A 72,089-nucleotide genomic window follows, 5' to 3' on the forward strand; every position below is an offset into this window, starting at 1 on the left:
CACTGAGTCGTCTGCCCTTACCCACAACTGAGATGGAGTCACCTCAACCTGCAGATCTACTGTTAATAATGGATGCTTTTGAGAATGAAGGAATCCCTGTCACTGCTCACCAAGTTAGGATCTGGACTAGCCATTACCCTATTTTATCGGTTGTGAAACGGTGTGTATTCAGTCTGACATATCTATGGAGATGTGTGAGGAGACCAAACCTTACAACTGTCGCAAGAATGAGCTGTCCATTCAGTCAGACTGTTTACTGTGGGATAATCGTGTAATCATGCCTAAGAAAGGTAGAGAAAAATTTATACGTGAACTTCATAGCACTCGTCCTGGTATTGTCATGATGAAGTCTATTGCTCAGTCTCATGTATGGTGGCCTGGGATTAACTCTGATCTGGAATCATGCATGCAACAGTGCAATACTTGCATGCAGCTAAGTAAAGTACCAGCAGAATCTCCGCTGAGTCTTTGGTTGTGGCCATCCAAACCATGGTCGAGGATCCACATTGAGTTTGCAGGCCCGTTCCTCGGAAAGATGTTTTTTGTCGTAGTAGGTGCATATTCTAAATGGATAGAGTGTGTTATTATGTCATCCAGCACGTCTACAGCTACCATTGAGAGCTTTCGTATCATGTTTGCTACTCATGGTTTGCCTCACATTGTTGTGAGCAACAAGGGATCTTGCTTCACAAGTCTTGAGTTCTTGGAGTTCATGAAACTCAACATCAGACATGTGAGATCAGCTCCATTCAAGCCTGCTTCTAATGGTCAAGCAGAGTGTGCCATTCAAACGATCAAGCAAAGTATGAAACGTGTAACTCAGGGCTCACTGCAGAGACGGTTGTCATGTATATTGCCCAGGTACAGGTCAAGATCTCAAACGCTTACTGGGGTTCTTCCTGCTGAACTACTGATGAAGAGAAATCTCAAGACCAGGCTTTCTCTTGTTCATCCTGATTTGAATGATCGTGTTGAAAACAGACGTCAAAGTCAGCAATGGTGTCATGATCATGTTGCCGTGTCATGTGACATCTCGGTCAACGATCCGGTTTATGTACTGAACTATGGTCAAGGTCCAAAGTGGTTCGCCGGCACTGTTACAGCCAAGGAGGGTAACAGAGTGTTTATTGTCGTGCTCAAGAATGGGCAAACGTGCAGGAAGCACCTTGACCAGGTTAAACTGCGGCACACGGATGAACTGGAACCAAGTGAGGAAGATGCAGTCAGTGACCAACCAACCATTGTTCACTCATCAGAGAACTCTGCTGACATTACTGACTCTGAACCTTCAGTCTCTGATGTGGTCATCACCACTCCCATCAGATCGGCTACTCAGCCCTCAGTCTCAACGGACTCAGAACGCTCGCCCAGAGCCAAAGTTGAACTGAGACGATCAACTTGTGAGAGGAAAGCCCCAGACTGTCTTAATTTATAAAAAGACTGTTGTTAAGATTTTAAAAGGGGGATGTTGTTATGTATTAATGCTTGGGAGTCACCAGACACCAGAGGGCGCCATGGTCGGAGGTCATCGGGCTGTACACATGTGGCATGTGTGCTTGGTCACCTGTATATAAGCTGGGTGTCTTCGTCACGCTGGCACTCTTTGGCTGGAATAAAGATGGATGAGGTTGCACCTGAGTGAGTTTACAGTAACCAGACTCTTGAGCCATTACAGATAGTAGCAATATCACTCTTTTAGATTGTTAGTTTAAGTAACACATTTGTCTTTCTTAGAGTAAGAATAGCCACGGGCTACAGCCTGCTGTTATGTTGCCCGAATGATTTTTTTTTAATCCTTGGACTGAGTGTTTTGAAAACTATTCATTTCCAGAAACTGGTGGAATCTTAAACTTTGCAATCTTTAAGATTTAAACACTCAGTATAATTTTCAGCAAAATGAAGTGGTGTAAAATGTTACAGATGGACAGGCGCTTCACAGGAAAAAAAACTGTTCATAAGATAACTCGGCAGACCTGTATAAATCCTTGGCCATGGGATGACGGATGTTTTAGTCCAATAGAAGTACCAACAGATGGCCAGTTACTGCACACAAACATTTGTTACCGTTAGGCAAGGTGATTCTCATCTGATTGGTATTGTATTAGACAGCGGTGGTGTAAGTTAAATTTGTTTTCTATTCTCCAGCTACAAAATTTCCACACTTTCTGATTTCAAGACCTTACCAAAAGATCCAAAACAGCTAAGAAAGGAAACTGATCATCATCATCATAGGCTGTCCCTCGAAATCGAGGAAGACTTGCTTCCACTTAAAAGTGAGTTCTTAGGTGACTGTACAGTCCAATATAGGAATTACAGTCTCTGTCACAAGTGGGACAGACAGTGGCTGAAGGAAGGGGTGGGTGGGGAGTCTTGTTTACGCACGCTCCTTCCGTTGTCTGCACTTGATTTCTGCATGCTTTAGGCAGCGAGATTCGAGGTGCTCAACGTCCTCCTGGATGCTCTTCCTCCACTTAGGGCGGTCTTGGGCCAGGGATTCCCAGGTGCCGGTGGGGTTGTTGCATTTTATCAAGGAGGCTTTGAGGGTGTCCTTGAAACGTTTCCTTTGCCCATCTGGGGCACGCTTGCTGTGTAGGAGTTCCAAGTGGAGCGCTTGCTTTGGGAGTCTCGTGTCGGGCATGCGGATGATGTGGCCTGCCCAACGGAGCTGGTCGAGTGTGGTCAGTGTTTCGAAGCTGGGGATGTTGGTGCATCTATCCTCCCAGTGGATTTGCACGGTCTTGCGGAGGCAGCGCTGATGGTATTTCTCCAGCGCTTTCATATGTCTACTGTATATAGTCCACGTCTCTGAGCCATATAGGAGGGCGGGTATCACTACTGCCCTGTAGACCATAAGCTTGGTGCCAGATTTGAAGTCCAGGTCTTCAAACACTCTCTTCCTCAGGAGTCTTATCTGGAAGGAGGAGAGCATGCCGGGAGATCTCAGAGATGCCGCATTTGTGACAATCTTCAAAAAAGGGGACAAGTCCGACTACGGCAACTACAGAGGAATCTCCCTGCTGTCGGCCACTGGGAAAGTCATTGCCAAGAATCCTCCTCAAGCGTTTTCTCCCCGAGGCTGAAGAGTGCCTCCCAGAGTCACAATGCGATTCCATCCACTAAGGGGTGCAACGGACACGATTTTCACGGCACGACAACTGCAAGAGAAATGCAAGGAAACGCACCAACCCTTGTACATGGCCTTCTTTGACCTCACAATGGCCTTTTGACCCTGTCAACTGTGAGGGACTCTGGAGCATCCTCCTCCAGGCAACTGATACTAAGTCATTGACAGTCTCTTTAACATTTAGTCATGGTAACAACCATCAGTTTCTCTTCTTTACAGTTTTTCCAGAATCTCTTCAAAGCCCTGGCAATATTTTCTGTGGTCTGATGTTAGACATGCAATAGGTCTCCAGAGAACTCATAACATTGAGCCGCAGTTTGAGGTCGGTTACTGTATTATGATGCTTGTTCATTGTTGTCACAACATCTATGCCGGCCCAAGCTGTACACGGCTATGGCAAATCGCCACTAATGGTTTTTTGAGCACTTTTCATGCATGTTCTGAAAACCTTCTAATCCTGTTCTTGCAAAGACATGCAGCACATAGGATATACAACAGAGAAACAGGCCATTTGGCCCGACCAGTCCATGCTGGCAGTACTCAGGGTTCAGCTATCGAACAAATGAGCAAACATCCAATCACTTCAAAATAACACTTACAATCTTTGCCATAAACATGGGATTGCATAACATAAAATGTTAATTCTCTTCCTCGATTACAGATAACTAAGGAGCATAAGGACCACTCAGATCACATAAGGATGTATGGACCAGAAGAGGGCATTCAGTCTATTAATCTCCATCCGTCTAACATGACAGACATTTTCCATTGGATATGCTGTTACAATCTGAATGATTCAGCCCTGATAGTCTCGTTTAACCCATCGAATGAAATTTCACAGATGACTTTTCCAGCATTGCAACTGGAAATATGTCGTATTAGATCATAACATTTCTATGTAGATGATATCTTCTTAGATTGCTTGTGATAGTAAACATTTTTACCTCTCATAAACACTGCTAAATTGTTCAAGGTACTGGGATCATTTTCAGTTCTTTTTTTTTTCATTATTTCTGTCTCAACTTTATATCTACACCAATGAATTTTTATTTTTCTCCCACCCTGCCAAAGCCTTTTTGTTGCTCATTTCTTTGCTTGTTTTTTTTATCTACCTCTGCTCCATAAGACCTCGAGCTGCAAAGAGGGCTGCTTGTATTTTTAGGATGCTGGAGTTAACTTCAGTTTTGCATTGCAGTTTTAGATGTTAGCTGTGGCTCAGTGGTAGCACTCACACTTCGAAATCAGAAGGTTGTGGGTTCAGGTCCAGAGACTTCAGTACAAAGTCAAGGCTGATGCTCCAATGCAGTACTACGGGAGTGCTGCACTGTCAGAAGTATCGTCTTTCAGAGATGTTAAACCGGGACCCTGTCAGCCCTCTCAGTAAAAGATCCCATGGCACCATTTCAAAGAAGAGCAGGAGAGTTTTCCCAGGTGTCCTGGTCAATCTTTATCCGTCAACAACCATCACTAAATCAGATTATCTCTTCGTTTTCACATTGTTGTTTGTGGGACACAGCGCACAAATTGGCTCTCACAATTCCTACATAACAACAGTACTTTGGTTTTAAAGTGCTTTGGAACGTTCTGAGGTGGTGAAAGGCACTATACAAGTCTTATTTTTAATAGTCCTGACCTGCAAACCACATCTAGAAGAGGGACACATTTCCTGCTGCAGTCAAGGCATTTATGCAGTTGGTCATTATCCCGCCATTCACACCCTATCTGAACTAATTTTGAATTGCGGCCATCATCCCTTTTGTCTCTCTAATCTCTCCTGTCCACCAACCTATCACAGAGCTTCCCTGTCATGTATGTAACCTTCATATAACTGTAACCTTCATGTAACAACACTGCATACTGTATACACCTAAGAAATGCATACTTTGACCACAGTGGGTAAACTTGTGGGAGACACTCCTCACCTGCTCATCCAGGTATATAAAGGGAGGTCCCACGCAGGGTCAGTACTCCTTGGTCCTGTGAATAAAGGTTCAGGTCACAGAGTGACCTTGTCTGCAGAAGGTGCCTCATATGAATTTATAGTAGTGTGTAAGGACATTACATTTGGCGACGAGAAACGGGAATCAACGACTCACGAGAATGGCCACCGGTAGCACAGAGGTACAATACTGTGTTGGTGAGAACTGGGACGATTTCGTTGAGAGGCTCCAGCAGAGCTTTGTCACGAAGGACTAGCTGGGAGATGCAGCGGCTGACCAGCAAAGGGTGCATCTACTGACCAGCTGTGGACCTAAGACGTACGCGCTGATGAAAGACCTGCTCGCACCTGAGAAGCCGGCGGACAAAACCTTTGAAGAGCTCAGCAAACTGATCGGTGAGCACCTCAAGCGGCGAGCTGTATACACATCGCCCGACACCGATTCTATACACACCGACGTCGGGAAGGACAGAGCATACTGGACTTCGTTGCGTACCTTCGGCGCTTGGCCAGCCTCTGTAAGTTCACAGACGCCTGCAGGGGGGAGATGTTAAGGGATTTCTTTATCGAGAGCATTGGTCATGCTGGGATTTTCAGAAAGCTAATTGAGACCGAGGCCTTAACCATGGAAGCAGTGGCGTTGATGGCTCAGACCTTCATGGCGGGGAAGGAGGAAACCAAGATAATATACGTGCGTGACTCTGCTTCCAACGTGGCGATAGATCAGGGCGTTAACATTGTAAGTGCGACTCAGAACCCCGCAGGCAGGCAAGGGCAATTCGACACCACCCAGGCAGCAACAGACTCTAGAGTGGGTCCTCAACAAAGACAATGGCAGGTTGAACGGACTTTACGCCATCACAGTGGACAATGCGTCCCGGGATGGGGCCATTGACACCCACTAACAGAGTGCTCAAGCGTAATCAAAGAGACAATCAGAGAGGAATGCCTGGTAACAGCTCTTTTGTTCACAACAATCTCAGCTCATGCTGGAGGTGCAGGGGCAGACATGCTGCAAAAACCTGTAGGTTTCAACAATTTATCTGTAGAAATTGTAACTTTAGTGGACATTTAGCCAGAATGTGCAGGAAGCCCGCAGCGAGGCTAAGTTACGAGGTAGATGAACCAGAAGAGGGGTCTGCAAGGCAGGTTGATGCTTGGGACAAAGCAATGGATGCTGAAGTTCAGCGGGTTCATGTGGCAAACATCCACAGCTCATATACCAAAACGCCACCTATGATGATGAAAGTCCTATTAAACGGCATCCCGGTATGCATAGAGCTGGACACAGGGGCCAGCCAGTCACTTATGAGTGTCCAACAATTCGAGAAACTATGGCCACTCAAAGCTAGCAGACCCAAACTAGAACGCATTGACACGCAATTACGGACGTACACCAAAGAGATCATCCCAGTGCTAGGCAGTGCAATGTTGGTCATCACACATAATGGATCAGAGAACCGGCTGCCACTCTGGATTGTCCCGGGAAATGGTCCCGTGCTTTTGGGGAGGAGCTGGCTAGCCAGATGAACTGGAAATGGGGGGATGTGCACGCCATTTTATCTGTGGAGCGAAGTTCATGCTCACAGGCCCTACAGAAATTTGAGTCACTATTTCAACCTGGTGTCAGGCCTTTCAAAGGTACCAAAGTAGTGATACACATCACCCCGGACGCCAGACCAGTGCACCATAAAGGCAGAGCTGTGCCGTATGTGATGCGGGAGAAAATTGAGAGTGAGTTGGACAGGTTGCTAAGAGAGGGGCATAATTTCACCCGTTGAATTCAGCGACTGGGCAAGCCCCATCATCCCTGTCCTAAAAACGGATGGCTCGATCAGGATCTGTGGCGACTACAAGGCCACTATCAACCGAGTGTCACTACAAGACCAATACCCGCTTCCGAGAGTGGAGGATCTTTTTGCCACGCTGGCAGGCCGCAAGCTGTTCACCAAGTTGTACCTCACTTCAGCCTACATGACCCAGGAACTGGCCGAAGAATCCAAGCTACTGACCACCATCACCACGCACAAGGGGCTGTTTGTCTACAACAGTTGGCCGTTAGGCATTCGATCAGCGGCCGCTAGCTTTCAAAGGAACATGGAAAGCCTGCTCAAATCCATCCCTGGAACAATCGTATTTCAGGACGACATCCTTATCACGGGTCGAGACACCGAGGAACACCTCCACAACCTGGAGAAGGTGCTACGCCGACTGGACCGGGTAGGCCTGCAACTAAAGAAGTCCAAGTGTGTGTTTTTGGCCCCAGAGGTCGAGTTTTTGGGCAGGAGGGTTGCCGCAGACGGGATCCAGCCTACCGAATCCAAAACAGAGGCGATCCGTTGTGCGCCAGGCCCGGCAACACATCGGAGTTGCGTTCATTTCTGGGACTCTTGAACTATTTCTGGAACTTTCTGCCAAACTTAAGCACATTGTTGGAACCGCTACACGTGCTCCTGCATAAGGTTTGCGATTGGTTTTGGAGGGACTATCAGGAATGGGCTTTTAATCGGGCACAGAACCTGCTTTGTTCTAATAAGCTGTTGACCTTGTACAACCCCTGTAAGAAATTGGTCTTGACATGTGATGCATCATCCTATGGGGTTGGGTGCGTGTTGCAGCAGAGTCATGATGAGGGCCAACTCCAACCTGTGCCTTATGCTTATGCCTCCAGGTCGCTCTCCCAAGCAGAACGGGGATATGGGATGGTTGAAAAGGAAACACTCGCATGTGTCTATGGGGTGAAAAAGATGCACCAGTACCTTTTTGGCAGAAGATTCGAGTTAGAAATGGACCACAAGTCGTTAACATCAGACAGTAAAGCTGTCAATGCCAATGCGTCAGCTCGGCATACAGCGATGGGCTCTCATGCTGGCTGCGTATGACTACACCATACGGCACTGGCTAGGCAACGGAAATTGCGCTGACGCGCTCAGCAGGCTTCCACTGGCCACTACTGAGGGGGCAGCGGAGCAAAGCGTTGAGATGGTCATGGCTGTTGATGCCTTTGACAGCGCAGGCTCCCCCATCACAGCCCGCCAGATCAAAATCTGGACCAACAGAGATCCCCTCCTATCCTTGATTAAGAAATGTGTCCTGACTGGGGATTGGGCGCCCGCACACGGAGCATGCCCCGAGGAGGTCAGACCGTTTCACAGACGGATGGATAAGCTCTCCATCCAAGCTGACTGCCTACTATGGGGCAGCTGGGTAGTCATGCCCCAGAAGGAAAGGGAAGCATTAATCAGGGAACTCCAGAGCGAGCACCCAGGCATCGTGCTAATGAAGGCCATTGCCCGGTCACATGTATGGTGGCCGGAATTGACTCAGACCTAGAACACTGTGTTCGCAGGTGCACGACGTGTGCCCGGCTGGGCAATGCCCCCAGGGAGGCCCCACTCAGGCCGTGGCCCTGGCCCACCAGGCCATGGTCATGTATTCATGTAGACTACGCGGACCCGTTCATGGGAAAAATGTTCCTCATTGTTCTTGATGCGTACTCGAAATGGATCGAGTGCATCATATTGAATTCGTACATGTCATCCACCACTGTGGAGAGTCTGCGTGCGGTCTTTGCGACCCACGGCTTGCCAGACATCCTGGTTAGCGACAACGGCCCGTGTTTCACTAGCTATGAATTCCGGGAGTTCATGTCGGGTAATGGCATCAAACATGGCAGAACAGCACCGTTCAAGCCGGCTTTCAATGGCCAGCCGGAACATGCGGTCCAAATCATAAAACAGGGCATGCTCCGGATTCAAGGACCCTCCCTTCAATGCCGCCTATCGCGCCTCCTGCTGGCCTATAGGTCCCGACTGCATTCGCTCACGGGTGTCCCACCCGCCGAACTACTCATGAAACGTACTCTTAAAACTCGGCTGTCCCTCATTCATCCAGTCCTGTCAGACATTGTTGAGGGCAAGCGCCAATCCCAAAATGAGTGCCATCACCATAACTCAAAGGGGAGATGTATAGAAATCGATGACCCTGTATTTGTTCTTAATCATGCTTTGGGGCCCAAGTGGCTTGAGGGTACTGTAATTGGCAAAGAGGGGAATAGGATCATAGTGGTCAGACTGAACAATGGACAGATATGCCGCAAGCATCTGGACCAAGTAAAAAAAGGTACAGCATGGACTCTGAGGAACCTGAGGAAGATCATGAGATGGTATTCACACCACCGCCAGTGAATGAGCAACAAGAACATTCAGCAGCATGCGCAGTCCCTGTGGCCAGCCCGGAATCACCACAGGTGACAGAGACCCCTGCCAAGGCTCAACAACCAGAGCCCAACTGCGGCGCTCCACGAGAGAGTGTCGACCGCCTGAAAGACTTAATCTTTGACCCCATAAGACGTTGGGGGGTGGGGGGGGTGATGTTATGTATGTAACCTTCATGTAACTGTAACCTTCATGTCACAACACTGCATACTGTATACACCTAAGAAATACACACCTTGACCACAGGGGGTGAACTTGTGGGAGACACTCCTCACCTGGTCATCCAGGTATATAAAGGGAGGTCCCACGCAGGGTCAGCATTCCTTGGTCCTGTGAATAAAGGTTCGGGTCACAGAGTGACCTTGTCTGCAGAATGTGCCTTGTGTGAATTTATAGTAGCATGTAAGGACATTCCCTTTAGTTCTTTCTTCCAATCCGCCTTTCAGTGTTTGAAAAGCATCTGTTCTTTTTGAACACTCTCCAGTTCTGACGAAGGGTCATTGACCTGAAACGTTAACTCTGCTTCCTCTCCACAGATGCTGCTTGACCTGCTGAGATTTCCAGCATTTTCTGTTTTTATTCCAGATTCCAGCATCTGCGGTATTTTGCTTTTGTATTTGTGTTGCTGAGACATTCTAACTCATCAGAGAAGGCATCCACCAAATCTGTCAGTCTGCAGTGCACGCATGTATCAAAGAAGTGACAGGTGCAACCTTCCCTGTTGAAAGAAGGCATCCACAGGGCACATAATATTTACTTGATAGAAGAGATACCTAAGAGTCCATGGCTCTGCTGCACAGGAGGGCAGGAAAAAGAGTGGGAGAGCTACAGTGGTAGAGGATGCTATTGTAAGGGGAATAGATAGGCGTTTCTGCGGCTGCAACCGAGACTCCAGAATGGTATGTTGCCTCTCTGGTGCAAGGGTCAAGGATGTCTAGGAGCAGTTGCAAGATATTTTGAAGAGGGAGGGTGAACAGCCAGTTGTCGTGGTGCATATAGGTACCAACGATTTCGGTAAAAAAACAGGATGAGGTCCGACAAAATGAATTTAGGGAGCTAGGAGCTAAATTAAAAAGTAGGACCTCAAAAGTAATAATCTCAGGATTGCTCGTGCTAGTGCCACATGCTAGTCAAAGTAGGAATCACAGGATAACTCAGATGAACACATGGCTTGAGGAGTGGTGCAGAAGGGAGGGATTCAAATTCCTGGGACATTGGAACCAGTTCTGGGGGAGGTGGGACCAGTACAAATCGGACGGTCTGCATCTGGGCAGGACCGGAACCAATGTCCCAGGGGGAGTGTTTGCTAGTGCTGTTGGGGAGGTGTTAAGCTAATATGGCAGGGGGATGGGAACCTATGCAGGGAGACAGAGGGAAGTAGAATGGGGGCAGAAGCAAAAGATAGATAGAAGAAAAGTAAAAGTGGAGGGCAGAGAAACCCAAGGCAAAAAGCAAAAAGGGCCACATTACAGCAAAATTCTAAAGGGGCAAAGGGTGTTAAAAAGATAAGCCTGAAGGCTCTGTGCCTCAATGCGAGGAGTATTCGTAATAAGGTGGACGAATTAACTGCACAGATAACAGTTAATGGGTATGATGTCATTGGCATCACGGAGACATGGCTCCAGGGTGACCAAGGCTGGGAACTCAACATCCAGGCGTATTCAACATTTAGGAAGGATAGACAAAAAGGAAAGGGAGATGGGATGGCGTTGCTGGTTAAAGAGGAAATTAATGCAATAGCAAGGAAGGGCATTAGCTTGGATGATGTGGAATCTGTATGGGTGGAGCTATGGAATACCAAAGGGCAGAAAACACTAGTGGGAGTTGTGTACAGACCACCAAACAGTAGTAGTGAGGTTGGGGACAGCATCCAACAAGAAACTAGGGATGCGTGCAATAAAGGTACAGCAGTTATCATGGGCGACTTTAATCTACATATTGATTGGGCTAACCAAACTGGTAGCATTGTGGTGGAGGAAGATTTCCCGGAGTGTATTAGGGATGGTTTTCTAGACCAATATGTCGAGAAACCAACTAGAGGGCTGACCATCCTAGACTGGGTAATGTGTAATGAGAAAGGATTAATTAACAATCTTGTTGTGCAAGGCCCCTTGGGGAACAGTGACCATAATATGGTAGAATTCTTTATTAAGATGGAGAGTGACACAGTTAATTCAGAGACTAGGATCCTGAAATTAAGGAAAGGTAACTTCAATGGTATGAGACATGAATTGGCTAGAATAGACTGGCAAATGATACTTAAAGGATTGACAGTGGATAGGCAATGGCAAATATTTAAAGATCACATGGATGAACTTCAACAATTGTACATCCCTGTCTGGAGTAAAAATAAAACAGGGAAGGCGGCTCAACTGTGGCTAACAAGGGAAATTAAGGATAGTGTTAAATCCAAGGAAGAGCCATATAAATTGGTCAGAAAAAGCAACAAACCTGAAGACTGGGAGAATTTTGTAATACAGCAGAGGAGGACAAAGGGTTTAATTAGGAGGGGGAAAATAGAGTATGAGAGGAAGCTTGCTGGGAACATAAAAACTGACTGCAAAAGCTTCTATAGATATGTGAAGAGAAAAAGATCAGTGAAAACAAACGCAGTCAGGTTCAGATGAATTTATAATTGGGAACAAAGAAATGGTGGACCAGTTAAACAAATACTTTGGTTCTGTCTTCACGAAGGAAGACACAAATAACCTTCCGGAAATACTAGGGGACCGAGGTTCTAGTGGCAAGGAGGAACTGAAGGAAATCCTTATTAGGTGGGAAATTGTGTTAGGGAAATTGATGGGATTGAAGGCCGATAAATCCCTGGGACCTGATAGTCTGCATCCCAGAGTGCTTAAGGAACTGGCCCTAGAAATAGTGGATGCATTGGTGGCCATTTTCCAACAGTCTATCGACTCTGGATCGGTTCCAATGGACTGGAGGGTAGCTAATGTAACACCACTTTTTAAGAAAGGAAGGAGAGAGAAAACGGGTAATTATAGACTGATTAGCCTGACATCAGTAGTGGGGAAAATGTTGGAATCAATTATTAAAGATGAAATAGCAGCACATTTGGAAAGCAGTGATGGGATCAGTCCAAGTCGCCATGCATTTATGAAAGGGAAATCATGCTTGACAAATCTTCTGAATTTTTTGAAGATTTAACATGTAGAGTGGACAAGGGAGAACCAGTGGATGTGGTGTATTTGGACTTTCAAAAGGCTTTTGACAAGGTCCCACACAAGAGATTGGTGTGCAAACACATGGTATTAGGGGTAATGTACTGATGTGGATAGAGAACTGGTTGGCAGACAGGAAGCAGAGAGTTAGGATAAACTTGTCCTTTTCAGAATGGCAGGCAGTGACTAGTGGGGTGCTGTAGGGCTCAGTGCTGGGACCCCAGCTATTTACAATATACATTAATGATTTGGATGAGGGAATTGAGTGTAATATCTCCAAGTTTGTAGATGACACTAAGCTGGGTGGCGATGTGAGTAATGAGGAGGACGCTATAAGGCTGCAGGGTGACTTGGACAGGTTAAGTGAGTGGGCAAACGCGTGGCAGATGCAGTATAATGTGGATAAATGTGAGGTTATCCACTTTGGTGGCAAAAACACGAAGGCAGAATATTATCTGAATGGTGGCAGATTAGGAAAAGGGGAGGTGCAACGAAACCTGGGTGTCATGGTAGATCAATCATTGAAAGTTGGCATGCAGGTACAGCAGGCGGTGAAGAAGGCAAATGGTATGTTGGCCTTTATAGCTAGGTGATTTGAGTATAGGAGCAGGGAGGTCTTACTGCAGTTATACAGGGCGTTAGTGAGGCCTTACCTAGAATATTGTGTTCCGTTTTGGTCTCCTAATCTGAGGAAGGACGTTCTTGCTATTGAGGGAGTGCAGTGAAGGTTCACCAGACTGATTCCAGGGATGGCAGGACTGACATACGAGGAGAGACTGGATCGACTGGGCCTGTATTCACTGGAGTTTAGATGGATGAGAGGGGATCTCATCGAAACATATAAAATTCTGACGGGACTGGACAGGTTAGATGCAGGAAGAATGTTCCCGATGATGGGGAAGTCCAGAACCAGGGGACATAGTCTAAGGATAAGGGGTAAGCCATTTAGGACTGAGATGAGGAGAAACTTCTTCACTCAGAGAGTTGTTAACCTGTGGAATTCCCTACCGCAGAGAGTTGTTGATGTCAGTTCATTGGATATATTCAAGAGGGAGTTGGATCTGGCCCTTATGGCTAAAGGGATCAAGGGGTATGGAGAGAAATCAGGAAAGGGGTACTGAAATGAATGATCAGCCATGATCTTATTGAATGGTGGTGCAGGCTTGAAGGGCCGAATGGCCTACTCCTGCACCTATTTTCTATGTTTCTATGTTTCTATGGTGTGGGAGGTGGTGTATGTCAAATAGCCAGGTGGTGAAGGATAGAAGCCTTTATTTACAGAGACATACCAGGCACCCCCAAGATAAACTCCTTCCTCTGCCTGAGTGTGCTCCCTCATGTATGAATACAAGAGCACCCCCAGTGAATCATAGGCGGTCCCTCAAACGAGGATGACTTGCTTCCACATGAATTCACAGATGTTTCAATGAAGGACCCGAGATTCCAGTCCTGAACTCCAGTTGAAAGGATGAAAGATGCCTGTGCGTGGATTTTTTTTTAACATGTGGTGACCGTTGAACAACAGCCACCACATGGGCTTGACAGAGCTAGGCCTTTATCCAGTGGCAAGGGTTAACCAGGATGACTGCAAACCTGCTCTGCTGCACGGACCTAGTGCGCACACATATCAGAGTGTGGGCTGGCCCATGCTGCCCCTGGGCCCTCGGTTCTTCTGGGCCGTACCTCTACCACGATCTCTCACTGTTCCTCTGCCACAAACATTCGCCGCACCTCCGCCACAATCTCTCAGCGTTCCTCCACCACAAAACACTTGCCGCACCTCCACCACGATCTCCCACCGCACCTCCGCATCAAACATTCGCCAAACCTCCGCCACAATCACCCACCGAATCTCAGCCACGATCCCTCAACACTCCTGTGCCTCGATCACTCACTGCACCTTCACCACCACCTTCCTGCTCCTCTGCTGTACTTGGGTCCCACTGATGCTCCTGCCCACGATGCAAACAGCGACCTGGGTCTTGATGATATCACCCAATCGCCCACCTCGAAGCCGTCGCATACCTGGACCAGCGCATGCTGGAAGCTGCAGTGGTATGTCGCTCCAGCTCTTATACTTCCCGACCTGGGGAGATGTTCTCTCGCAGGTCGTGGGGCCACGATGCTCCAGGGCCCACCGCTCCAGCTCTTATACAGGCCCCCAAAGAATACCCATTACCTGAATACAATTAGCACCCCAATTGATCGACAACTATTTTAGTAGAACATTAAATCAAGTGCCCCCTTTTGGCAACGTCACCAGAACCCCCAAATTTCCTAATACCCAATTGATATACATCACCTGAATACAATTAACAGGTGGCACCCATATGGGCATCAAGGCTCCTTATATTAACCTCATGGTCCACATAAACTGGAATGGGTTCCATTTAGTTAAATGTCTGGTGATGTCTGACCACAGAATTATCATTTTGCATGTACATATCTGTTATCCAGGAGGTAGCTATGATGCTTTCATTAAATAGCAGTCCAAATTGCCTGCTTTATCCACCATTCAATTTGATCATGGCAGATCTGTACCGCTGCTCCATTTACCCACCTTAGCTCCATATCCTTACCCCTAATAAAAATCTATCAATTTCAGTCTGGAAAGCTCCAAGCATCTACAGCCTTTTGGCAGAGAGAATTCCAGATTTCTACTGCCCTCTGGGTGAAAAAGTGAAAACCCTGATTTCCCTCCTAAATGGCCTCGCTCTAATTTTGTCAGAGGAAATAGTTTATCCTCTGATGGGGGTCTGAAGATCGAGAGGACATAATCTTAAAAGTGAAGTATGAAACCTTCCATGCCAGCTAGAACAATAGCAGTTACTTCTATGCTATCGAATCCTTTAACATTTTAAACACCTTGATCAGATCACCCCCTCAATCGCTATGCCCAATACAGATACCCATAACAGAGGTGAACTGAGCACCAATTCTTCCAGTTTCACAAAAAGCAACATTAATAAATCAGTCAACTTAAAAAGCCTTCAAGAATCCTTGAGTTCGTTCTGCCCTTGTTCCAATTACTGCTTTCACCCTTCTGATACCCTTTATGGATGCCAGTGAAGTAACTGTTATTGTTCTTGTTGGTATGGAAGGTTTCATACTTCACTCTCCCTCTACTGCCTGATCTGGTACTACATCTGGGTTCAATTATGCCTGAAATCTACTATCGCGTAAAAATGATGCCTAGTGCACCAGGAATCTTCGTCAGTGTGGAGATCCCTGAGCCAATTATATCTCGACTCCCAACCTCCATGAATCCTCTATGACAAAAACAGCAATTTACATATATATAACAACTTTGAAGACTGGAGCGTTCCATCGCTCCCACCCACCATTGTTCAACATTCAGATTGTACACCCTCAGTGCTCACAACTTCCAAGTATCTCACAAAGTCATTGTTGAATCACTGCACCTTGATCACATCCATGCCCTTCAATGGGACAATGAAATTCTTCAAAGACTTAGAACGGCAAATTCTTGGGGGCCTGCTCCACTGATAGAATTATGGTGAGATAAGACTTCCAAGTATTTCACAAATTGTCCCAAATTCCAGGGTCAGATTCATTTGCACTAGTCCTGCCTCTTCTGGTGATATCAGCATGAAAGTGGGGCAAATGCAAAAAGCCCACCAGCCCCCAATTCTGGTTGAATTTAGCAGGAACCCCCATCCACACTGATTGTGCTGCTCATAGTATTTTCATATCTTTTGCACATCTAACCAATAGCTACACCTCTTACGCTTAATCTTTCATCTGTCAAGATTCTTGACCTAAGTCTCTCTTCTGATTTTGAACAGAACTCTATGGGGGAGAAATTCGCCTGGTTTGCGCCTGCAGGGGGCGGTAACGGGGCACTAAGGGTTTACCGACCAGGGGTCGGTGAATTCTGACATATTTGGTGGATGTCTTCTATGTCTTTTGACAGATCGCACGCATCCCCATAGGAAGGACATTCATGGGCTATTTGCCCAACTCTTGCCCAATGAATGTCCTTCAAACTCTTATGCCTGGTAAAAGCAAGCCTATAGCCTACTTTTACCAGCGTAAGAGTTTTAAAACATAGAAAAATTAAATGTTATTACTTATTTTTACATTAAAAACTCTGTCTATGAAGGTCAGTTTATTTTTAACACTATTAAAACATTTTTTTTAATTTCAAAAAATATACATTTTTCTCTAAAATATTTAATTTAATGCAATTTCTCTTAATTTTTAAAAAGTGAAGTGTTTTTTAAATTTATGTTTGTGTTTTATTTGATTTTAGGAGTGTTCCCATTGATAGTAATGGGAGCTCGCCTTACTATGAATGAGAATACTACATTGTGATTGATGGTCCAGGCCCACATGATTCCAGGATACGCAACCGATCCTGGAAGACATGTTCCTGCATGCTGGACTGCGAAACTAGGCCTCCGAGTGCAATTCTACGTTCTTCTGGGACAACCAGGCATTTTCGTTAAAAAATTTGGGGTCGGAAGCATTCTCCTGCAGGAAGCCTCCAACCACAATTACCCCCCCATTATTAACAAACTTTAAAAAAAAATTAAATTAATTCTTATTATTTTAAAAATAATGGAAATTTTAAATGTTCTTCTGAGGGAATGACACTCCACACTTCTAAAATTAGTTTGTCAGATCCAGAGAATTTGCTCAACAGCAATTATGACTTAATACGCCGGTAAAAACTCAGTTGCACCTCATTCAACAAAGCTTAACATTTTCAATAGTTTTTACAGTGAGAATAGTGCGTAAAAAGTTGAAATTCAGGTAAAATCATTGATTCTGTGTTGATTGCATCTGCGAAGATTGTGAAGGCGCAGGGTATCACTGACAGCAACTTTTAGATTTCCGCAATTAACTGCACAAGTGCGGACGCCAGAAGTTTTACACAGTAATGTCAGCGAGCACCAACAGTTTCATTGACATTACAACCACAAATTCCAGGCCATCATGGTACTGCTGTAAAAAAATTTCAAAAATTAAAATTCAGGGGGAGGCATTCCACAGAGACCCCCTTAAGAAATACTTTTTCACCATTAAAGCTTCTTTCATAAATGTCTAAATCCACCACTTCGCAGGTGCAGCTTAAGCCACAAGTTCACGTCGAATTCACTCTCCATGCAACTAATTTTAGTACATTTTGCATGGGTTTCAATTTTCACTCAAAAACAAACTAATTGTGGTATGTGATCTTAAAACTGAACCTTGCAGTCCAATGTAACAAATACCATTATTAATTTTGATGCAGTGACCTTGGTCGTATAGACCTGTATATATTTTTGGGTATTATACATTGATTTTTTTGGAGAGTTGTCAACCTTAATGAGGCTTTTTGTCAATATTTCCAAGTTTTGTAGGGACGGTTGGCATGTATGCTTGTTTATCCGATCTCCGAACCCCGGGGGGGGGGGGGAGTTCCGATCCCGGGGGGGGGGTAGAGTGGTTTCCAATCCCCAACCCCGGGGGAGTTCCGATTCCAGGGGGCAGGGGGGGGTTGTCCGATCTCCAACCCCGGGGGGGCTGCTGGTGAGGGAGCTCCAGGACTCCCGAGTCCCGGGATCCTTGGCCACCTGCAGTAAAACCTGCACAGCAAGTTAAAACAGAGACTTCGGGCCCTCATTAATGTTATGCATGTAAACTTTACTAATGTTAAGAATTGCCACCAAGAGGCGCACCTGTGGGAGACCTAAGGGTCACCTGCACACCCTGGGCAAGCAGTATAAAAGGCACATCTACCATGCTGCTTCCTCACTCTGGAGTTACATTAAAGAGACCAAGGTCACAACAGTTTGAGCTTACAGTGTACAGTCTTGTGGAGTTATTCTGAACATAACAATTGGTGTCGAGTAACAGATCACGAACTTTCACGCGGTTACGGCTGCCGTTGGTATTCTTGAGAGATTTGTTGAGGATAATGGTTGGGAAGCCTTCGTTGAGCGTCTTGACCAGTACTTCGTGGCCAACGAGCTGATACGGAAGAGACCGCGGTCAAGCGCAGGGCGATTCTCCTCACCGTTTGTGGGTCCATGATATATGGCATCATCAAAAAGATGCTAGCACCGACAAAACCAATGGAAAAGACATATGAAGAGTTGTGCACACTGGTTTGGGAACACCTCAAGCCGAAGGAAAGCATCTGAATGGCCAGGTATCGCTTTTACACGCACCATCGCTCCGAGGGCCAGAACGTGGCGAGCTATGTCGCCGACCTAAGACGCCTTGCGGGACCGTGCGTATTTGCTGGATTTTCAGGGGAAATGTTGCGGGACTTTTTCATGCTTGGATCGGCCACGAGGTCATTCTTCGCAAACTGCTGTCTGCCGAATCCCTAGATATGAGCAAGGCCATCACGATAGCCCAGGCTTTCATGTCCACGAACGATAGCACTAAGCAGATATCTGTGCAACATCGAAGCTCACCGGCATAAAATAACGCCTTCAGCAGGCAGAACTGTACATGGCAGGGCCTACATGCCTGCAGAGGCCAGACCTAGGATGACTGAGTCCGCTGTGGGGCGTGAATGCGAATCCATTAACACCATGTTGGCGCTGCAGGGGCAATCATAGAGCCCATCAATGTTGATTCAAGAACTACATGTGCAAAGGCTGCAGAATAATGGGGCACCTCCAGCAAATGTGCAAACATGCTGCGACTCACCACATGGCAGAGTCGGCAGAAGATGACCGATTTGGCACGGATCACTCTGAATAAATAAGAGAGGCAACTTAACCCGAGGCTGAAGAGGAAGTGTATGGGGTACAAACCTTCACCACCAAAAGCCCTCCGATAATGTTGAAAGTCAATTAAAACGGCATTCCAGTTTCCATGGAATTGGACATGGGGGCGAGTCAGTCAATTATGAGCCAGAAGGCTTTTGAGAAATTGTGGGGCAACAAGGCACAAAAGCCAAAACTAAGCCTGATTCACACCAAGCTGCGCACTTACACCAAAGAGCTCATACCAGTCATTGGCAGTGCGGCAGTGAAGGTATCGTACGATGGAACTGTGCATGATTTACTACTATGGATTGTACCAGGCGATGGCCCAACGCTGTTCGGCAGAAGCTAGCTAGGAAAGATCCGATGGAACTGGGACGACATCAAAGCACTGTCTTCGGTGGATGACGCCTCGTGCGCCCAAGTGCTAAACAAATTCCCATCGTTATTTCAGCCAGGCATCGGCAACTTCACAGGTGCCAAAGTGCAGATCCAACTAGTTCCTGATGCACGACCCGTTCATCACAAGGCCCGAGCGGTTCCATTTATGATGCGAGATAAAGTCGAGATCGAGCTGGACAGACTTCAATGAGAGAGGATCATATTGCCAGTCGAGTTCAGCGAGTGGGTCAGTTCAATTGTTCTGGTGTTGAAAAGCGACGGGACGGTCAGAATCTGCGGGGACTACAAGGTAACGATCAACCGAGTCTCGTTACAGGACCAGTACCCACTACCCAAAATGGATGACCAGTTCGCAACGCTAGCAGGAGAGAAGTCGTTCACCAAGCTGGATCTAACCTCTGCTTACATGACACAGGAGCTGGCTGAACCTTCGAAAAAATTTACGTGCATCAACACGCACAAAGGAGCGTTCATATACCACAGATGCCCCTTTGGGATTCATTCGGCTGCGTCCATCTTCCAGAGGAACATGGAGAGTCTGCTGAAATCAGTTCCGTGCACTGTGGTGTTTCAAGACAACATCCTGATCACTGGCCGCAACACCACCGAACACTTGCACAACCTGGAAGAGGTTCTAAAGCGACTGGACAGAGTGGGACTCAGGCTGAAACACTCCAAGTGTGTTTTCCTGGCGCCAGAGGTCAAATTTCTGGGGAGAAAGATTGCGGCGGACGGCATCAGACCCACGGACTCCAAGACGGAGGCCATCAAGAATGCACCCAGACCACAGAATGTGATGGAGCTGCGTTCATTCCTGGGACTCCTCAACTATTTTGGTAACTTTCTACCGGGGTTGAGCACTTTGCTGGAACCCTTGCATTTATTGCTACACAAGGGTGACGACTGGGTTTGGGGTAAATCTCAAGAGACAGCCTTTAATAAGGCCAGAAACCTGCTATGTCGTAACAAGTTACTTGTATTGTATGACCCATGTAAATGTTTAGTACTAGCTTGTGATGCATCTTCGTACGGGGTCGGCTGTGTATTACAGCAAGCTAATGTGTCAGGCAAACTGAAACCGATTGCATATGCGTCCAGAAGTTTATCAAAGGCTGAAAGACAGTATGGTTGAGAAAGAAGCATTAGCATGCGTATACGGGGTTAAGAAAATGACCAATACCTATTTGGACTCCGGCTTGAGCTCGAAACTGACCACAAACCGCTCATTTCGTTGTTCTCAGAAAGCAAAGATATTAACACCAATGCTTCATCCCACTCCCAAAGATGGGCACTAACTTTATCTGCATATGACTATATAATCCGCCACAGACCGGGCACTGAGAACTGTGCTGATGCCCTCAGTCAGCTACCATTGCCCACCACCGGCTTCTTGTAATGGATGCTTTTGAGAGCGAGGGGTCACCCGTCATGGCTTGCCAGATCAGGACCTGGACTAACCAGGACCTGGTGCTATCATTAGTAAAAAGCTGCGTCCTCCATGGGAGCTGGTCGGCGGTTCCCGAGGAAATGCAAGACAAAGTTAAGCCGTTTTACCGACGCAAGGATGTAATGTCCATCCATTCGGATTGTCTCCTATGGGGGAATCGCGTAGTTTTGCCAAAAAATGACAGGGAAATGTTTATACACGACCAACACATTACCCACCCAGGCATAGTCACGATGAAGGCTATCGCCAGGTCGCACGTTTGATGGTCCAGCATTGACTCGGAATTGGAGTCATGCGTACACCAATGCAACACTTGCTCACAGTTGAGCAATGCACCAAGGGAGGCCTCACTGAGTCTGTGGTCATGGCCCTCCAAACCGTGGTCCAGGGTCCACGTAGATTTCGCTGGCCCTTTTCTAGGAAAGATGTTCCTAGTTGCAGTGGACGCTTACTCTAAATGGACTGAATGTATATTAATGTCATCATGTACGTCCACTGCCACCATTGAAAGCCTCCGGGCCATGTTCACCGCCCATGGTTTGCCCAGGGTCCTTGTTAAGGACAATGGACCGTGTTTCACCAGCTCAGAATTCACCGAGTTCATGACCCGCAATGGCATCAAGCATGTCAGGTCTGCCCCGTTTCAGCCCGCATCCAATGGTCAAGCGGAACGGGCAGTCCAAACTATCAAGCAGAGCTTGAAACCTGTGACGGACGGTTCGCTGCACACCCGATTACCTCGGATTCTGCTCGTCTACCGGACGCGACCCCACTCGCTTGCTGGGGTTCCCTGCAGAATTGCTAATGAAGAAAGCACTCAAAACCAGGCTCTCCTTAGTCCACCCAGATCTCAATGATCATGTAGAAACCCGGCGTCACCGGCATAACATGTACCACGATCGCACGGCTGTATCACGTGACATTGAGGTTAATGACCCTGTGTTTGTTATTAATTACGGTCATGGTCCTAAATGGGTTGCTGGCACTGTGTTAGCCAAGAAGGGGAGTAGAGTGTTTGTTGTCAAACTTTTGATTGGACAAACGTGCAGAAAGCACTTGGATCAGACAAAATTGCGATTCACTGACAACCAGGAACTGCGATTCACTGACAACACAAGAGTCATCTGTACACCCCAGGCAAGCAGGTATAAAAGGCAGTCGACCATGCTGCTTCCTCACTCTGGAGTTACATTAAAGAGACCAAGGTCACAACAGTTTGAGCTTACAGTATACAGTCTTGTGGAGTTATTCTGGACATAACAATTAAGATGTTTAAAATGACAAATCGCACCCCCACACCCCGTCCCGTCTGAGTAAAAACTTCAGTGCAGTGCTGAGGGAACGTTGCACTGTCGGGGGTGTCTGCGCCTTTTGGGTGGGACGTTAGACCGAGGTTCCGTCTGCCTGTCCGGACGGATGTGGAAGATCCCGTGGCCCTGTTTGAGCAGGGACGTTCTCATGGTGTCCTGGCTAACATTTATTATTACCAACACCAAAAAATAGGGTCATTATTTGATTGTAGTTTGTGGTGGTTATTTCATATCAGCTTGTGGGACCGTGCTGTGTGCAGGTTGATTGCCGCGTTTGTCTATTTGACAGTAGTAACTGCATTTCAAGTAGCGCTTCATTGGCTTTGAAGCGCTTTGGGACACCCTGTGGATGAGAAAGGCGCTATATAAATCCTGTTTTTTTATTTCAGTCTTTCCATTAGTTTGGTTCAACTCAGATCATTTAACAAATAATAGGATTGAACCTGGCACATTCATGACTGTTACATACTGCTAAACCTGGGAGCTTCTGCACCTGAGTGACCATGTTATTCACCGCTTTAGCCAACTGAATCTTGAGGGAGCTGTGTGGGATTTTATAGAAACATAGAAACGTAGAAAATAGGTGCAGGAGCAGGCCATTCGGCCCTTCGAGTCTGCACCATCATTCAATTTGATCATGGCTGATCATGCAACTCCAGTACCCCACTCTCACCTTCTCTCCATACCCCCTGATCCCCTTAGCCGTAAGGGCCACATCTAACTCCCTCTTGAATATAACCAACGAACTGGACTCAACCACTTTCTGTGGCAGAGAATGCCACAGGTTCACCACTCTCTGGGCAAAAATGTTTCTCCTCATCTTGGTCCTATATGGCTTACCCCTTATCCTTAGACTATGTCCCCTGGTTCTGAACTTCCCCAACATCGGGAACATTCTTCCTGCATCTAACCTGTCTAGTCCCGTCATAATTTTATATGTTTCTATGAGATCCCCTCTCATTCTTCTAAATTCCAGTGAGTATAAGCCTAGCCGATCCTGTCTTTCTTCATATGTCAGTTCTGCCATCCCGGGAATTAGTCTGGTGAACCTTCACTGCACTCCCTCAATAACAAACACGCCCTTCCTCAGATTAGGAGACCAAAACTGCACACAATACTCAAGGTGTGGTCTCACCAAGGCCCTGTACAACTGCAGTAAGATCTCCCTGCTCCTTTACTCAAATCCTCTCGCTATGAAGGCCAGCATGCCATTTGCATTCTTTACTACCTGCTGTACCTGCATGCCTACCTTCAGTGACTGATGTACCATGACACCCAGGTCTCGTTGCACCTCCCCTTTTACTAATCTGTCACCATTCAGATAATAATCTGCCTTTTTTTTGCCACCAAAGTGGATAACCTCGCATTTATCCACATCATACTGCATCTGCCATGCATTTGCCCATTCACCTCACCTGTCCAAGTCACACTGCAGCCTCTTATCATCCTCCTCACAGTTCACACTGCCACCCAGCTTAGTGTCATCTGCAAACTTGGAGAAATTACGTTCAATTCCTTCATCTAAATCATTAACAGCACTGAACCTTGTGGCACTCCACTCGTCACTGCCTGCCATTCTGAAAAGGACCCGTTTATTTCCACTCTTTGCTTCCTGTCTGCCAACCAGTTCTCTATCCACGTCAATACATTACCCTCAATACCATGTGCCTTAATTTTTCACACTAATCTCTTGTGTGGGACCTTGTCAAAAGCCTTCTGAAAGTCCAAATACACCACATCCACTGGTTCTCCCTTATCTACTCTACTAGTTACATCCTCAAAAAACTCTAGAAGATTTGTCAGGCGTGATTTCCCTTTCATAAATCCATGCTGACTTGGACCGATCCTGTCACTGCTTTCCCAATGCGCTGCTATTTCATATTTAATAATTGATTCCAACATTTTCCCCACCACTGATGTCAGGCTAACCGGTCTATAATTCCCTGTTTTCTCTCTCCCTCCTTTTTTAAAAAGTGGGGTTACATTAGATACCCTCCAGTCCATAGGTACTGATCCAGAGTCCATGGAATTTTGGAAAATGACCACCAATGCATCTACTATCTCTTGGGCCACTATACGGGCACAGCATCCATGATAGCGAGATGTTAAAGTAACAGTGTACGGGAAATGCATGTTACCGGCAGAGAGGTCTTGATATCGTTGCTCTTGCATTGAGATTAACTGTTGCAGCATTCCTGAGGGTACATTGATGATGAGTACTTAAAGAAAGGAGTGTCGATAAAGTCTTTGTAGTCGTTGAATCTAGCACGCATGAATTGGAAAAAAGAATGGATTTACTACTGGGCACCACACTTTCGGAAGGATGTGAAGGCCTTAGAGAGGACGCAGAAAAGATTTACAAGAATTGTTCCAGGGACGAGGAACTTCAGTTACATGGAGAGACTGGAGAAGCTGGGGTTGTTCTCCATGGAGCAGAGAAAGTTGAGAGGAAATTTGATAGCGGTGTTCAAAATCACGAGGGGTCTGGACAGAGTAGATAGCGAGAAACTGTTCCTATTGGCGGAGGCTCAAGAACCAGAGGACACACAGATTTAAAGTGATTGACAAAAAGAACCAAAGGCGACATGAGGAAAAACTTTTTCACGTAGCGAGTGGTCAGGATCTGGAATGCACTGCCTGAGAAGGTGGTGGAGGCAGACTCAAGCACTGCTTTCAAAAGGGAATTGGATAAGTACCTGAAGGAAAAACAATTGCAGACGACCTGGTAAACTGTGAAGGCGAGCTGAAAATATTTTTTAATCCTCTATTAACAAGGTCATAATGATCTGATCTCTCGCCTCTCCTCCGCCAAACATCGCCGCACCTCCGCCACAATCTATCTCCGCTGAGAAGAGCCGAGGGCCCAGGGGCATCACGGGCCTGCCCAGACTGTGATATGTGTGCGCAATAGGTCCTTGCAGCAGAGCAGGTCTCCAGTCGTCCTGGTTCAACCCTTGCCACTGGATAAAGGCCTAGTTTTGGCTGATGTGCAACAGGCACCACACGTTAAAAAAATCCACGCACAGGCACCTTCCACTCCCTCAACTGGAGTTCAGGACTGGAACATCGGGTCCTTCGTTGAAACATCTGTGAACTCTCGTGGAAGCAAGTCATCCTCGTTCGAGGGACCGCCTATGATGATGATGATGCTTGTTTACACGTGTTCTTTATTCCACCTTGTCAAAATTCTTAAATTGTTTCTTTGTTTTGGGGATTTGAGATCAGAAGTGTTGAGATCTTTCCATTATACATTATTCGGCATGTTTTAAATGAAGAGGCAAAAATCGTGTGAATCAGCAGACACCAGAGAAAGTGAGATTATTTTAAAAAAAATTAAAATTGCAGTTCAATGAAGTAAAAGATGCTTTCAATTTAAAGACCATAATTGACATCAATTATTTGTTCAGGGCACAACATTTACAAATGATTATCTTTGTTAAGTATTACTACTATCTAACAATAGATATACAATCTTGGTCTTGCAGTATGTGGCAGAGACTGTGTTGGGGAAAGAGGCAGCAGCAGAAGAAGTGCAGAGTGCCTGGGGTCGCCATAGCAACCAGCAGGAGGAAGTGGGGTCAGAGGGGAGTGAAGATGGCGGCTGGCGGTTAGCTGCTACTGCTCCGGGTCCGGGTCTTGTCCGCTTTACCTCACGGTGCATGACTAGCCCGGCAGTATGACCAGCGACTTCCGGCAGAGCGAGTCGGGCACCGAGGTAAGGCGATGGGGAGATGGGGGCCTCCTCACACAGTGTCGGCGGCCTCAGAGAGTGTAGTGATCCTTAGAGAGTGCCGGTGTAGTGATCCTCTGAGTGTAGTGATCCTGAGAGAGTATAACTGACCTCAGAGAGTGTCGTGATCCCCAGAGAGTGTAGTGATCCTCAGAGAGTGTAGGTGATCCTCTGAGTGTAGTGATCCTCAGAGAGTGTAGGTGATCCTCTGAGTGTAGTGATCCTCAGAGAGTGTAGGTGATCCTCTGAGTGTAGTGATCCTCAGAGAGTGTAGGTGATCCTCTGAGTGTAGTGATCCTCAGAGAGTGTAGGTGATCCTCTGAGTGTAGTGATCCTCAGAGAGTGTAGGTGATCCTCTGAGAATGTAGTGAACCTCTGAGAGCGCAGGTGATCTTAGGTCATCTTCAGCGTGTAGGTGATCCTCAGAGAGTGGAGGTAATCCTCGGAGAGTACAGATGATCCTCGGGAGAGTGCAATTGATCGTAGGTGATCTTCAGAGAGTGGAGGTGATCCTCTGAGAATGACGGTGATCCTCAGAGAGTGGAGGTGATCCCCAGAGAGTGTAGTGATCCTCAGAGAGTGTAGGTGATCCTCAGAGAGTGCCAGTGATCCCCAGAGAGTGCCGGTGGTCCTCTGAGAGTGCAGGCGATCTTAGGTGATCTTCAGAGTGTAGGTGATCCTCTAAGAGTGCAAGTGATCTTAGGTGATCTTCAGAGTATAGGTGGTCCTAGGTGATCCTCTGAGAGCGCAGGTGATCCTCACAGTGTAGGCGATCCCCAGAGAGTGCCGGTAATCCTTTGAGAGTGCAGGTGATCTTAGGTGATCTTCAGCGTGTTGGTGATCATAGGTGATCCTCAGAGAGTGGAGATGATCCTCGGAGAGTGCAGGTGATCCTCGGGAGTGTGCAAGTGATCTTAGGCAATCCTCAGAAAGTGCAGGCGATCCTCAGAGAGTGTAGGTGGTATTTCAGTGAAATTGGTCCATGAGTTGAATTCTTATTAAACTGAGAAATCCTGTCCCGTGAATGGCCCTAAATAGCACTGGGTTCTGTACTTTCATTTCAGGTGCTCCCTCGCCTATATAAACAACAACCATTTTCTGTAGTGAATTTTAAACATAGGGAAATGTCTTACAATGCCTCTTTCAGGGCACACGGTGGGTCTGAAAAGGCAGGTCGGTGAGAGATTTCCGTTAATTGGCAGCGTTTTCTGCTTCTGTCGCACAGACCTGCCAAATAACTCGCTCATCAGGATTGGGATTTAAATTGTTTTCTATTTTTGATGCCACAACAAAGCTTCAAATCACTCTCTGTCACTTGCTAATCACATTGGCCACACTAATGTTTTCCTGAATTAATTCATTTTGTCGCTATTTTAATGATTGGACTAATTTAGATTTTAATTTGGTCCATCTTGATGAACATTTGTGAAATACATTTTTCAAATGGGATGTTTCTTTTGGTGACAAGTCACGCTCTAAACATCAGTGCATCTCCGTGCTGTGATTGTATTTATCTGTCCTTGGTAATTGTTCAGATTTAATCGTGGTGCGGTCCTGATTGCAAATGAACTGTATTCAAAGAATCATCGGAACTTACAGCACAGAAGGAGGCCATTCGGCCTGTCATGCTTGCGCTGATTCTTTGAAAGAGCAAGTCGTACTTAGTCCCGCAACTTCATGCTTTTTGTTCGCAATCCTCCAAGTTCCTCCGCCTCAAGCACCTGTCTAACACCCTCTTAAAATTATTTATGGAATCAGCTTCGACCACCATTTCAGGTGGAGCGTTCCAGATCCCGACAACTCTGAGTGAAGTAAATTCTCCTCATCTCCCCTCTAGATCTTTTGCCAACGAAATAAATCCATGACCTCTGGTTGCTCACCCACTCGCCAGAGGGAACAGCCTTTCTCTATCTACTCTATCAAAATCCCTCTTCGTCGAAAAAAACTCTATTAGATCAACTCAAACCTTCTCCTGGTAAACTCCTCCATACCCTTTCTAAGGCCTTGCGTCTTTCCAGAGGTGTGGTGCCCAGAATTGTCCACAATGCTCCAGCTGAGGCCTAACCAGTGATTTATAAAGTTCTTTATTCATAACCTCTCTTTGGCTCCCGTACAAGATTAGCAGGCAACATTAAATTGAATTATAAAAGCAAAGAGATCATGCTGCAACTTTATAAATCATTGGTTAGGCCTCAGCTTGAGTATTGTGTATCATTCTTGGCACCACACTGTACTTTCCATAATCTTCCTGGTTGATAACTGAATCTTGCTCCTGACATTTGCAAAAGCCTCCTTTTTCTGTTTTCTAACTTTTATTTCCTTTGTCAACCAGGGCGCATTAGTTTGGATGCTCTACCTTTTTCCCTCAAAGGAATGTGCCTAGTTTGGACCAGATCTATCTCTTCCCTGAATGCCTTCTATTGCTCTGTTGCTGCTTTACCCTGTAATTGCCTTTTCCAATCTACATGTGGTAGGCCCCTTTTTAAATTACTGAAATTAGGTCTTCTCCAGATGAGCATTTTTATCTTCAATATTTTCTAGTATCTTTCCATAATTACTCTGAACCGAATTATGTTGCGGTCACTGTTAGCTAGATGGTCCCCTACTGTAACACACTCCACTTACCCTACTTCATTTCCCGGACCCAGATCCAACACTTCTTCCTTCCTTGTTGGACTGGAGGCATATTGATCGATAACTTTCTCCTGTACACATACCAGAAATTCCTCTCCTTCCCTACCTTTAGCACTGTTTTTCCCAGCCTATATTAGGGTAATTAAAGTCTCCTAATATTACTACTCTATTTTTGTTACACGCCTTTGAAACTTGCCAACAAATTTGCTCATCTATCTCCTTCTTACTGTTTGGAGCTTTTGTTTTTAAACTCTCAGCAATATTCATTCACAAGATAAGTTATAGATGAGGAAGGCTAAGAGTCCCATCTTTGTTTATCTGCACAAAGATCTTCAATTTCCCCCCAATTTCAGCATCCACTTGGTTCACCTTTTCTTAGAATTTGATCGCTCTTTGCATAGAGAATTTTCTGACATTAATCTCAAATTTACCTTTTTTGTCAAATTATCTTATTCGCGTTATTGAGCTTCAAGTAATATTCCAGTTTTACCTTTTCTATTCACTTAATCATCTTCGATACCTTTTATTAAAATCACTTTTCAGATATCTCTCTTGTATCTTGATGACCAGAAGAGTATTCAAGGTGCAATCCGACCAGATCACTGACACAAACTAGAAACAATAGCAGTCTCAACACAAACCTTGGAGCACCCCCTTCATACTCCCCCTGATCTAAATGAGAACTTGTATTCTCATTTAGCCCAGAGGTTCCCAAAGTTATTTTGCTGAGCCACCTCCCCCCTTTTGGAGATTCATTTCTCATTCTTGCCCCCCCACCCTTTTTTTCTAAGGAACAGCATTTTGCATTCCGCAAAAAGATGGCAGAGTTCAATCCTGCTGGTTTCAAAAAGTGAGAGAAGCTCAAAATGCTTATCGTGCCTTCAGTCGTGATTGTGTGCCTCAAATGGCCAACTGCTTCAAGGGTGTCTGCTTTGACGCAGCAGTCAGGAGTCCCACTGATGCTGCCTCCCATAGCAAGGAGGGTGTATTATGGGGTGATCTCACTACTCTTATTAGATTTTTAACCAATAAGGGAATTAAGGGTTATGGGAAGCGGGCGGGTAAGTGGAGCTGAGTCCACGGCCAGATCAGCCATGATCTTTTTGAATGGTGGAGCAGGCTCGAGGGGCTAGATGGCCTACTCCTGTTCCTAATTCTTATGTTCTTCTTATGTTCTACAGCCTGGGATATTAGAATCCACGGCAATTTCTAGAAGCGAAAATTGGACCTATCGTGGCTGCTTCTGATGAATTGTAATCGAATACCGTTGCACCAGAAGCAGTTCTGATAGGTCCAGTGTCCTCTTCCAGAAATTTGCAGACATTGCCCCATAACAGACCTGCTCTCGCTCCGCAGGGCTGCTTCGGTTGCTCTTGTTCGTGGCCATCCCGTCCTCCTCGCGGCCCCCTGGTAACCTCTGCTTTAGCCAATTTCTCATCCGCTCCAAGGGTTTACCCCGAGTCCTGAATGTTTTTGAGTTTCAGTAATGGTCTTTAGTGTCAAATTGTGACAAATGGAAGTTGAGATACAATGCTATACAGGGCTTCTCGAAGTCCGCTTGGGTTGTCACTTCCATATGTAAGTTTAAGGAGGTTGGTTAGGCAGGACCTCCCCCTTCTGAATCCATGATGATCACAGAATGATGAAACTGTTGATCCTCCTGCCAATAATTTTCAAGAATAAAATACATTTTTTTTTAAGTCATTACAAAGCGGACCAACACTCGTGGAAGGGTTGCCAGCACAACCATTTCAATGTAAATGGTGGGAACTGATTTTAGTTTCCTGGTGTACGTGTTTATCAGGAAGTGATAGGCTCATTGTATTTATCACTCTACCCGAGCAAGAGACGGATAGAGCAACAGGCAGCCCCCCTCCCCCGCCGCCCCATACTGACTGACCTACATTAGCTTCCTGTCCCACAGTGCATTAAATTTAAAATCGTCACCTTCACCTTCTGCCATGACCTATCTCACCTTATCTCTGCCATTCCTCCAGCTGTATATACCCCACCATAGCATTTGATTCTTTAACTCTAACCTTCTTCAGTCTTCCATTTCTGCCCCCCCCCCCCCCCATACCCCTCCAGTCTTCCATCGTTGATAGTCTTCAACTAGCTCAGCCCTACTCCTTGCACATCTCTCCACAAAGTCCATCTTTTGGTTAACCCTCCTAATCTCCTCTTCTAGCTCGACATCCGTTCCACTATTTTCTTCTGTTATGAAGCACCTTAGGCAGTTTCTAAATTAAAGGCACAAGATAAATACAATTTGATGTGAAAAGAAATGGGTCCGATGAGATTAGGTTAATTTACTCTTGCTTCTATCGCTTTTAGATCTAGCTTCATAATTATTGAGTTAGTACATTATCCTTTCACTCTTGGGAGTTTGGTTTAACTCTAGGCTGGACTGAAGTCTCCCCATTTGACTGGCTGTACAGTTCCTTGGTACACTGAGTTGTAGTGTTGACCTAGTTTATAATGGGCTTGGGTGTACAACTGTTCTTTTGAGTTTAGGGTTGTCATATTCTTGGAGAAGAATAACAGATTTACTTTCCATCTGGCCAATGCTACATCTGATCTGCATATTCATCTTGAGATTTCCCTTATAAAGCTTTTAATGTATTAACTTCCTGTTGTGGGAAAAAACCTTGCTGAAAGTACTGAATCCATCACCACTATGCTCGCTGACCTACATTGACTCCCGGTCTGACAACTCCTCGATTTTAAAATTCTCATACTTGTTTTGAAATCCCTCTATGGCCTTGCCCTTCCCTATATCTGTAACCTCCTCCAGCCCTACAACCCTCCAAGATCTCTGTGCACCTCCAATTCTCACCTCGTGCACATCCCTGATTATCATCGCTCTACCGTTGGCGGCCATGCCTTCATCTGCCAAGGCCCTAAGCTCTGGAATTCCCTCCCTAATCCTCCCCATCTCTCCACCTTTCCTCCTTTAAGATGTTCCTTAAAACCTACCTCTTTGACCAAGCCCTTTCCTAATATCTCCTTATGTGGCTCAGTGTCAAATTTTGTTTGATAATGCTCCTTTAAAGCGCCTGGGGACGTTTTGCTATGTTAAAGGCGCTATATAAATGTAAGTTGTTGTTGTTGAACTATACCACCGAAACTGGCCTGAGAGTTTCAGGAGCATCTTTTATTGCCTACTGAGGAGTTTGCTGACTGAGAATTCTATAGCTTGAGCCCTTCAACTGAAAAGTCAAGAATCCTCCCTAACACAGCAAGGCTTTCTCCTATCGGGCAAAAAATATTTTAACATCTGTATTCCAGAGAACCAAAAATTAAAATCAAGGCTTTTCCCGCAATCAGACCCCACAACCAGTAATATTTTTAAGAGACATATCCTCCATGAGTAGTCGCAATGTTTGGACATTCAAGAAGGTAGTTAAAGCTCAATGGTGGTTGGCCCAACATAGTTTCTGCCTGAGTTCCTTTACTATTACACAGTTGTGATCAGGAGCAGGGAAAAGAGTTGCCACAACAGAGTTTTATACAGTTTTAAGTGAAATTCGAAGTAATTAGGCACTTCATTATTGATCTATATTTTGATATTTTGGCAGCTGCTTGCTCGACTCAAAGGAAGAAGTTCTCTGAAACATCTTGAACCACGGCTTTTTACTGAGGATGGGTTGCCAGGTCATGGTAAGGAATCATGTTTGCAAGTTCAGACCGTGTATTTTCTTCTCATTTTAAAGGAGTACTCCAGAACAGTACTCTATTCTGATGAAAAATACCGACTGATCTTTTTTAACTCATAAAAGCAGGCTAGGACTTTATGGTGACTGAATAAGTCACATTTTATTCCCATTATACTTGACTCTGAGATTTGTACCAGTATCTCAGGCAAGAAATTCAACAGTTCTTTTCATATTTTTTGAGGGAACAGAAGACAAATGATCATGCTCATAGTATACTCGGGTACTACCAGTCCCTATACCTGGGGCTGCCAATTTGTGGTGACTAGATAAGCCACATTCCATTTTTATTACTTGTGAGCCCAGAAATGTTGTTAGTGTTTTGGCGTACCTTTATTTTCATCTTGTCTTTCCGTGAAAACTGCAAACCAGTGGCCTTGTTTGTAGGTTTTTGGAATGGGCCACGGTTGGGGAACCCCCTACATTGCCATAGTTACATTCTGTTCGCACTTCACCTCTGCACTCACTCTTTGAGGTGGGAGGTAGAGTGGGTGGATTGCAGAACAACAACAGATGGATGGACTCTTGTGGTGTATTGCAAAGACCACATTTCCTTGCCTTTAGATGGGAGTGCACCATCTTCTCTGTTCTTGAGACTGAGGAATGTAACTGTGAAGTTCTGTTTGTTAACCTTGGCCCCCAGTTCCTGTCTCAAGCAGTGAGCAGGGGGAGGGGAAGAGTGCCAGAAGCTAAGGATCAGCAACAGAATGTCATATTTCCACTTCAAAGCCTCAAAACAGCAAAGAAGACAGTGATGTCAATTGGCAGAGCTGCCATATCATGGTAACTTTGAAAAACACAAGCCAAGTATTTATTTAAGTCATTTGATACCGTCGTGGGGTCATATTCTGCAGTATACATTTAACTTGGAAAGAATTGGAAGCTATTGGCACATTCCCTGAAGCTCTTATCGGGTTCATTTTGAACTAGGGAGAGGAAATAGTTGTACCCACTGTAGACTTAACCTTTACACAGAGTACTTTGGAAGGTTATTTTTTGGTGGTAGATACAAAGTTAAACGTATGTGGGACTTGCCTGCTTGGTTCATATTGCTGATAAATCTTAATTAGCTGATTTTGAGACTTCAGTCTAGAGTTTTCAGGTTGTCCACTGTCACCCATCCGATTCTGTGTCTTCCATCAATGATTTGTTCGATGGCTTCGTAAGGAATATCACAGAGTCTCTGGTACAAGCATTTCTGAGCATTGCAGTGTGTCTTTTCACCATCAGTACTCATCATCATCATAGGCAGTCCCTCAAAATCGAGGAAGACTTGCTTCCACTCTAAAAGTGAGTTCTCAGGTGACTGTACAGTCCAATACAGGAATTACAGTCTCTGTCACAGGTGGGACAGACAGTGGTTGAAGGAAAGGGTGGGTGGGGAGTCTGGTTTGCCACACGCTCCTTCCGCTGTCTGTGTTTGATTTCAGCATGCTCTCGGCGACGAGACCCAAGGTGCTCGGTGCCCTCCCAGACCTGGACCCCCAAGTCTCATTGGACCCCCACTGTTAGCTTATCACCATTTAGCAAGTACCCTGTTTTTTCCTTTTTAGGTCCAAAGTGGACGACCTCACATTTTGCTTCCATTGAAATCCATTTGCCACAGTTTTGCCCATTCACTTAATCTATCCATATCCCTTTGTAATTTTATGCTTTCACCTACACTGTCTACAATGTCGCCTATCTTTGTGCCAATGGCAAATTTGGATATATGACTTTCTATGCCATCATCTAAGTCATTAATAAATACTGTGAATAGCTGAGACCCCATCACATCCTGCCAATTTGAGTACTTACTCATTATCCCTACTGCTTGTCTCCTGCTGCTCAGCCAATTTCCTATCCAGGTCAATAATTTGCCCTGAATTCCATGGGCTTCGACCTGATTTAACAGTCTCTTATTTGGGACTTTATCAAATGCCGTCTGGAAGTTCATATAAATAACATCCAGAGACATTCCCCTGTCCATTACTTTAGTCACCTCTTCAAAAAATTCAATCAAGTTTGTCAGGCATGACTAACCTTTCACAAATCCACGCTGACTCTCTCTGATCAACTGAAAATGTTCGAGGTGTTCCGTTGCCCTGTCCTTAATTATAGTCTCTCGGGGGGTGGAAATTGCCCTCTGCCCCATTTCGGGCGGATAATTCGAATTATTTGAAATATTACCGTCTGGCGGAAAAAGGCAGAAATTTTGGCTCTTTAACTGTGACATTGCCTCCCAGTTGGATCGCTGTTTGAGGCGGTGTAGGGTTGGGAGCGTGGCGGTGGCCATCACTGTCGCGCTGACCGTCAGTGTGGCAGTGATGATGTCAACGCGACGAGGACATGTGCGTCGCGCTGACGCGTAGCAATGTCCCTCCCCTTCAGTTAAAGGGAAGGGACGCCTGGGCCACCAAAAGGAAGTATCGGGCTGCCTGTTGGCGGCCCAGCCGTGGCGGTCCACCCTTCCCTTTAAGGGCGGCCACACCGGCAAGCCACCGGCAGCTTCCCGCCTCACGAAGCTGTCAGGGGCACCGACCGGCGGCGGACGCACTTCCACGGGGTAATTTCCTCCACGGAGCGGAAAAGGGGTCGATGCGCGGCTGACGAGGAGTTGGAGCACCAGGCGGAGCGGAAAGTCGGGACACGGAGGAAACCCGTTTCCGCTGCCTCCGACCCGGGGGTGATTGCAGTAGGGTCGCACCCTCCACCTGCCTCCAGTCGGTAAGGCCTTACCGGCCATTACCGCCTCTTACTGCTGAATATTTCCAGCATTTTCTGTTTTAACTTCAGATTTCCAGCATCCGCAGTATTTTGCTTTTGTATTAAGCATACAGTGGTATTCCCCAGGAGTTGGTACGAAGACCACTGCTTAATATATATTAATGACTTGGACTTGGGAGTACAGGGCACAATTTCAAAATGTGCAGGTGGCACAAAACTTGGAAGTATAGTGAACAGTGAAGAAGATAGTGATAGAATTCAAGAAGACATAGAGAGGCTGGTGAAATGGGCGGCCATGTGGCAGATGAAATTTAACCCAGAAAAGTATGAAGCGATACAGTTTGTTAGAAAGAATGAGCAGCAACAATATTAACTAAAGGGTACAATCCTAAAGGAGGTGCATGAACAGAGAGACCTAGGGGTATATGTGCACAAATCGTTGAAGGTGGCAGGAGAGAACGCAGTTACAAAGCAAACAGGATCCTGGACTTCATAAGTAGAGGCATAGAGTACAAAAGCAAAGACATTATGATGAACTTTTATAAAATACTGGTTCAGCCTCAACTGGAGTATTGTGTCCCATTCTGGGCACCGCACTTTAGGAAGGATGTGAAGGCCTTGGAGAGGGTGCAGAAAAGATTTACGAGAATGATTCCAGGGATGAGGGACTTCAGTTACTGGATAGACTAGAGATGCTGGGGTTGTTCTCCTTAGAGCAGAGAACGTTGAGAGGAGATTTGATAGAAGTGTTCAAAATCATGATGGGTCTGGACAGAGCAGATCGAGAGAAACTGTTCCCATTTGCGGAAGGGTCAAGAAGCAGAGGACACCGATTTAAGGTAATTGGTTCTTGTGCCAAAGGCGACATAAGAAAAAACTTTTAACGCAGTGAGTGTTTAGGATCTGGAATGCACTATCTGAAAGGCAGACTCAATCACAGCTTTCAAAAAGGAGTTGGATAAGTAGCTGAAACAAAACAATTTTCAGGGCTACGGGGAAAGGGCAGGGGAGTGGGATTAGCTGAGGTGCTCTTGCAGAGAGCCGGCACGGGTTCGATGGGCCGAATGGCCGCCTTCCGTGCTGTAACCATTCTATGATTCTATGACTACAATGCTGTTCACTCCAGAAAATGATTGGGTCTTTTGATTTTTTTAAGTATATCATTCTTTGCCTTCTGATGAATTGGACTCTTATTTGAGGATCCTTGTCCATTCTCACTGATAACATTTGTGGCACTGTTTCAAAGACTAGCCAACTGTGGAAGAAATAGGAAAACCATAATCCAGCCCTCGGTTTTATTTGAAAAGATTTTTGGCTAGTTTCTTCATGCAGCAACAGCAACTTGCATTTATATAGTGCTTTTAAATATCCCTCCTTGCTTCATAGGGGTGTTATCAAACAAAATTTGACACCAAGTCACATCATGAGATATTAGTTGAGTCAATGAGATAGGTTTAAAGGAGTATCTTCAAGCAGGAGAGAGGGGGGAAAGGTTTGGTGAGGGAATTCCAGATGTTATGGCTCTGCGGGCATACAGTGATGTTTCTGGCATCCCTGGATTATGTTCAAGTCACGCCACCTCCATACATTTTTCCGATGGAAATACATTTTAGCCCCGTCAGTCTCTTCTTCCTAGAGTGCCAAAAGCCAGGATCACCCTTGTTCCTCTCGTCAAAGCTCTCCAAATTGTTCATGTACCTTTGAAAGCAGGATGCCCAAAATTGCACATGGTGTTCCAAATGTATCCCATCAATGATCTGCACAGGGTTAAAATAACTAATTTGTTTTGCATTGTAATCAAAAACCTTTCAAATGTTTTTATTTTGGAGCCCCTTATGTATCAGGTGCTCTTAGGTCCTTTACAGTAGAGGGTGAGATGCAGGATGTTGGAAGAAAATTGGACACTGTCCCAACACTGAACGCAAGCCTCTGCAACGCACCCTTTGCCATGATGATATCTCCTCTTCTCACACCAGCTGTCTTTATGGCTTTGCTGTGTTGAGTTATGGGCAGTTCTGTTCTCTGGGCTCCAGATTAATGGCAGTTGGACTGGGCTGGCTGAATCTCATTTTGTGCAGGATCCCTACATAGAGCTGACGACGATAGTTTTATCTCCTTGGTATGGTCTGAATTCACAACATATGTCTTGACTCGCTACATCATTCAGTTGCCTGGAGATAATTCAGAAATATTTTCTTCTTGCCCTCAACATAATTTATTTTGTTGCTGCTGTCCAAAACCCCACTTATATTATCAAATTAAAGCTGAATCAACACATAATTCAGCTCTTGTTTGCCACTATAAATAACGCAGCGACACAAAATCCACCACACTGCTGGATTTCCAAAAATTGATGGCAGAAGATGTGAGCTTGACTTTCTTTATTTTTCCCCAATGAACTATAAAGAAGCTGGGCTGATGATGGTCTTGTCAGTAGTGGTGACGTATGCCCAGTGCCAGACTGATTGTCTCCTGCATGTCACAATCCTTTTCTTTTTAAAGATCATTTGCTGGCTCCTCTCTAAAATTATGAAACAGGATAAGTAAGAAAGAGTTGAAGAATTTTTCAATTTTGTCAGTTGCTGCATATCTATAAGATGCACTGCACCAACTCGCTAAAGCTTCTTCAACAGCACCTCCCAAACCTGCGACCTCTACCACCTAGAAGGACAAGGGCAGCAGGCGCATGGGAACACCATCCCTCCAAGTTCCCCTCCAAGTTACACACCATCCTGATGTGGAAATATAATTGCCGTTCCTTCATTGTCGCTGGGTTAAAATCCTGGAACTCCCTCCGTAACAGCATCGTAGGAGTACCTTCACCACATGGACTGCAGTGGTTCAAGAAGGCAGCTCACCACCACCTTCTCAAGGGCAATTGGAAATGGGCAATAAATGCTGGCTTTGCCAGCAACCCCCTAATCCTGGAACGAATTGTTAAAAATCTGGTATCTTGGCACATGCCGCTTTAAAAAAACATGATTGTTAAATATGTTTGAGAAACCACTGTGGTGCCATGAAACTGCTTCCATTGTAATATTGGTAAGAGTGCAAGGAATTGCATTGAGTAGGGGTGCTTCAGTTTGTGATGACCTTTTCTTTTTGCTGCCACTTTCTGTCCCCTGGTGAAATTTCTTTATGTATACTCTCTGGAGTTTAGAAGAATGAGAGGTGATCTTGTTGAAACATACAAGATTCTGTGGGGGGATCTACAGGGTAGATGCTGAGAAGTTGTTTCCTCTGGCTAGAGAGTCTAAAGCTAGTGGACATAAGGAATAGGAGCAGGAGTAGGCCATTTGCGGTCACCTCCCTCCAAAACAGATATACCGTTTTGGATACTGTTGGGGGAGATGACTTACCAGGGGAAGGCACCAGCAGCCAGGTTCATGGCACCATGGGTGACTCTGCTGCACAGAAGGGCGGGAAAAAAATTGGGAGAGTTATAGTGATAGGGGACTCTATTGGAAGGGGAATAGATAGGAGTTACTGCGGCCGCAACCGAGACTCCAGGATGGTATGTTGCCTCCCTGGTGCAAGGGTCAAGGATGTCTCTGAGCAGCTGCAGAGCATTCTGGAGAGGGAGGGTGAACAGCCAGTTGTCATGGTACATGTAGGTACCAACGATATAGGTAAGATGCAGGAAGAGGTCCTACAAGCTGAATTTAGGGAGCTAGGAGTTAAATTAAAAAGTAAGACCTCAAAGGTAGTAATCTCTGGATTGCTACCAGTGCCCCGTGCTAATCAGAGTAGAGGGAGCAGGATAGTTAGAATAAATACGTGGCTTGAACAGTGGTGCAAGAGGGAGGGATTCAAATTCCTGGGACATTGGAACCAGTTCTGGGGAAAGTGGGACCTGTACAAACGGGACGGTTTGCACTTGGGCAGGACTGGAACTGATGTCCTGGGGGTAACATTTGCTAATGCAGTTCGGGAGTGTTTAAACTTATATGGCAGGGGCATGGGAATCTATGTAGCGAGACAGGGCGAAGTAATATGGAGTCAGAAACAGATGGTAGAAAGGTAAAAAACAATAGTGGAAGGCCGAGTAAACAAAGGCAAGAAACACTACATCATAATTCTAAAAGGACAAAGGGTGTTAAAAAAACAAGCCTGAAGGCTTTGTGTCTTAATGCAAGGAGTATCCGTAATAAGGTGGATGAATTAACTGTGCAAATAGATGTTAACAGATATGATGTGATTGGGATTACAGAGACGTGGCTCCAGGATGATCAGGGCTGGGAACTCAACATCCAAGGGTATTCAACATTCATAAAAGGAACAGGAGGTGGGGTAGCATTGCTGGTTAAAGAGGAGTTAGGAAGGACATTAGCTTGGATGATGTGGAATCTATATGGGTAGAGCTGCAGAACACCAAAGGGCAAAAAACGTTAGTGGGAGTTGTGTACAGACCTCCAAACAGTAGTAGTGATGTTGGGGAGGGCATCAAACAGGAAATTAGGGGTGCATGTAATAAAGGTGCAGCAGTTATCATGGGTGACTTTAATATGCATATAGATTGGGCTAACCAAACTGGAAGCAATATGGTGGAGGAGGATTGCCTGGAGTGCATAAGGGATGGTTTTTGAGACCAATATGTCGAGGAGCCAACTAGGGGGAGGCCATCTTAGACTGCGTGTTGTGTAATGAGAGAGGATTAATTAGCAATCTCGTTGTGCGAGGCCCCTTGGGGAAGAGTGACCATAATATGGTGGAATTCTACATTAGGAGAATGAAACAGTTAATTCAGAGACCATGGTCCAGAACTTAAAGAAGGGTAACTTTGAAGGTATGAGGCGTGAATTGGCTAGGATAGATTGGCGAATGCTACTTAAGGGGTTGACAGTGGATGGGCAATGGCAGACATTTAGAGACCGCATAGATTAACTACCACAATTTTACATCCCTGTCTGGCGTAAAAATAAAAAAGGGAAGGTGGCTCAACCGTGGCTATCAAGGGAAATCAGGGATAGTATTAAAGCCAAGGAAGTGGCATACAAATTGGCCAGAAATAGCAGCGAACCCGGGGACTGGGAGAAATTTAGAACTCAGCAGAGGAGGACAAAGGGTTTGATTAGGGCAGGGAAAATAGAGTACGAGAGGAAGCTTGCAGGGAACATTAAGACGGACTGCAAAAGCTTCTATAGATATGTAAAGAGAAAAAGGTTAGTAAAGACAAACGTAGGTCCACTGCAGTCAGAAACAGGGGAAGTCATAATGGGGAACAAAGAAATGGCAGACCAATTGAACAAGTACTTTGGTTCAGTATTCACTAAGGAGGACACAAACAACATTCCGGATATAAAAGGGGTCAGAGGGTCTAGTAAGAAGGAGGAACTGAGGGAAATCCTTATTAGTCGGGAAATTGTGTTGGGAAATTGATGGGATTGAAGGCCGATAAATCCCCAGGGCCTGATGGACTGCATCCCAGAGTACTTAAGGAGGTGGCCTTGGAAATAGCAGATGCATTGACAGTCATTTTCCAACATTCCATAGACTCTGGATCAGTTCCTATGAAGTGGAGGGGAGTCAATGTAACCCCATTTTTTAAAAAAAGGAGGGAGAGAAAACAGGGAATTCTAGACCGGTCAGCCTGACATCGGTAGTGGTTAAATGATGGAATCAATTATTAAGGATATCATAGCAGCGCATTTGGAAAGAGGCGACATGATAGGCCCAAGTCAGCATGGATTTGTGAAAGGGAAATCATGTTTGACAAATCTTCTGGAATTTTTTGAGGATGTTTCCAGTAGAGTGGACAAGGAAGAACCAGTTGATGTGGTGTATTTGGACTTTCAGAAGGCTTTCGACAAGGTCCCACACACAGAAACATGGTTGCAGGGTGGCCAAGACTGGGAATTAAACATACAGGGGTATCTGACGATTCGGAAAGATAGACAAGAAGGGAAAGGAGATGGGGTAGCTCTGTTAATAAAGGATGATATCAGGGCAGTTGTGAGAGACGATATTGGCTCGAATGTACAAAATGTTGAATCATTGTGGGTGGAGATTAGAGATAGTAAGGGGAAAAAGTCACCGGTGGGTGTAGTTTATAGGCCCCCAAATAATAACTTCACGGTGGGGCGGGCAATAATCAAGGGAATAATGGAGGCATGTGAAAAAGGAACGGCAGTAGTCATGGGGGATTTTAACCTACATATCGATTGGTCAAATCAAATCGCACGGGGTAGCCTTGAGGAGGAATTCATAGAATGCATACGGGATTGTTTCTTCGAACAGTATGTTACAAAACCTACAAGGGAGCAAGCTATCTTAGATCTGGTCCTGTGTAATGAGACAGGAAAAATAAACGATCTCCTAGTAAAAGATCCTCTCGGAATGAGTGATCACAGTATGGTTGAATTTGTAATACAGATTGAGGGTGAGGAAGTTGTGTCAGAAACGAGCATACTATGCTTAAACAAAGGGGACTACAGTGGGATGAGGGCAGAGTTGGCTAAAGTAGACTGGAAACACAGACTAAATGGTGGCACAATTGAGGAACAGTGGAGGACTTTTAAGGAGCTCTTTCATAGTGCTCAACAAAAATATATTTCAGTGAAAAAAAAGGGCGGTAAGAGAAGGGATAACCAGCCGTGGATAACCAAGGAAATAAAGGAGAGTATCAAATTAAAGACCAATGCGTATAAGGTGGCCAAGGTTAGTGGGAAACTAGAAGATTGGGAAAATTTTAAACAACAGCAAAGAATGACTAAAAAAGCAATAAAGAAAGGAAAGATAGATTACGAAGGTAAACTTGCGCAAAACATAAAAACAGATAGTAAAATCTTTTACAGATATATAAAATGGAAAAGAGTGACTAAAGTAAATGTTGGTCCCTTAGAAGATGAGAAGGGGGATTTAATAATGGGAAATGTGGAAATGGCTGAGACCTTAAACAATTATTTTGCTTCGGTCTTCACACTGGAAGACACAAAAACCATGCCAAAAATTGCTGGTCACTGGAATGTGGGAAGGGAGGACCTTGAGACAATCACTATCACTAGAGGGGTAGTACTGGACAGGCTAATGGGACTCAAGGTAGACAAGTCCCCTGGTCCTGATGAAATGCATCCCAGGGTATTAAAAGAGATGGCGGAAGTTATAGCAGATGCATTCGTTATAATCTACCAAAATTCTCTGGACTCTGGGGAGGTACCAGCGGATTGGAAAGCAGCTAATGTAACGCCTCTGTTTAAAAAAGGGGGCAGACAAAAGGCAGGTAACTATAGGCCGGTTAGTTTAACATCTGTCGTGGGGAAAATGCTTGAAACTATCATTAAGGAAGAAATAGCGGGACATCTAGATCGGAATAGTGCAATCAAGCAGACGCAGCATGGATTCATGAAGGGGAAATCATGTTTAACTAATTTACTGGAATTCCTTGAGGATATAACGAGCATGGTGGATAGAGGTGTACCGATGGATGTGGTGTATTTAGATTTCCAAAAGGCATTCGATAAGGTGCCACACAAAAGCTTACTGCAGAAGATAGAGGCACGCGGAGTCAGAGGAAATGTATTAGCATGGATCGAGAATTGGCTGGCAAACAGAAAGCAGAGAGTCGGGATAAATGGGTCCTTTTCGGGTTGGAAATCGGTGGTTAGTGGTGTGCCACAGGGATCGGTGCTGGGACCACAACTGTTTACAATATACATAGATGACCTGGAAGAGGGGACAGAGTGTAGTGTAACAAAATTTGCAGATGACACAAAGATTAGTGGGAAAGCGGGTTGTGTAGAGAACACAGAGAGGCTGCAAAGAGATTAAGATATGTTAAGCGAATGGGCCAAGGTTTGGCAGATGGAATACAATGTCGGAAAGTGTGAGGTCATCCACCTTGGGATAAAAAACAGTAAAAGGGAATATTATTTGAATGGGGAGAAATTACAACATGCTGAGGTGCAGAGGGACCTGGGGGTCCTTGTGCATGAATCCCAAAAGGTTAGTTTGCAGGTGCAGCAGGTAATCAGGAAGGCGAATGGAATGTTGGCCTTCATTGCGAGAGGGATGGAGTACAAAAGCAGGGAGGTCCTGCTGCAACTGTACAGGGTATTGGTGAGGCCGCACCTGGAGTACTGCGTGCAGTTTTGGTCACCTTACTTAAGGAAGGATATACTGGCTTTGGAGGGGGTACAGAGACGATTCACTCGGCTGATTCCGGAGATGAGGGGGTTACCTTATGATGATAGATTGAGTCGACTGGGTCTTTACTCGTTGGAGTTCAGAAAGATGAGGGATGATCTTATAGAAACATTTAAAATAATGAAAGGGACAGACAAGATAGAGGCAGAGAGGTTGTTTCCACTGGTAGGGGAGACTAGAACTAGGGAGCACAGCCTCAAAATACGGGGGAGCCAATTTAAAATTGAGTTGAGAAGGAATTTCTTCTCCCAGAGGGTTGTGAATCTGTGGAATTCTCTGCCCAAGGAAGCAGTTAAGGCTAGCTCATTGAATGTTTTCAAGTCACAGATAGATAGATTTTTAACCAATAAGGGAATTAAGGGTTACGGGGAGCGGGTCCACGGCCAGATCAGCCGTCATCTTGTTGAGTGGGCGGAGCAGGCTCGAGGGGCTAGATGGCCTACTCCTGTTCCTAATTCTTATAAGAGATTAATGTGCAAAGTTAAAGCACATGGGATTGGGGTAGTGTGCTGACGTGGATTGAGAACTGGTTGGCAGACAGGAAGCAAAGAGTAGGAGTAAATGGGTACTTTTCAGAATGGCAGGCAGTGACTAGTGGGTTACCGCAAGGTTCTGTGATGTTTACATTGTTTACATTGTACTTTAATGATTTAGACGAGGGAATTAAATTTGTATCTCCAAATTTGCAGATGACACTAAGTTGGGTGGCAGTGCGAGCTGCGAGGAGGATGCTATGAGGCTGCAGAGTGACTTGGATAGGTTAGGTGAGTGGGCAAATGCATGGCAGATGAAGTATAATGTGGATAAATGTGAGGTTATCCACTTTGGTGGTAAAAACAGAGAGACAGACTATTATCTGAATGGTGACAGATTAGGAAAGGGGGAGGTGCAACGAGACCTGGGTATCATGGTACATCAGTCATTGAAGGTTGGCATGCAGGTACATCAGGCGGTTAAGAAAGCAAATGGCATGTTGGCCTTCATAGCGAGGGGATTTGAATAAAGGGGCAGGGAGGTGTTACTACAGTTGTACAGGGCCTTGGTGAGGCCACACCTGGAGTATTGTGTACAGTTTTGGTCTCCGAACTTGAAGGACATTCTTGCTATTGAGGGAGTGCAACGAAGGTTCACCGGACTGATTCCTGGTATGGTGGGACTGACATATCAAGAAAGACTGGATCAACTGGGTTTGTATTCACTGGAGTTCAGAAGAATGAGAGGGGATCTCATAGAAACGTTTAAAATTCTGACAGGTTTAGACAGGTTAGATGCAGGAAGAATGTTCCCAATGTTGGGAAGTCCAGAACAAGGGGTCACAGTCTAAGGATAAGTGGTAAGCCATTTAGGACCGAGATGAGGAGAAACTTCTTCACCCAGAGAGTGGTGAACCTGTGGAATTCTCTACCACAGAAAGTTGTTGAGGCCAATTCACTAAATATATTCAAAAAGGAGTTAGATGTAGTCCTTACTACTAGGGGGATCAAGGGGTATGGTGAGAAAGCAGGAATGGGGTACTGAAGTTGCATGTTCAGCGTTGGGGAGAAAAGGCAACTTTTTCACTTTAATTGAGGTCATTGCGATTTTCTGTTTGTGTGGTCTTTGCTGTGTACAAATAAGCTGCTGCATTTGCCTCAGTGAAAGTGGCTACACGTCAAAAAGGAATTTATTGTAAAGCACTTTGAGCCTCCTGAGGATGTGATAAACCGCTATATAAAAGATCCTATGGCACTGTTCAAAGAAGAGCAGGGGAGTTCTCTGTGTCTTGGCCAATATTTATCCATCGATCAACGTCACGAAGATAGATGGGCCTAGAAAACCAGGTGCGTAGGATGTGGGACTCGAGCTGTTCACATGGGCACAGGGAGTATGTGAAATTGGTGCTGGCAGCTCATTATATTGAGTCAGGTTTGCAGGTAGCGCTGCTTATTGGCTACATTCCAGTTGGGAGTAAAGTGGGAGGTGGCAGTGGGGACTCATGTGTATCTGATGCCACTTAAAGGCAGCCTGCACCTCTGAAAGGGGAAGGTGCACTCTGACTACTGATGGCTGGGATACTTCAGAAGGAAGTAATTGGCTGCAAGAACTGTTTATTGAGCCCTCCCCCACCCCCTCTTGCCAGTTCCATGATTTTTGTTTGGATACCCTAGTTCAGGCAGTGGACAGGAGGAAAGAGATCCTGTTTCCCCCTGAAAGAAAGCTCTCCAGTCAACACCTCCATTGCAAGTGGGAAGAGGTGGATGAGGAGGTTAGTGCAAAGAGATGAGCTTCCAGTTTATGGCTCCAATGACCGCCATAGAGTTGTTAAGTAAAAAATCCTACCTTTCATCGCAACTACTCTCTCCTCACACCTGCAGCTCCATCACTCATAACACTCTTGGAACGACGCCGTGTCTGCTCCCCGTCATCCACTCCACCGGTGCCCTTATTAGTGGTCTCTTCTCTCTTAGGCAGACCCTTGGAGTCAAGGATGACTTGCTTCCACACTAAAAATGATTTCTCAGGTGATTGAAGAGTCCAATGCGGGACCTTGTTAGTGCCATACAGCCAGCTGGGCCAGCCTTCCCCGGTCCACACCGAGATGCTGCAGTCTGGGCCCAGGGCTGCATCAGGTTGTCCACCATGGCCATCTGAAGTGTCCTCAATGGGAGATCAACAGCCTTCCACCTCACAAGGTGTAGCCACTGTGGAAACACTTAGTTGAATAGGTCTTAGGCAGTCCCTCAGACTTGCTTCCACATGATTGAGTTCTCGGGTGACTGAAGAGTCCAATGTGGGACCTACAGTCTCTATCACAGGTGAAGGGACGTAGGAACATAAGAAATAGGAGCAGGAGTAGGCCATACGGCCCCTCAAGCCTGCTCCGCCATTTAATAAGATCATGGCTGATCTGATCATGGACTCGGCTCCACTTCCCGGCACGCTCCCCATAATCCCTTATCCCCTTGTTGTTTAAGAAACTCTATTTCTGTCTTAAATTAATTCAATGACCCAGTTTCCACAGCTCTCTGAGGCAGCGAATTCCACAAATTAACAACCCTCTGAGAGAAGAAATTTCTCCTCATCTTGTTTTAAATGGGCGGCCCCTTATTCTAAGATCATGCCCTCTAGTTCTAGTCTCCCCCCATCAGTGGAAACATCCTCTCTGCATCCACCTTGTCAAGCCCCCTCATAATCTTATACATTTCAATAAGATCACCTCTCATTCTTCTGAATTCCAATGAGTAGAGGCTCAACCTACTCAACCTTTCCTCATAAGTCAACATCCTCATCCCCGGAATCAATCGAGTGAATCTTCTCTGAACAGCCTCCAAAGCAAGCATATCCTTTCGTAAATATGGAAACCAAAACTGCATGCAGTATTCCAGGTGTGGCCTCACCAATACCTTATATAGCTGTAGCAAGACTTCCCTGCTTTTATACTCCATACCCTTTGCAATAAAGGCCAAGATACCATTGGCCTTCCTGGTCACTTGCTGCACCTGCATACTATCCTTTTGTGTTTCATGCACAAGTACCCCCAGGTCCCACTGTACTGCGGCACTTTGCAATCTTTCTCCATTTAAATAATAACTTGCTCTTTCTGCCAAAGTGCATGACCTCACACTTTCCAACATTACACTCCATCTGCCAAATTTTTGCCCACTCACATAGCTTGTCTCTGTCCTTTTGCAGATTTTTTGTGTCCTCCTCACACATTGCTTTTCCTCCCATCTTTGTATCGTCAGCAAACTTGGCTACGTTACACTCAGTCCCTTCTTCCAAGTCGTTAATATAGATTGTAAATAGTTGGGGTTCCAGCACTGATCCCTGCGGCACCCCACTAGATACTGGTTGCCAACCAGAGAATGAACCATTTATCCTGACTCTGTTTTCTGTTAGTTACTCAATCCTCTATCCATGCTAATATATTACCCCCAACCCGTGAACTTTTATCTTGTGCAGTAACCTTTTATGTGGCATCTTGTCAAATGCCTTCTGGAAGTCCAAATACACCACATTCACTGGTTCCTCTTTATCCACCCTGTTCGTTACATCCTTGAAGAACTCCAGCAAATTTGTCAAACATGACTTCCCCTTCATAAATCCAAGCGGGTGGTGGGGTGCTCGGGTTGTCGTGCGCTCTTTCCGCTGTTTGCGCTTGGCTTCCACATGCTCCCGGCGAAGAGACTCAAGGTGTTTGGCGCCTTCCCGGATCCTTCTCCATTTTGAGTGGTCTTGGGCCAGGAATTCCCAGGTGTAGGTGGGAATGTTGCACTTTTTCAAGGAGGCTTTGAGGGTGTCCTTCAAGCGATTCCTCTGCTCACCAGGGATTCGCTTGCCTTGTCGGAGCTCTAAGTGGAGCACTTGTTTTGGGAATCTCGTATCGAGCATGCGAACGATGTGGCCCGTCCATCTGAAGTGTCCTCAATGGGAGATCAACACTTCGGAGCGTGATCAATACTTCGAAGCTGGGGATGTTGGCCTGAGCGAGAGCACTGACATAGGTGCGACTATCCTGCCAATGGATTTGCAGGATCTTGTGGAGGCAGCGTTGGTGGCACTTTTGCAGTGCTTTGAGGTGCATGCTGTACATCGTGCATGTCTCTGAAGCTTATAGGAGGGCGGGTATCACTACTTCTCTGTAGACCATGAGCTTGGAGCCGAGTTTGAGGTCCTGGTCACTTTCTTCCTCAGGCGACCGAAGGTTGCACTGGCACACTGAAGGCGGTGTTGGACTTTGTCATCGATGTCTACTCTTGTTGACAGTAGGGTTCCAAGGTATGAAAAGTGGTCCACATTGTCCAAGGGTCTCATCATCGATCTTGATAATCGGGGGGGCAGTACTGTGTGGCGGGGGCAAGTTGGTCGAGAACCTTTGTCTTACGGATGTTTAGTGTAAGGCCCATACTCTCGTACGCTTCGAAGAAGTGTCATCTGCGTACTGTAATTCAATAACAGAGGATGGGATAACCTTGGATCTGGACTGGAGGTTGAACAGTTTCCCGTTTGTTCTGTAGATTATATCCACTCCAGCGGGGAGCTTATTGAAGGTGAGATGGAACATTGCAGCAAGGAAGATCGAGAAGAGCGTTGCTGCGATGTCACAGCCTTGCTTCATCCCGGTCCACACATGTATTGTGTCTGTGGTGGATCTGTTGGTTAGGATCACGGCTTGCATGTCATCGTGAAAAAGGCGGAGGATGGTGACACACTTTTGAGGGCAGCCGAATTTGAAGAGGGCAGTCCATAATCCCTCACGGTTGACAGTGTCGAAGGCCTTTGTGAGGTACAGATGTTGTTTCTGGTCCTTGCATTTTTCTTGAATTTGACGCGCGGTGAAGATCATGTCCATTGTGCCTCTTAGTGGGTGAAATCCACATCGCGATTCTGGGAGGAGCTCTTCAGCCACTGGGAGAAGGCAATTGAGGAGAATTCTTGCAATGACTTTCCCTGTGACAAACAGCAGGGAAATTCCTCTGTAATTATCGCAATCGGACTTGTCACCTTTCTTGAAGATGGTCACGATTACAATGTCTCTGAGATCCCTTGGCATGCTCTCCTCCTTCCAAATAAGAGAAATTAGTTCATGGATTCAGACCCGTAGTGCTGCTCCACCATGCTTTAGTGCTTTGGCGGGGATTCTATCTGCTTCTGAGGCCTTGTTCTTCAGTTGTCGGATGGCCTTTTCAGCATCATGCTGGGCTGGAATTGTGCTGAGGTGGTGGCGGGTAGCAAGCTGCGGGATGGAGTCGAGGACACGCACGCCGAAGACAGAGTCTTGGTGAAGTAGATCTTCAAGGTGCTCCTTCCAGCGGGCACTGACTGCCTCTCTGTCCTTGATGAGTACCTCTCCGTTCTTGGCCCTCAGTGGGGTACTTGGGCCGTAATTGGAAAGAATCCACGCATGTTGTGGTTGTCGACTAGTTGCTGGATCTCCTGCGCTTTTTCCACCCACTATCTGTTTTTAGGTCGCGAGTTTTTTGTTGGACCTCGGCATTCAGATGTCTGTAGAGCTGCTTTCTTGATCGCGAGTTGTGTTGCTGTTTCCAGTTCAAGAATGACTTGTGCTTGCGGCTTATTAGTTCCTGGATCTCCTGGTCGTTCTCATCAAACCAGTCTTGATGTTTCCTGGTGGAGTGACCAAGCGTCTCTTCACAGGTGCTAATTATGGAGGCCTTGAGGGCAGAGTAGGCACTATGGACACTCTGTGTATTCGGTTCACTGGAAGTCGTCAGGTTGGTTGTGAGGCACTGGCTGAATAGGGCTTTCTTTGCAGGGTCTTTGAGTGCTCCAGTGTTGATTTTCCTGCAGCAACATTTCTGTTGCTGCCGCTGTTTTGGGGCTACCTTGATGGAAATAACAGAGCAGATTATATGGTGATCAGTCCAGCAGTGGTCAGCTCTTGTCATGACGCAGATGATGCGGACGTCCTTGCGGTCCCTCGCTCGGACGATGACTTAGTCTAGCGGATGCCAGTGCTTGGAGCTAGGGTGTTGCCATGAGGTGTTGTACTTATCTCTCTGACTGAACAAGGTGTTGGTTATGGCAAGACCATGTTCTAAGCATTTCGTCAGAAGGAGGGTACTGTTGGAGTTGATTTTCCCTACACCCTCTCTGCCAATCACGCCTCCCCAGAGGTCTGTGTCCTTTCCAATTCTAGCATTACCGTTGCCAAGGAGAATCAGCTTGCCGACTTGAATGCAGGGGGTATGATTAAGAAGTTTGCAGATGACACTAAAATCGGCTGTGTGGTTGATAATGAAGAAGAAAGCTACAGACTGCAGGAAGCTATCAATCAACTGGTCAGGTGAGCAGAACAGTGGCACATGGAATTTAATCCAGAGAAGTGTGAGGTAATGCATTTGGGGAGGGCTAACAAGGAAAGGGAATACACCTTAAATGGTAGGACACTGAGAAGTGTAGAGGAACAAAGGGACCTTGGAGTGCATGTCCACAGATCCCTGAAGGTAGCAGGCCAGGTAGATAAGGTGGTTAAGAAGGCATATGGAATACTTGCCTTTATTAGCCGAGGCATAGAATACAAGAGCAGGGGGATTGTACTTGAACTGTATAAAACACTGGTTAGGTCACAGCTGGAGTACTGCGTGCAGTTCTGGTCACCACATTACAGGAAGGACGTGATTGCACTGGAGAGGGTACAAAGGAGATTTATAAGGATGTTGTCAGGAGTGGAGAATCTAAGCTATGAGGACAGATTGGATCGGCTGGGTTTGTTTTCCTTGGAACAGAGAAGGCTGAGGAGAGACCTCATTGAGGTGAATAAAATTATGAGGGGCTGAGATATAGCGGTTGAAAGGGCCTATTTCCCTTAGCAGAGGGGTCAACAACCAGAGGGCATAAATTTAAAGTAATTGGTCGAAGGTTTAGAGGGGATTTGCGGGGAAATTTGTTCACGCAGAGGGTTGTGCGGCTCGTTCCAATGGTAACCTGCAAACGCCTTCTCTCAGACTCTCACTCATGTATAGCTTCTCCTGGTTACTTGTATTTACAATATTTACAATCATCTGATAGGACCATTGTTGAATCTGTGTTGATGCAAATCGAACAGAACTCTGTTGATGAGGAGGGAGCTTTGCATTATGGAACCACTAGCTGATTAAAGGGACTAACCGGTTGTCCGTGTTGTTACCAACTTGTTTGAAATCTTGACAGATGGTTACTTTAAATCTGAGATTCACTGCCTGAAAGGGTGGTAGAGGCAGAAACCCTCATCGCATTTAAAAAGAACTTGGATGTGCACTTGAAGTGCCGTTGCCTGCAAGGCTACGGACCAAGAGCTGGAAAGTGGGATTAGGCTGGTACAGACACAATGGGCTGAATGGCCTCCTTCTATGATTGTATGCAGGTTAAAGTAGCAGCTGCACGAAAATAACATAACAGAAGTGCTTATTTTTTAAAGTTTGAGACCATTTTACTGTCGGGGAGGGAATGTAAATTTGAAAGACCATGTTTTTTGTATTTTGTCTCGCTGCCTCACTTCTCCCCTTGAACTTGTTGACTCTATGGGCGCAGCAAATTTTTCTCCAGTATTTTCTCCACATGGCTTTCTTCGCGTGAGTGTCTGCATGACACCGGAGAATATCACAACTGAGCCTGGTCTAATCCTCGCCCAATATCGCTACACATGCACTTCCAGATTACTGGAGCAGACACCCCGCTCAATCCTAACCCTGGGGCACAGGTCAGTTGTAGCACCTGTACCATGGCCTCGGTTGCATTCGGATACCTTGGCGCAGAGATCAAACCTAGGTCCTACCTCAGCCTTTCTGGCTCATGTGTCTTAACCAGTTGAGCCATTGGGAATGCTGCAGATTTCAGCAAACTTTAACCACAGTCAGTCCGTTGTATATTACTAAATAAATGTCAGTCTGAAAATGATAAGAGCCTTTGTACTTTGCAATATTAACCTCGACTGTAATTAATGGAAACCAACTTACACTAATTACAGCATTTAAATAAATGCATGGACATTACTAAGTGATTCCACTTTGATTTTTCTCAATCTGTAGTTTTTTTTTTATTTGTTCCTGGAATGTGGGCATCGCTGACAAGGCCCATCCCTAATTGCCCTTGAGAAGGTGGTGGTGAATGCTGTATACTTCTTTGTGGCAGTTTGGTACAACTGATTGGCTCGCAAGGCCATTTCAATTAAGCGTGAACCACATTGCTGTGGGTCTGGGATCATATATAGGCCAGACCGGGTAAGGACGCCAGATTTCCTTCCCTAAAGGGGCATTAATGAAACAGATGAGTTTTTACAACAGTCCGATAGTTTCATGGGGCTCAATTTTGGTCATGACTTGCATCAATTTTTTTGGAGTAAGTTGTTTTTTTTGGCATAAATTAAAAAATGCCATTTTCCCCAAAAAAATTTGCTCCAGAGTAAGTCAGTTAGGTATGATTTTTTTTTTAGTTCAGTTTTTTTTTCAAAAGGGGCGTTCCCAGACACTTACGCCGGTTTTGGCCATTTATGCCACTTTGGCCAGCTAAAACTTACACCAAATCGACTTAGGTCAGTATATGTGGCCAGTTCCGAAAAACCTTGCGGGCAGTTAAGAAATTGGCGCAGGTTAGTACATTTAAAGCACCAAGACTTACAAAGCACTAAACAAAGCACAAAAATAAGCATTCAATAACAAATAAAAAATAGAAGGAAGCTGACGACCTGCACCAAGACTTACAAAGCACGAAACAAACCACAAAAAGTAATAATCAATCAATCAATAACAAATAAAACATTGAAGTCCTACCTTTATGCCAGAATCAAGTCCCCCATCCCCCATCAAAACACTCTTTCTCCCCCCTCCCCCAAAAATCTCCTCCCCCTCCCCCCATCAAAACACTCTTTCTCTGCCCCCGCCCCCCCCCCCCCCCAAAACTCTCCTCCCCCCCTCCAATCAAAACTCTCAAGCACAACCATCAATGAATAAAAAATAAAACTAAGTCCTACCTCGGCCCGGTAAACTCGGCCGGCCGGTGCGGGAGTTCACTCGGCTGGGGATGGGGTGCGGCGAGATCGGGGTGTCCCTTCGGCCGGGGATAGGGGCTTCGAGCATCGGGTCCTGCTCACAACCCGCAGGATACGCTGGGAGGGCAGGAGCATGCGCGCAGACTTCACTGCGCATGTGCGCAGGTGCCGGCATTGTTTTCGGCGCTGGCCTGTTGCTCCGCCCCCACTTCACAATGAACGCCACGCTGGGACTCCGGCGACTCGAAAGAGCAGCCAGGATGGGCGACTTTTTTCCGGCGCAGTGCGCAAAGTCTTAAGTACGCCGAAAAAGGGGTTGGGCAAAATTGAGCCCCATGGTCACCATTACTGGCACTAGCTTTTTATTCCAGATTTAGTTAATTAATTGAATTTAAATTCCCCAGCTGCTGTGGTGGGATTTGAACTCAAGCTTCCAGATCATCAGTTCAGATCTCTGGATTACTAGTGCAGTAACATAACCACTATGCTACAGGTGCAGCGTCGAGAATCTGGAAGCTTCGGGACCGAGGCCACTCCAGATTCCGTTTATTTCCGGACTTCGGAACGTCTTTCCGACATCCCGAGTCCGGAAACATCTGGGCCAAAGTAGGTAGGTAGGGTGTGTGGGGGGGGGGGGGCGGTCAAGCGGCAGCAGTGGGGGTTGAGTGGGAGCAAGGTCAGCCAAGGCAGGTAAGAGGTCGGTGGGAGAGAGGTTGGCGGGGGTCCGGATTCTGAAACAGATTCCAGATGACCCCTCCACGGATCGTCCCGCATTCCGGAACAGTACGGATTCCGGAACTCCGGATTCTCGACGCTGTACCTGTACCATAGTGGAGTATTCACTGTGCAATCAGGGGAAATGTTGCTTGTTTTGGAATTAAGTTTTTAAAAAATACAGCTTTTGTGCTTTTTGCAGTCTGGTGCTAACTTTCGCTTCTGCGCTTTACAGGAGATACTGTTGAGTTCCACGGTCCAGAAGGAGCAGGGAAGACAGAAATGCTTTATCACCTGATGGCCTCCTGTATCCTCCCAGAATCAACGGGTGGGCTCCAGGTCGAGGTTGTTTTCATCGACACAGACTACCATTTTGACATGCTTCGCCTGGTCACCATTCTGGAGCACCGTTTGGCGCAGAGCACGGAGGAAACGGTTAAACAGTGCCTGGCTCACCTGTTTCTCGTTCACTGCAGTAGCAGTACCCAGCTGCTGCTCCTGCTCCACTCGCTCGAAGGCATGGTTTGCAGCCACCCTGCCCTTTGCCTGCTTATCGTGGACAGCATGTCCGCCTTCTATTGGATCGACCGGCTCAACGGTGGGGAGAGCTTTAGCCAGCAGGAAGCCAATCTCTGCCGCTGCGTTGAGTGCCTGGAGAAGCTGCTGAGCGAGTACCGGCTGGTGTTACTAGCCACCACGCAAGCCCTCATGCGCGGGCCAGGGCCTGGGACAGCCAGGCCAGATGGAGCTGCTGTCGCCTGGCAACCGCCTGGCGCCGCCGTCGCAGAATATAAACCGTATCTGTGCAAATCGTGGCAAAAGCTGGTCAAGCATAGGTTTATTTTCTCAAAGAACACCACGAGGGACAATAAACAAGAATTTGCTATTGTTTCTCTTCATCCACGAAGCAGTATTGCGAGCAGGTGCTCTTTTATTATTACAGATGGAGGGGTCCAGCTCCTTTAACCCTTCCGCATTCATTCCTAAACGAGGACCACTGGAGATACTCCGTGATCACACACATGAGTAAAATACCTTTTTATTTTACGTACTGCTAATTGTTCTGGTTAACTGAAGTCTATTCATCGGCTTTCCCAGTGGGCAAATCTAGATTAACCCTTTAACTGTGATTTGACCCTAAACGAGGTCAGGTGGAGGTTTAGCCCCCCTCCCCCCCCCCCCCCCCCCCCCCCCTCCTCCCTCCCCCTCAATGTGCAGATTGTCGAGGATTTCTATTATTTTCAGTGGAAATTCTCCAGCTAGTTTTGGTCTGATCTTTAGGGGAAAGGGGCTAATCCAGGCCTCTCCTTGAAAGCTCCTTTTGGGATGCATATGTTCTTTGTGCATGTCGGCGTGTCCAGTACGTACCCTTAATATACACTCCAGTCACATCAACTGCAGCAAAATCCCAGAAATACTTTTTGTGGTGGAGATCAGATTGGTCCTATTAATGGAAATTTTAAGCATTCTAATTCACAGTTTATATACACATATATTATAACCTGTTCTTTGGGGAGTTTCATATGAAGTGCTTAAATTAAAAAAAAATATTTAACCACAATGCTGTTTAATGCAACCCATCCTTTTCATTTGTCGTCCTTCCTGTCCTGTTTCATTTGTAATTGGAAGTGGTAAGAAGGGGGTTTATCAGTTGTAAATTAAGTTCTGTGTACAATGCTTGAAAATATCTACACCATGTTGTGCTTAAACAATCCAAAATCACAGGGTTCTAAAGGAAAAAAACTCAGGAAAGGTTCTAATATTTATACCTGGTGAATCTTATTGTGCAGGTGAGAATAAATACAAGAAAAATATTTTATGTTGAAAATACGAATTTTTAAAACTGTTTTTATCTTCTATGTGTGCTGCACATCATCATGAACTTCAAGAGAGCTGAATCTATGTTCATAGAATCATATAAGCACAGAAGGAGGCCATTCGGCCTATCGGTCCTGTGCCGGCTCTTTGAAAGAGCAATCCAATTCGTCCCGCTCTTTTCCCCATAGCTCTAGTGTTCTTTAAAAGGTCATATTTGAAAAATTTAATGGGTACACCATTTCTTAGGCCAAGACTGAAGGGTTGAAAAGTATAAGTAGTGAAATGTTTAAATCCCTTTCGCAAACATATTGATTAAAAATCTGTTATTTTCAAAAAAGCAGTACTACTTCAAAACAAAACTTGCAATTTGCCGATGAAAGTTAAAATGATTCCTGATAATGTTCGTGTGAACATAAGAAATAAGAGCAGGAATAAGCCATTTGGCCTCTCGAGCCTGCTCCGCCATTCAAGAGGCCAAATGGCCTACTCCTGCTCCTATTTCTTATGTGGGGTGATTGATTTTGAATACTTCCGTCCGACAACCAATATTTCAAATAGCCTTATCCTTTGGCACCAGAAGGAAGCATTCAAAATTTAAGACTTAAAAAAAAAAAGTTCTGCTTAAAATGCTTTAAATTCAATGTTCACATATGTAACTCTTATCAGTAATATCTACCCATAATACATTCTCTTGTCACGTTTTTGTCACGCTTGTGTTTTTCATCCAAATTCATCTGTCCACATTTACAATGGGTTTTTCCTATGTAAACTTTTCACAATTAATGGTGTGATAAGAACATAAAGAATTATGAACAGGAGTAGGCCGTGCGGCCCTTTGCGTCTGCTCCGCCATTGGCTGATCTTCAAACTCAACTCCACTTTCCCACCCGATCCCCATACCCCTTGATTCTCCGTCAATGATCGGGTGGCTCTGAAGCAAGTCTCTGTGCCAGGTTGGCCTCCATGTTGATTTTTTTTTCTCGTGGGCTTCCACAAGGTAAGTAGTAAAACATTTGATGGGTGGAATTTTTACAGAGTTTCTCCGATCACTTGCTGTTACTTCAGTGGAAACCTTGTAGATTTACGCCGTTTCTCAGGGTTTCCACCAAAGTTACGATGGGAACCCTATACAAGAATGGCTGCTGAAAATTTAAGCTTCAACTAGAAAAAATATATATTTTACTTTTTTTTACATTTTCATTCTCACATATACATAGCTTTTAATTACTTTGTGTATTAATTAAAATTATTATTGAAAATCACCTGGCTTCAGCAGAACCTCGGACTCTATAGTTCCCCCTCTCAATGAAATCCTCTGTCTCCACCCACACGTGGGCCTGCTTGCTACCTCAGTTGCAGGCATCCTTTCGTTGTGCAGTTGTGACCTCCCCAGACTCCTACTAATCACTGGGGTAAATTGGCATTGTTCCTTGACGCCTGGAAGTGGCATCCTGTAAAGAGGGAGAATTCTTGCAGGAGATGGCGGGGTCAAAGAAGACACCAGTAAACCCTACCATAGAAACATAGAAAATAGGTGCAGGAGTAGGCCATTCGACCCTTCGAGCCTGCACCACCATTCAATATGATCATGGCTGATCATTCACCTCAGTACCCCATTCCTGCTTTCTCTCCATACCCCTCGATCCCTTCAGCCGTAAGGGCCACATCTAACTTCCTTTTGAATATATCTAACGAACTGGCATCAACAACTCTCTGCGGTAGAGAATTCCACAGGTTCACAATTCTCTGAGTGAAGAAGTTTCTCCTCATCTCGGTCCTAAATGGCTTACCCCTTATCCTTAGACTGTGACCCTTGGTTCTGGACTTCCCCAACATCGGGAACATTCTTCCTGCATCTAACCTGTCCAGTCCTGTCAGAATGTTATATGTTTCTATGAAATCCCCTCTCATTCTTCTAAATTCCAGTGAATATAAGCCTAGTCGATCCAGTCTTTCTTCATATGTCAGTCCTGTCATCCCGGGAATCAGTCTGGTGAACCTTTGCTGCACTCCCTCAATAGCAAGAATATCCTTCCTCAGATTAGGAGACCAAAACTGTACGCAATATTCAAAACGTGGCCTCACCAAGGCCCTGTACAACTGCAGTAAGACCTCCCTGCTTCTATACTCATGAAGGCCAACATGCCATTTGCCTTCTTCACCGCCTGCTGTACCTGAATGCCAACTTTCAATGACTGATGTACCATGACACCCAGGTCTCATTGCACTTCCCCTTTTCCTAATCTGTCACGATTCAGATAATATTCTGCCTTCCTGTTTTTGCCACCAAAGTGGATAACCTCACATTTATCTACGTTATACTGCATCTGCCATGCATTTGTCCACTCACCTAACCTGTCCTAGTCACCCTGCAGCCTCTTAGCATTCTCCTCACAGCTCACACTGCCACCCAGCTTAGTGTCATCTGCAAACTTGGAGATATTACATTCAATTCCTTCGTCTAAATCATTAATATATATTGTAAATAGCTGGGGTCCCAGCACTGAACCTTGCGGTACCCCACTAGTCACTGCCTGCCATTCTGAAAAGGACCGGTTTATTCCTACTCTTTGCTTCCTGTCTGCCAACCAATTCTCTATCCACGTCAATACATTACCCCAGTACTATGTGCTTTAATTTTGCACACTAATCTCTTGTGTGGGACCTTGTCAAAAGCCTTTTGAAAGTCCAAATACACCACATCCACTGGTTCTCCCTTGTCCACTCTACTAGTTACATCCTCAAAAAATTCCAGAAGATTTGTCAAGCATGCTTTCCCTTTCATAAATCCGTGCTGACTTGGACCGATCCTGTCACTGCTTTCCAAATGTGCTGCTATTACATCTTTAATAATTGATTCCAACATTTTCCCCACTACCGATGTCAGGCTAACATGTCTATAATTCCCTGTTTTCTCTCTCCCTCCTATTTTAAAAAGTGAGGTTACAATAGCTACACTCCAATCTATATTGTGTATATAAGTTGTGTACATTATCATGAACGTTAGCATAGTGGTTATGTTACTGGACAAGTAATCCAGAGGCCTGGACTAATGATCCGGAATCATGAGCTCAAATCCCACCACGGCAGCTGGGGACTTTAAATTCAGTTAATTAAATAAATCTGGAATTAAAAAGCTAGTGCCAGTAATGATGACCATGAAACTACCGGATTGCCGTAAAAACCCATCTGGTTCACTTATGTCATTTAGGGAAGGAAATCTGCGTCCTTACCTGGCCTATATGTGACTCCAGATCCATAGCAGTGTAGTTGACTCTTAACTGTCCTCTGAAATGGCCTAACAAGGCACTCAGTTGTACCAAACCGCTACAAAAAGTATAGCGGTTCATCTCAAGGGCAATTAGGGATGAGCAATAAATGCTGTCCTTATCAGTGTCGCCCACATCCCATGAACAAATACATTTTTAAAAACGTAGACGGTATATATGAACTGAGAGGATATACTTAAAAGGAAATGCTGAACATGCTGGGGCTCTTCACTAGTGAAGGCTGAGGGTGGCCTGATAGAGGTCTTTAAGATTATGAAAGGGTTTGACAGGGTAAATGTAGAGAAGATGTTTCCACTTGTGCGGGTGTCCAAAACTAGAGATCATAAATATAAGATAGTTGTTATTAAATCCAAACGGAAATTCATGCAAAACTTCTTTACCCAAAGACTGGTAAGAATCTGGAACACGTTACCATAAAGAGCAGTTTAGGCGAATAACATAGATGCATTGAGGGGGAAGCTAGATAAGTGCATAAAGAAGAAAGGAGTAGAGGGATATGCCGATAGTGTTGGATGAGGAAGGTTGAGAGGAAACATGTGTGGAGCATAAACGCTGGCACAGAATGGCCTGTTTTTGTGCTGTAGACTCGATGTAACTAAGCACAAAAGAAGGGGGATGGAGGACAGACACAGAAGGAGTTTTTGAGGGGAAGTGACAGAGGGAGGAATGGGGGAAAGGCAGGCACATATGGGGATGGGAAGGGCGGTTGGGACAGAGAAGGAAGGGGAGGCAGCCAGAGGGGAATGCAGGCAGTCAGTGCAACCGCTAAGTAGAAGGAATAAGGATGTGTCATGCAGATGAGGGGGCAGGTGGATAGGGGCTCAGACAGGGACGCATTAGGTGATCTGTGATGAGGGATGAGATGGAGCAGAGGATATAAGGATGAGCGAGTGCTGCAACAGGGGATGCAATGTGAGGAACACTGTGCTGTGAAGAAGATGGGTTGGAGGTCGAGAAAATGATGGGAGTGAGAAATAGCAGAGCAGCAGGACAAAAAGGGCTGCAGGGGCAAGAATACAAGAGGCCACAATACAAGTGCTAGAGATAGGTCAGAGTTTATCATGTAAGGTGTGATTCAAAACAGTTGCAGGACTTACTCAGAATGGGTAGTGGAGAAAATGCCTGTGGTCTGACACCCTCCTCAACATGTCCCTGGAACTTCCCTTCAGCATGATCCAAGTTGTCGCAGGAAAATGGACTGCCGTAGAATTTGATCTCCAAAACACCAGTATAAATCGAAGAATGCCGTGTAAAGAAAACAGAATTTGACTCATTCAGTCATCATAAACTTTGATTAAAAAATTACATGGCATAACACCCCTACCATTATAAAACAGCATAACCTGACTCACAGCAACACTACGGGAGATCAGCTAATGTCTTGAATAATTTAGAAAATCAATAAAGAGGAAACATGGAACAGGAGTAGGCCATTCAGCCCCTCCAGCCTGTCCCACCATTCAATTAGATCATGGCTGATCTGTATCTTAACTTCATCTACCCGCCTTGGTTCCGTAACACTTAATACCCTTTCCTAACAAAAATCTATCAATCTCAGTTCTGAAATTTTCAAATGACTCCCCAGCCGCAACAGATTTTTGGGGAAGAGATGTCGACATGAAAGTTACTATCTGATGTTAATAAAAATGTGTTGAATTGGGTTGCGTTTTTTTTAATCATAGAATGGTTTCAGCACAGAAGGAGGCCATTCGGCTCATCGAGTCTGTGCCGGCTCTCAGCAAGAGCACTTCAGCTTCCCCCCGCTCCCTCCCTCTCCTTCTCCATCTTTCATGCTGTGTCAAACCGTGCGAATTTATTTCCTTCAGGTACTTATCCAATTCCCTTTTGAAAGCCACGATTGAGTCTGCGTCCACCACCCGTTCAGGCCGTGTATTCCAGATTCTTACCACTCGCTGCGTAAAAAAGTTTTCCTTCATGTTGCCTTTGGTTCTTTTGACAATCACCTTAAATCTGTGTCCTCTGGTTCTCGACCCTTCTGCCAATGGGAACAGTTTCTCGCTATCTACTCTGTCTAGCTCCACCATGCAGACAGAGGAATGATACTTGCCTTTTATAAAGCTGTAACTGTATTCTCACTAGATAATGGCCTACCCTGCTCCAACTGCAAATAGACCTTGGGTAATTGTTACAAAAAAAAAAGGCAAGCGAACCAAGTCTTGCAGTGTCCTGTTAATGATTTTCAAAATCTTTTTTAAACTAACACTCCTATTATTTTAGAGTTAAATAAAAACATATATCTGGTATGCGTAATGGTTTGTGTCATATTTTAAAGGAGTTTTTTGGTGTGCTTAATTTCCTGTTCCGTGCAATCTCTCTTGTTCATTTCTGGTTACATTTAAGTACTTGAGGAATTTGGGTAAATGGAGTTGAGGTACAGATCAGCCTTGATTCAATAAAATGGCAGAGCAGGCTCAAATGGCTGAATGGTCCATTCCTGTTCAACAATAACAACTTGTATCTATATAGCGCCTTTAACGTAGTGAAATGTCCCGAGGCACTTCACAGGAGTATTATGAGATTAAAAATTTGACACCGATAACACAAGTATAAATTAGCGCAGGTCAAAGAGGTATGTTTTAAGGAGCGTCTTGAAGGAGGAAAGAGAGGCAGAGAGGTTTAGGCAGGGAGTTCCAGAGCTTGGGGCCTAGACAACAGAAGGCACAGCCACCAATGATTGAGCCTTATTATCAGGGATGCTCAAGAGGGCAGAATTAGAGGAGCGCAGACATATCAGGGGGGTGGGGTTGTGGGGCTGGAGGAGATTACAAAGTTAGGGAGGGGCAAGGCCATGGAGGGATTTGAAAATAAGGATGAGAATTTTGAAATCGAGGCGTTGCTTAACCAGAAGCCAATGTTGGTCAGCGAGCACAGGGGCGATGGGTGAGCGGGACTTGGTGCGAGTTAGGACATGGGCAGCCGAGTTTTGGATCACCTCAAGTTTACATAGGGTAGAATGTGGGAGACCAGCCAGGAGTGCGTTGGAATAGTCAAGTCGAAAGGCATGGGTGAGGGCTTCAGCAGCGGATGAGCTGAGGCAAGGACAGAGATGGGCGATGTTACGGAGGTGGAAATAGGCAGTCTTAGTTATGCTGCGACTATGTGATCGAAAGCTCATTTAAGGGTCAAATATGACACCAAGGTTGCGAACAGTCTGGTTCAGCCTCAGACAGAAGTTGGGGAGAGGGATGGAGTCAGTGTCTAGGGAACGGAGTTTGTGGCGGGGACCGAAAACAATGGCTTCAGTCTTCCCAATATTCAATTGGAGAAAATTTCTGCTCATCCAGAACTGGATGTCGGACAAGCAGTCTGATAATTTAGAGGTCGTGGAGGGGTCGAGAGAAGTGGTAGTGAGGTAGAGCTGGGTGTCATCAGTGTACGTGTGGAAACTGACGCTGTGGTTCTGGATGTTGTTGCCAGGGGCAACATATAGATGAGAAATAGAAGGGGGCCAAGGATAGATCCTTGGGGGACACCAGAGGTAACGATGCGGGGGTAGGAAGAGAAGCCGTTGCAGGTGATTCTCTGGCTACGGTTAGATAGATAAGAATGGAACCAGGCGAGTGCAGTCCTACCCAGCTGGACGATGGTGGAGAGGTGTTGGAGAAGGATAGAGTGGTCAACCGTGTCAAAGGCTGCAGACAGGTCGAGAAGGACGAAGAGGGATAGTTTGCCTTTGTCACAGTCACAAAGAATGTCATTTGTGACTATAACGAGAGCTGTTTCGGTACTGTGACAGGCGTGGAAACCGAATTGGAGGGATTCAAACATGGAATTGCGGGAAAGATGGGCACGGATTTTGAGAAGCGACAACACGTTCAAGGACTTTGGGAAGGAAAGGGAGGTTGGAGATGGGGCGGTAGTTTGCAAGGACGCAGGGGGTCGATGGGTTTTTTTTGAGAAGAGGGGTGATAACGGCAGATTTGATGGAGAGGGGACCTGAGCAGAGCAAACCGTTAACAATGTCAGCTAACATGGGAGCTTGAAAAGGAAGTTGGGTGGTCAGCAGTTTGGTGGGAATATGGTCAAGGGAGCAGGAAGTGGGTCTCATGGACAGGATGAGCTCGGAAAGGTCATGAGGGGAGATCTGGGAGAAACTGGAGAAAGATGTGAGGTCAGGGCTAGGGCAGGGGACTTAGAGGAAGTTTGGCCCGATGAGCTAGGGGAAGGAAAGAAAGAGGCAGAGGTGGCCAAACGGATGGTCTCAATCTTAGAGACAAAGAAGTCCATGAGCTCCTCACACTTATTGTCAGAGGTGAGGGTGTAGACTGGGAGAGGGGTTTAAAAAGACGGCCTAGAACAATTAGAGTAGAATGGCGAGAAGGGGAAACTTTCTGTGATATTTCTACTATACAATTCCAGTGTATTTTGTTTTATTCGTTCCTGGATGTGGGCGTCGCTGGCAAGGCCATCATTTATTACCCATCCCTAATTGCCCTTGAGAAGGTGGTGGTGGGCCGCCTTCTTGAACCGCTGCAGTCCTTGTAGTGAAGGTACTCCCACAGTGCTGTTAGGGAGGAAGTTCCAGGATTTTGACCCAGCGACGAGGAAGGAGCAGTGATTGTAATATTTTGAGTGATTATGATGTCTTATATATATAACTTCGTCAAACTCTTAAGTGGTTATTGTTGAGGTAATAGATTTTATAGTCAATCACTCTTGAAAATAATCAATCACAAAATATTGTGATAAAAACAAAGTAGAAGGCAACAGCGGTATAGAAATCAATCCAATATTACAATCTTCTGCAACTAAGAAGAGAGTAGAGTCAGACGTGGATTAGTGGGTACCACTCTCACCTCGAAGTCAGAAGTTTCTGGGTTCAACCCCTACTTCAGAGATTTGAGCATAACATCTAGGCTGACACTCCAGTGCAGTACTGAGGAAGCGCTGCACTGTCAGAGGTGCACCTTTCAGATGAGACATTAAACCAAGGTTTGCTCGCTCAAGTGGATGTAAAAGATCCCATGACACTATTCAAAGAAGAGCAGGGGGGGTTATCCTCGGTGTTATGGCCAATATTTATCCTTTAACTGACCTCATTGGTCATTATCACATTTATGAATTTTGCTGTATGCAAATTGGCTGCTGTGTTTCCTACATTACAACAGTGACTACACTTCAAAACGGCTGTAAAGAGCGCTGGGAGTTCCTGAGGTCATGAAAGGTGCTACATAAATGGAAGTCTTTTTTTTTATTGTTTTCTGGAAAGGAATAACTGCAGGAAAGGCTGACCAGGCTTATTTGTGAGCTTGGACTCGATCAATTATAGGTCCCTCTGTAAAACTCGGGTTTCTACTTGCCTTTCTTTTCAATTGGAGCTTTTGATTCTCCGATGGCTATCCTGTGTATTCAGATCTGTTATCACCACATGAGTCTTCACACACTAATTTCCAAAAGCCTATGGCATTCCTGAAGCACAGAATAATAAAGGTGCAACGTATTCTAAATCCCTTGATTTCAATGATCTGCTTGATGATTGATCTAATCTTATTTTAATCGTGTGTGACCCTCTTGGCAAGCTCAGCTCAAGTAGGACGCCAAGATTGTGAACAGTCTGATTCAGCTGGAAGCAGGGGCCAGGGAGGGGGATAGAATTGTTTAATAGTAGGAAATTTCAGCTCATCCAGGGCTAGATGTCGGACAAACTATCTGACAATACGGGCAGTGGAGGGGTCAATATGGTCCATGTCTCTGAGCCATACAGGAGGGTTGGTATTACTACAGCCCTGTAGACAATGAACTTGGTGGCAGATTTGAGGGCCTTTCTATGGCAGAGGCTGTCCACCAAAGGGCACTGCGGTGGGAGACCTGAGGGTCAACTGCATAGGTGTGCAGGGCCCAGTATAAAAGGCTGCCCACCATGCCTGTGCCTCACTCTGGAGTTACAAATAAAGGACCAAGGTCACTACATTTCATACAACTCATTGCCTCGTGGAATCATTCATAAGTACATTTCAGACATAACACTTTCCTTCAATGACTGTCTGTCCCACCTGTGACAGAGACTGTAATTCCTGTGTTGGACTGTTCAGTCACCTAAGAACTCACTTTTAGAGTGGAAGCAAGTCTTCCTCGATTTCGAGGGACTGCCTATGATAATGATGGAGGGGTGAAGAGAAATGGTCGTGAGGTAGAGATGGCTGTCATCAGTGTACATGTGGAATTTGACGTCCTGTCTTCGGATGATGTCACTGAGCATTAGTTAGATGGAAAATAGGAGTAGGATAGATTCTAGGGATACTCCAGATGTGACATTACGAGTGGGGAAGAGAAGCCATTGCAGGAGATTCTCTAGTTACGTCACCATAGAAACATAGAAAATAGGTGCAGGAGTAGGCCATTCAGCCCTTCTAGCCTGCACCGCCATTCAATGAGTTCATGGCTGAACATGCAACTTCAGTACCCCATTCCTGCTTTCTCGCCATACCCCTTGATCCCCCGAGTAGTAAGGACTTCATCTAACTCCCTTTTGAATATATTTAGTGAATTGGCCTCAACTACTTTCTGTGGTAGAGAATTCCACAGGTTCACCACTCTCTGGGTAAAGAAGTTTCTCCTCATCTCGGTCCTAAATGGCTTACCCCTTATCCTTAGACTGTGACCCCTGGTTCTGGACTTCCCCAACATTGGGAACATTCTTCCTGCATCTAACCTGTCTAAACCCATCAGAATTTTAAACGTTTCTATGAGGTCCCCTCTCATTCTTCTGAACTCCAGTGAATACAAGCCCAGTTGATCCAGTCTTTCTTGATAGGTCAGTCCCACCATCCCGGGAATCAGTCTGGTGAATCTTCGCTGCACTCCCTCAATAGCAAGAATGTCCTTCCTCAAGTTAGGAGACCAAAACTGTACACAATACTCCAGGTGTGGCCTCACCAAGGCCCTGTACAACTGTAGCAACACCTCCCTGCCATTGTACTCAAATCCCCTCGATATGAAGGCCAACATGCCATTTGCTTTCTTAACCGCCTGCTGTACCTGCATGCCAACCTTCAATGACTGATGTACCATGACACCCAGGTCTCGTTGCACCTCCCCTTTTCCTAATCTGTCACCATTCAGATAATAGTCTGTCTCTCTGTTTTTACCACCAAAGTGGATAACCTCACATTTATCCACATTATACTTCATCTGCCATGCATTTGCCCACTCACCTAACCTATCCAAGTCACTCTGCAGCCTCATAGCATCCTCCTCGCAGCTCACACTGCCACCCAACTTAGTGTCATCCGCAAATTTGGAGATACTACATTTAATCCCCTCGTCTAAATCATTCATGTACAATGTAAACAGCTGGGGCCCCAGCACAGAACCTTGCGGTACCCCACTAGTCACTGCCTGCCATTCTGAAAAGTACCCATTTACTCCTACTCTTTGCTTCCTGTCTGACAACCAGTTCTCAATCCACTTCAGCACACTACCCCCAATCCCATGTGCTTTAACTTTGCACATTAATCTCTTGTGTGGGACCTTGTCGAAAGCCTTCTGAAAGTCCAAATATACCACATCAACTGGTTCTCCCTTGTCCACTTTACTGGAAACATCCTCAAAAAATTCCAGAAGGTTTGTCAAGCATGATTTCCCTTTCACAAATCCATGCTGACTTGGACCTATCATGTCACCTCTTTCCAAATGCGCTGCTATGACATCCTTAATAATTGATTCCATCATTTTACCCACTACTGAGGTCAGGCTGACCGGTCTATAATTCCCTGTTTTCTCTCTCCCTCCTTTTTTAAAAAGTGGGGTTACATTGGCTACCCTCCACTCGATAGGAACTGATCCAGAGTCAATGGAATGTTGGAAAATGACTGTCAATGCATCCACTATTTCCAAGGCCACCTCCATCATCATCGTCATCATAGGCAGTCTCTCGAAATCGAGGAAGACTTGCTTCCACTCCAAAAGTGAGTTCTCAGGTGACTGTACAGTCCAGTACGGGAATTACAGTCTCTGTCACAGATGGAACAAACAGTCGTTGGAGGAAAGGGTGGGTGGGGAGTCTGGTTTGCCGCACACTCCTTCCGCTGTCTGCGCTTGTTTACTGCATGCTCTCGGCGATGAGACTCGAGGTGCTCAGTGCCCTCCCAGATGCTCTTCCTCCACTTAGGGTGGTCTTTGGCCAGGGATTCCCAGGTGTCGGTGGGGATGTTGCACTTCATCAAGGAGGCTTTGAGGGTGTCCTTGAAACATTTCCTCTGCCCACCTGGGGCTCGCCTGCCGTGTCGGAGTTCCGAATAGAACTTGCTTTGGGAGTCTCGCGTCGGGCATGCGGACAGTGTGGCCTGCCCAACAGAGCTGGTCGAGTGTGGTCAGTGCTTCGATGCTGGGGGTGTTGGCCTGATCGAGAAAATTAAGGTTGGTGCGTCTATCCTCCCAATGGATTTGCAGGATCTTGCGGAGGCAGCGTTGGTGGTATTTCTCCAGTGCTTTGAGGTGTCTACTGCATATGTTACGGTGTGGGAAGAGAAACCATTGCAGGAGATTCTCTAGCTACGACTGGAACCAAGTGAGGTCATTTCCACTCAGTTGGATAACAGAGCAGGGCGTTGGAGGAGGATGGTGTGCTCAACTTAAAGGCTGCAGACAAGTCGAGAAGAATAAAGAACCGCTGCTAAATGTCTGCAGTGTTGCTTTGTAGGGATAAGGTAGCACAGTGGTTGTTATTGGACTCATAATTGGGAGTCCTTGGCCATAGACCGCCCTAAGTGGAGGAAGTGCATTCGGGAGGGCGCTGAGCTCCTCGAGTATCGTCGGCGAGAGCATGCAGAAATCAAGTGCAGGCAGCGGAAGGAGCGTGCAGCAAACCAGGCTCCCTGCCCACCCTTTCCCTCAACCACTGTCTGTCCCACCTGTGACAGAGACTGTGGTTCTCGTATTGGACTGTACAGCCACCTAAGAACTCATGCTAAGAGTGGAAGCAAGTCTTCCTCGATCCCGAGGGACTGCCTATGATGATGATGATGAATCCAGAGGCCTGGACTAATTATCCGGAAACATGCGTTCAAATCCCACCACGAATTTAAATTCAGTTAATTAAATCTGGAATTGAAAAGCTAGCATCAGTAATGGTGACCATGAAACTACCGGATTGTCATAAAAACCCATCTGGTTCATTAATCTCCTTTCGGGGAGGAAATCTGCCATCCTTACCCGGTCTGGCCTGTATATGACTCCAGACCCACAGCAATGTAGTTGACTCTTAACTACTCTCGGAAATGGCCTAGCAAGCCATTTGGTTGTACCAAACCGCTACAAACAAGTATACTAAGAATAATACCGGACGGACCACCCGGCATTGACCTAGGCATCGGACACAATGGCACACCCAGCCAAGACGATCCGGCAATGTCCTCTTCACTAACATTTGGGGACTTGTATCAAAATTGGGAGAGCTGTCCCACAGACTAGTCAAGCAGCAGCATGACATAGCCATACTCACATAATCATACCTTTCAGACAATATCCCAGACTCTTCCATCACCATCCCTGGTATGTCCTGTCCCACCAGCAGGACAGACCCGCCAGGAGTGGTGGCACAGTGGTATACAGTCGGGAGGGAGTGGCCCTGGGAGTCCTCAACATCAACTCCGGACCCTATGACGTCTCATGGCATCAGGTCACACATGGGCAAGGAACCTCCTGCTGATTACCACCTACCGCCTTCCCTCAGTTGATGAATCGGTACTCCTCCATGTTGAATACCACTTGGAAGAAGCAGTGAGGGTAACAAGGGCACAGAATGTACTCTGAGTGGGGGACTTCAATATCCATCACCAAGAGAGTAGCACCACTACTGACCGAGCTGGCCGAGTCCTGAAGGATATAGCTGCCAGATTGTGACTGCATCATGTGGTGATAGAACCAACACTTCGCCCTCACCAATCTACCTGTCGCTGATTTATCTGTCAATGTCAGTTTTGATAGCAGTGACCACCGAACAGTCCTTGTGGAGACAAAGTCCTGTCTTCACACTGAGGACATCCTCCATCGTGTTGTGTGGCACCACCACCGTCCTAAATGAGATAGATTCAGAACAGATCTGGCAGCTCAAAACTGGGCATCCATGAAGTGCTGTGAGCCATCAGCAGCAGCAGAATTGTATACCATCACAGTCTGTAACCTCGTGGCCCGACTATCCCTCACTCTACCATTACCCTCAAGCCAGGGGACCAACACTAGTTCAATGAGGAGTGCAGAAGGGCATGCTAGGAGCAGCACCAGGCTTATCTAAAATTGAGGTGCCAACATAGAGAAGCTACAACACAGGACTACTTGCATGCTAAGCAGCGGAAGCAGCATGCTATAGACAGCTAAGTGATCCCACAATCAATTGATCAGATCAAAGCTCTGCAATCCTGCCACATTCAGTCGTGAATGATGATGGACCATTAAACAACTCACGGGAGGAGGCTCCTTGAACATCCCCATCCTCAATGATGGCGGAGCCCAGCACATATGAGTTTAAAAGGCAAGGCTGCAGCTTTCGCAACCATCTTCAGCCAGAAGTGCCGAATGGATGACCCATCTTGGCCTCCTCCTGAAGCTAGTCTTCAGCCAATTTGATTCATTCCACGTGATATCAAGAAATGGCTGAGCACACGAGATACAGCAAAGGCTGAAGACTTGTTCTCCAGAACGAGCCGCGCCTCTAACCAAGCTGTTCCAGTACAGTTGCAGCACTATCATCTACCTTACAATGTGGGAAACTGCCCAGGTATATCCTATCCGCAGGACAAATCCAATCCAGCCAACTAATGTTGACAGTGCTATCATGCGGCACTTAGGATCATATGTTTAGTATTAGAGAGTTTGGTTATCCTACATTCAGATTAATTTAGTTTTTACAATGTAATTGAATTTTCTGGTCACTAGGTAGTAATGCATAGTATTTTTCCCACAAATTAAATACCAGTAACTGAAATAGTTACTCTAGGGGGTAGTGATTATGTTACAGGACTAGTAATCAGGAGACATGAGTTCAAATCCTACCACGGCAGATAGGGGATTTAAATTAAGTTACTTTTTTTAAAATCTGGATTTAAAAAGCCAGTATCAGCAATGTTGACCATGAACCTATTGGATTGTCGTAAAAACCCATCTGGTTCACTAATGTCCTTTGGGAAAGGAAATCTGCCGCCCTTACATGGTCTGGCCTATATGTGACTCCAGACCCACTCTGAACTGCCCTCTGAAATGGCATAGCAAGCCCCTCAGTTGTACCAAACTGTTACGTCAAAGTCAGCATTGTGGGGGTAACTTCAAGGGCAATTAAAGATGGGCAATAAATGCCAGCCTTGCCAGCGACGCCACAGCCTGTGAACAAATTTTTTCAAAAGTTTCTCGGGTCCAAAATAAAAGTGGAAAATAGAAAGTCAAAATTGACATGTTTCACAATAAAATGTATCCATTGAATTGTCCACAATGCCTTTATTAACGTTTTTAGTTGAAAACTCCATGTCTCCCAAAAGCCAGGATTTGGGCAATATTTTTGTCCTAAGTTGGCTGAATTTACAATATTCTAATTATTACAACTGTTGATCATCATCATAGGCAGTTCCTCGAAATCGAGGAAGACTTGCTTCCACTCTTAAAATGAGTCCTTAGGTGACTGAACAGTCCAATGCAAGAGCCACAGTCCCTTTCACAGATGGGGCGGATTGTTGTTGAGGGTAAGGGTGGGTGGGGCTGGTTTGCCGCACGCTTGTTCCACTGCCTGCGCTTGATTTCTGCATACTCTCGGCCTTGAGACTCGAGATACTCAGCGCCCTCCCGGATGCACTTCCTCCACTTAGGGCGGTCTTTGGCCAGGGACTCCCAGGTGTCGGATGTTGCACTTTATCAGGGAAGCTTTGAGGGTGTTCTTGTAATGTTTCCTCTGCCCACCTTTGGCTCGTTTGCCGTGAAGGAGTTCCGAGTAGAGCGCTTGCTTTGGGAGTCTCGTGCCTGGCATGTGGGCAATGTGGCCCGCCCAGCGGAGCTGATCAAGTGTGGTCAGCTCTACCAATAACTGTTGAAGGAGAGAAACAGCAACATAAAGTCAGAGACCATCTTCTTCAACTTATCACGTGCAACACCCGCGAGTGACCCACAAGTGGTATATTGCAAGCCTTGCACATGCCCACGTGCCTCTAAGTGTAACACCCTTTAACATGTAGTTCGGGATGTGGAATATTAGGTCCTTCATTGAAACACCTGTGAACTCATCCCTTTTTGGCATGGAAGTGGGTCATCCTCGCTTCGAAGGACTGCCGATGATGAACACTTCCTGTCACGGTCACACCTGTTTCTATCACAATTCTCTTTTGTAATTTTGTTCATTCTACAATATACTCATTTTGGGTGTTATTTCTTCTTGGCTCCTGTTGGCTGTTTCTTGGCATTGAGTCACTCTCAGTCTGGGTCCTCCCATATATTTACCCCAATCAGCTGACTGGATCATGTGATCGTCTCAGGCCTTGCTCCTCCCAGACAGCGTCCAGCACAACCTCTCTGCAGGTGAGTTCTCGCAGTCCTACTTTTTGCACATTTTCTTCTATGAAGGAGGTTGAATGTTGTGTTTTGTGGGGTTCCGTTCCATGCTCTTTTTATTATCTGTTGTGCTCCCCTGTATCTCAACTCACCCCCATTAAGGCCCTCTTCCACACTTGAAATGTAAGCAGCCCCCTAACTCCTGGGCTGAACTATCCCCGAAGGAATTGGCTGAGGCAGAATCATCTTTGATTGTAAGCCCCACACCAGTTGGCTCAAACGGCTTGGAAAAAGCCCCGAGAAGAGGTCAGCTCACATTTCCCTCAGCAGCTTTCAATGTGGCTACTTCTCACATCCCCATTGCTCCTGCACTCCACAACTGCCTCATTTCTTCCAAACTCCGGGACTTCTCTCCCCGGGGGCTCCAGGACTTTACCATGAAACTATTTGCTTCCAAATTGCATTCTCTTCCCAGTCCGCCCCAAACCCACCATTCCCAGATGGCAGGACCCTTCCCACAATGGGACCTTCACATCGGCCTCTCCCTCCCCCACAGGCACAACCCCAAACATGCTGGACTGGGAAAACAGGGCAAATACAAAAGGGACTATCCTAGAAATTAAAACCGACCGTGAGCTCCGAAAGGAGCAATATTTGAAGACAGTGTCCATGCAGAGAACAATTTAGCAAAAGGGACACAGAGTAGAGGGACACTATCAAATGGGCGAGTTATAAACAGGGAAGAGTCCGAATTAAAGATACCTGAGATAAATAAGTCATGGGGAAAGGAGTTTTTGAGAGGTTAAAAGACATGAGTGGGAAATAAATGACAGCAGTTGTTTTACATTCAGGTCTATATTAAATACCATTCACAGAAAGGCAAACGGAACAAGAATACAAAATAAACATATCGGGATAGAATAGATTTAGAAGGACCTGCAATTAGATGGCGCCTTTCACATCATCAGGACGTCTCAAAGGGCTTTACATCCAATCAGGTGCTTTCCAAGTTTCGTCACTGTTGCAATGTAGGAAGCA

At 45.8% G+C, this 72,089-nt stretch overlaps 1 protein-coding gene across 1 annotated transcript; it reads left to right on the forward strand.

The window, feature by feature from the left end:
* The first annotated feature begins 25,932 nt into the window (after nt 1-25,932).
* Nucleotides 25,933-59,217, forward strand: xrcc2 (X-ray repair complementing defective repair in Chinese hamster cells 2). Its single transcript, XM_070880113.1, has 3 exons — nt 25,933-26,058; nt 32,286-32,367; nt 53,687-59,217. Exons 1-3 carry the CDS (start codon nt 26,020-26,022, stop codon nt 54,415-54,417), a joined length of 852 nt encoding a protein of 283 aa, XP_070736214.1. The 5' UTR covers nt 25,933-26,019; the 3' UTR covers nt 54,418-59,217.
* The last annotated feature ends 12,872 nt before the right edge of the window (nt 59,218-72,089 follow it).

This window comes from Pristiophorus japonicus, chromosome 5 (genome assembly GCF_044704955.1).
Source record: "Pristiophorus japonicus isolate sPriJap1 chromosome 5, sPriJap1.hap1, whole genome shotgun sequence".
Lineage (NCBI taxonomy): Eukaryota > Metazoa > Chordata > Chondrichthyes > Pristiophoridae > Pristiophorus > Pristiophorus japonicus.

What these genes read in the sequence shown, in the direction of transcription:
- xrcc2 (XM_070880113.1), top strand. Translation starts at nt 26,020, where the DNA reads ATGACCAGCGACTTCCGGCAGAGCGAGTCGGGCACCGAG. An exon ending in AGAGCGAGTCGGGCACCGAG is followed by an intron (nt 26,059 to 32,285) that starts GTAAGGCGATGG and finishes ATATTTTGGCAG; the next exon opens with CTGCTTGCTCGACTCAAAGG. An exon ending in GGATGGGTTGCCAGGTCATG is followed by an intron (nt 32,368 to 53,686) that starts GTAAGGAATCAT and finishes TGCGCTTTACAG; the next exon opens with GAGATACTGTTGAGTTCCAC.